At 36.6% G+C, this 72089-nt stretch overlaps 7 protein-coding genes across 7 annotated transcripts; 3 read left to right on the top strand and 4 right to left on the bottom strand.

The window, feature by feature from the left end:
• Positions 1-4443: 4443 nt before the first annotated feature.
• On the bottom strand, positions 4444-6039 carry LOC121421843. Its single transcript, XM_041616644.1, has one exon. The coding sequence runs from the start codon at positions 6037-6039 to the stop codon at positions 4444-4446; it is 1596 nt and encodes a 531-aa protein (XP_041472578.1).
• A 6686-nt stretch (positions 6040-12725) lies between these two features.
• Positions 12726-19075, top strand: LOC121421842 (snaclec 3-like). The gene is made up of 3 exons (XM_041616643.1): positions 12726-12780; positions 16578-17095; positions 18821-19075. The coding sequence occupies exons 1-3, from the start codon at positions 12726-12728 to the stop codon at positions 19073-19075; spliced, it is 828 nt and encodes a 275-aa protein (XP_041472577.1).
• A 16886-nt stretch (positions 19076-35961) lies between these two features.
• Positions 35962-36999, bottom strand: LOC121421841 (histamine H2 receptor-like). Its single transcript, XM_041616642.1, has one exon. It carries the CDS (start codon positions 36997-36999, stop codon positions 35962-35964), a length of 1038 nt encoding a protein of 345 aa, XP_041472576.1.
• Positions 37000-40191: 3192 nt separating this feature from the next.
• On the top strand, positions 40192-41864 carry LOC121421840 (RNA polymerase II transcriptional coactivator KELP-like). The gene is made up of 2 exons (XM_041616641.1): positions 40192-40313; positions 41020-41864. Exons 1-2 carry the CDS (start codon positions 40192-40194, stop codon positions 41420-41422), a joined length of 525 nt encoding a protein of 174 aa, XP_041472575.1. The 3' UTR covers positions 41423-41864.
• Positions 41865-47393: 5529 nt separating this feature from the next.
• Positions 47394-50444, top strand: LOC121421736 (aggrecan core protein-like). The gene is made up of 3 exons (XM_041616525.1): positions 47394-47559; positions 48900-49480; positions 49824-50444. The coding sequence occupies exons 1-3, from the start codon at positions 47397-47399 to the stop codon at positions 50073-50075; spliced, it is 996 nt and encodes a 331-aa protein (XP_041472459.1). The 5' UTR covers positions 47394-47396; the 3' UTR covers positions 50076-50444.
• A 159-nt stretch (positions 50445-50603) lies between these two features.
• Positions 50604-52350, bottom strand: LOC121421491 (alpha-1A adrenergic receptor-like). The gene has a single exon (XM_041616221.1). The coding sequence runs from the start codon at positions 52335-52337 to the stop codon at positions 51312-51314; it is 1026 nt and encodes a 341-aa protein (XP_041472155.1). The 5' UTR covers positions 52338-52350; the 3' UTR covers positions 50604-51311.
• Positions 52351-57914: 5564 nt separating this feature from the next.
• LOC121421839 lies at positions 57915-59347 on the bottom strand. Its single transcript, XM_041616640.1, has 2 exons — positions 59162-59347; positions 57915-58274 (listed from the first exon to the last, which is right to left on the bottom strand). The coding sequence occupies exons 1-2, from the start codon at positions 59345-59347 to the stop codon at positions 57915-57917; spliced, it is 546 nt and encodes a 181-aa protein (XP_041472574.1).
• Between the last annotated feature and the right edge of the window lie 12742 nt (positions 59348-72089).

Here is a 72089-nt window from a genome sequence, read left to right as displayed (position 1 = left end):
TGTACATGTTTTATTTATTGACTCATACAGTATATACGACCTTTCATTTATGACGAGAAAAGGGGCATGACGTAATAAAGCAATATTTGGATGCAATATTACACAGTGGCAACAGGGGAAAAACAGCAATTAATATCATGATGGCTAACAATAATGTTCAGGGTTCCGATTCATTAAGACTTGTTATAATAACAAATTAAAAAACAATACAGCTTTCCAATCAGATTAAAGAATTTCAGTAGCTTTTAACTGTTATTGTTAATTCGCTATTATGACACGTTTTATACAACGGATCCGTGTCGGTGGGATCAGCAAAAAATGCCAAAGACATATTTAGGGTTGCGTGCGCCTATATTAACAACGGGAAAGCAAAAGATATTCATTCGAGTCAACCCATTCTCTTTTTTTTCTTTTTTTTATATAGCTCATTGACAAAGTGTATGAATGTGATTGTCTATCAAACACTATATCTATAGAGGGTAACTACTGAACTCCCTTTTCCCAAATTGGGGGGAAATCACCAGCTTTAGGACTATTTTTATTGCAGGAGTTTGTGCATTTATTGCAAAGTCAAAATAAATTTACAATACATAAAACATAATCGTAATATGACATGAAAGTACATTGTAATGTGATAAATTTATAGTTAGTGTCATAACAACATTTAGACATGAATATAAAAGGATAAGACAAAGTGATGAAAAACAAATGCAGTGGCAAACTATATGAGGAAAATAAATGCTTGAGTAATAGCAGCCAAAGGGGAAAAGCGTTACATGGAAACCTATTATTCTTTAGGTCTAGGTCTGAAAGAAAATCTTACGCACAAATCATCGGAAAAAGAGAAAGAAGATATAAGAAGCAATTAAGTGTGCGTGTGTGTGCAAGTGGGTGAACGTGCAGGTGTGATATTAAGAATGCTTCGATAAAGGATTTTTTTCAGCGTTAAAAGAAAAGATAGATGCAGTGAGTTTAATATCATTGGGCAAATCATTCTGACTATAACTGACTGGCGGAAGGATTAGGGCTGTCTGACTGTTTCAGGTGATGAATTTGAGCCCTCAGGAGATGGTTTCATAAATGCTGATTTTTTGGTCAGATATAGATTGTCAGAATATCCGATCCGAACATTCGACACCCGAATTTCATCCTTATTTCTTATGATTTTTTTTTATAAGTTTTAACACACTATGCGGCTAATAGCAGCATAATTTTGTCGTAAAATCGGAGGAGGACGAGAGTTTTCCGCATTATTTTGATGCTGCTATTATCCGCATAATAGCAGCATCGGGACGAGATTTTGACTTTATGAACGCATTTCGAAAGTAATGCGGATAATTGCCATGGAGCGGTCACAAGGGCACCCTTTTCCAACGCAACCGCATCGGAGGGGGTGTGTGCGGTTGCCATGATGATTATCCTCCTTTTTCAGGACGGGCGCTCGTAAAAATAGTGCGGATTATTTTCGGACATAGAGATGTATATTATTGACACTAGAGGGCGGACTTCATCAAATTGCTGTGAATCCATGGTGCCATGAGCCTAATTACATCAGGAGGGCTCAAGATATTCGTTCGACCCAACCCATTCGAATTTTTTTCAATTTGATGTTGCTGATTGACAAAACTGTATGAATATGATTCAAAATCTAACACTGATTCTAGAAATGGTAACTACTGAACTCCCTTCGCCCAAAGTGGGAAGATAAAAAAGTGACTTGGAACTATTTTTTTGACTGGCGGACTAATTAGGGCTATTTTACTGTTTGAGTCGATGAATTTGATCCATTCATAGTTATCTTCATAAATGGCAATTTATTTTTAAAATGAGCTGGCTACGCTACCCTTTCCTGGTCAGATATGGAATGCCAGATATATATCCTATCCAATGGTAGTAAACATTCCACCCTCTAATTTCACATTTATTTTTTATGAATTTTTCAAAAGTGCCATTTTAACACACAAGTCTATGGGGAATGTTTTATGCGCGTGACACCCCATGTTTGGGGCGGCCGCCATCTTAAAGAGGGCAAGAGCGCGGATTTATAACACACGGCTCTATGGGAGAATATCACATATTTCACTTTTTTACATTATATTTTCAATTTAATGCTGTATGCAACGTTAAAATCACAAGGCAAAACATTTTTATGTTAAAATATATGATAACCATGCATATTTTATAAAGGAGATGGACTGAACATCCAGAAAACGGGGGAAAATAGGTTGCTGTACGTGCATTACTTATGATGTAGATCAGGGCTTGGTCTGAAGTTTCCCCTCCTTTCAGTTAATTTTGAGGAAATCAAAGTAGAAATCATATGGTGAATCACTGATAATCCCATTAAATATAATATTGGAGACTATGCGACGTTATAGCTATATTTAACACCACGGGTGTTAAATCTAGCAGCCCAATCAATAAAGGACCTCACCATCTGGTGTTGGAGTTACACTGCCACTGGTGTTAAGATTACCAACATTTAGGATGTTAAAATATATCAACACCCGGGATCAACACCATTCTTGGTGTTCGATTTGAACACGAGTCGGAGAACGTTATGAAGTTGACACCATTTGGTGTTCATTTGACACCCTCGAACACCTGCAGAAACGAACATTTAAACGAAAGTTTAAATCACCCATTGGTGTAAAAAAATACCAACACCAGCTTTGGTGTTGTTTCACGGTTCGGATTCACACCATTTGGTGTCCGATTTCAAGTTCTTCAACACCTGCAGCCTGACGGTGTAACTTTACACTAGGGTATTTTTTAAACTACCCCAACAACAGACAGTGTTGAGTTACTCCAGTGAAGTGTAACTAATTTTTGTTAAAATATTTCTATCCAACACCTGTCACGGTGTTGTTTCAACACTTCTGAGTATTTGGTGTTTATTTTACACTCTAAGTGTTGTTTCAACACAGTATATTGCTTGAACACTGCCGGAGTGTCAAATGAGCACCAAGTTGTTTCAACACTTCTGAGTATTTGGTGTTTATTTTACACTCTAAGTGTTGTTTCAATAAGTATATTGCTTGAACACTGAGTGTCAAATAAGCACCAAATCAAGAGAACATCATCATCATCATATCAGCCATGTTCAGCCCACTGCAGGGCGAAGGCCTCCTCAAGTTGGTGCCAAAGGTGCTTGTCTTGTGCTGACGCAATCCAATTTATACCAATGAATTTTGTGAGCTCGTCACTCCATCTCAATTTCTGTCTACCCCGATTTCGTGATCCTAGCCATGGTCTCCATTCTGTGATGCGTTTGGTCCACCTATTGTCATGTGATCTTGCAAGGTGGCCAGCCCATCTCCATTTCATTGATTTAATTGCTTTGATTATGTCTATTACTTTAGTCTGGTTCCTAATCCATTGTATGGTTTTCCTATCGCGTTTTGATATCCCTAGCATTATACGTTCCATACTATGTTGAGTGGTTTTTAATTTCTGTTCCATTTTCTTTGTTACAGACCAGGTTTCGGAACCATAGGTCATTGCCGGTATAACACATTGATTAAAGACTTTTCTTTTAAGGCAAATTGGCATATTGCTCTTCATAATGTCATTGAAATTCCCAAAAGCGATCCATCCAGCTCTTGTCCTCCTTTTAACTTCTTCCAGTTGTTCATGATCCATTCTGACATGTTGCCCAAGGTAGATATAATGATCTACTCTCTCGATTTCAGAATTATCCATTATGATTCTTTGCTCTGTAGCAAATTTGTTGAACATTACTTTTGTCTTTTTGATGTTGATCTTCAGCCCTACTTTGTTACTTTCAGTGTTGAGATCGTTAAGCATATTTTCTAGCTTGAGGCCATCATCAGTGATTAGAATGATATCATCGGCAAACCTTAGGTGATGGAGACACTCGCCATCAATGTTTAGCCCTGTACTTTCCCAGTCTATTTTACGTATTATTTCCTCCAGTGCAGCGTTGAACAGTTTGGGTGAAATGGTATCTCCCTGTCGCACTCCTCTGTTAATGGGGAATTCATCACTGTCTTTGTGCAGGTGAATGGTCGCAGTTGCTTGGCTATACATTTCCTGAATTAGTTTAATGTAGCTATGGTGCACACCTTGTACCTGTAAGGCTGTTATTACTGCCTGAAATTCTACACTATCAAAAGCTTGTGCAAAGTCTACAAATGCCACACACAAGGGTTGTCTGTATTCGCAAGTCTTCTCTAATAATTGGTTTAGTGTGTGGAGATGGTCTGTAGTAGAGAAACCACTTCTGAATCCGGCTTGTTCCCTCGGTTGATTAAAATCTAGAGTTCCAGTGATTCTGTTTGTTAGAACTTTTGTAAATAATTTGTAGGTGTTTGAAAGTAAGCTAATTGGCCTATAGTTTTTAATATCCTTTATGTCTCCTTTCTTGTGGATGAGGATTATGATTGCATTGTTCCAGCTGTCTGGTGTTTGTGTTTTTACTAATCAGAGTGTAAACAGCTTGGCCAGCTGTTCTAAGATGACATCGCCTCCATCTTTAAGGACATCCACCAGCACCTCATCGCTGCCTGGTGCTTTACCACGCTTCATTTCTTGTAAGGCTTTAGCAACCTCATCTACTCCTACTGGAGTTATGTCCTCATCTGCATCTAGAGCAATGATTGGTGCATCAACATGGACCTTGCTGGAGTACAAGTGTTGAAAGAAAATCTTCACATGATTAATTATCTGGTCTCTGTCATGAATAACACTTCCATCCTCCCCTTTAATAGCTATCAGTTGTGATTTCCCACTGGAGAGTTTACGTTTGGTTGCTTTATAGCTGCTATCATTTGTTATGGTCTCTTGGACTTTCTTTATGTTGAAGCTGCGAATTTCACGTTTCATACGTTTTCTTATTGTTTTACACAATTCTGTATACTCTATGCTATCCTTCTGTGTTGATACCTTCATCTGTCTCCTTTTTCCCATCAGATCGAGTGTCTCCTTTGTGATCTTGTCAGTTGTTTGATTTTCCCTTTTAAGAGCACAAGTTTGGACAGTGTGAGAAAATTTATTGTAGATATCATTAATATCTTCCTGGTTTACTTCATCCTGAAGCACTTGGAATCTGTTCCTTAGCTGCAATTGAAACTCATCCTTACGATGTTTAAGTTTGTCCACATTTAGGCTGGCATTCTTCCTTATTAGTTTACTTCTTTCTAGCTTGAAATTGACATGCATTTTAGCTCTCACAAGCCTGTGGTCACTTCCAGTATTGAAACGATTTAGCACGGAAACGTCTGTAATGATGTCCGGTCTGTTTGTTAGAATAAAATCGATTTCGTTCCTGGTAGTGCCATTTGGGCTTTGCCAAGTCCATTTTCGATATTCCTTTTTCTTGAAGAAAGAGTTCATTACCTTAAGACCTCTGCTTGAAGCAAATTCCAGTAGACGATCTCCCCTATCATTCCTAGTGCCTATTCCAAATTTACCTAGCATCATCTCACTATTATCTTCCCTTTTACCAACTTTAGCATTGAAATCTCCCATAACTATAGTAAAATTTGCTTTGTCTTCATCAAGTAGTTCTGCAATTTCCTCATAGACCATATCAACCTCTTCGTCCGCATGGCTAGAAGTTGGAAGGTATACTTGGATGATTTTCATGGTTTGTTTCTTGGAGATTTTTAGGATAATCTGGGATACTCTGTCTGAAGTGCTCTTGTAGCTAATGACATTGGATGCTATGGTCTTGTGAATAAGGAAACCCACCCCTCCTATGCTACTTTCCTCCTTTCCCCCTGTGTACAGCAAATGACCACTTTTTAGTTGTTGTAGATGTTCCCCACGGCGTCTAACCTCACACAATCCGACTATGTCCCATGTGATGTTGCCTAGTTCTTTTTCCAGATCATATAGCCTATCCTCTCCTAAAAGGGAACGTACATTATATGTACAGATGGTCACATCCTTTAAGGAGCCTGTCCTAGCCCAGAGATTCTTAGCACCCTCTGCTCCTTCCTTACCACAGCCGCTCCCGTAGCTGGGCAATCCAGAGCTGATGGGGACTGAGGGCCATTTCTTTCTTTGTGCTGCCATAGTCTTGAGGGGGTGTGGCCTTGACTCACCATGCTGGCCACAGTTGCATGTTGGTGAGTTGTGGATGCCGTTGATCAATTATGATTCCTCCGCCTTTAGATGGCAGTGTATCAGTGTAACGCCACAGTAGCAGTCAGGTTCTAATACCCCTCCTGAGGTCATGACCTCACTGGCCAGACATATGACCAGAACATATGAACACTCTAAAGTGTTAAGTTGACCTTATCTGACACTATTGTCACGGTATATGCTATATATTGAATAACTACTACTCAGTCGACCTCGTCGTTTCTCCCGTTTTCTGGATGTTCAGTCCATCTCCTTTATAAAATATGCATGGTTATCATATATTTTAACATAAAAATGTTTTGCCTTGTGATTTTAACGTTGCATACAGCATTAAATTGAAAATATAATGTAAAAAAGTGAAATATGTGATATTCTCCCATAGAGCCGTGTGTTATAAATCCGCGCTCTTGCCCTCTTTAAGATGGCGGCTGCGCAATACATGGAATCACAGTCGCGTTACGCGCGCGTCAATGCGAGCGATTACTCTAGTGTCAATATACATCTCTATGTTTTCGGAATTTTAGAACGCAATTTTTATTAAATTATCCGCATTACTCTTAGGCGGCTATTTGGAGGATAGGTTTATGAAAGGGGTTCCACCGGCAAATGAGAACCCAGACAGAGTAAACGATCGATGGCTTGCCATTCGGAATAACGTATAATCGCTTTGATCGGTACTGTAATGTTGGTATGACCGAATAAAGGAATTAACTTTTTGATAGAAACCGCAATAAAACGCTAATTTCGTGTTCTCAGGTTACACCTTAAAAAACATTATAAAAAAGATTTGTATACAGTTGTGTTTTGGTTTACATTTGTTTTCACGACATTTTGCTTCTTTTCTTTTCATTCATTTCTTTTTCATTCTTATTTCGTTTTTGCCTGAAAATCGCCTTCCCCTGAAATTCCTTGAATCGTATGATCGTCTTGAATTCCTTGATTTTTTAAAAATTTATTTTACTTTTATTTATGATTGAAATGATATCCCGCCGTTTCTCTCACCTGCACGAGTGCCGCCACGAAGGGATCACAAAGCCAACACAACTGAGGGAGGTGTTGATGGCTATATTAATTTCCAAGATTTCAGCATTTGACAAACACGGTGAAACATATACTGTGCATGCATGAGTACCAATAAAAGTGATACCGTATAAGATCATGACAGTCACCCACGACAAATCGAATCGAAAAGTAAATTCAACCACATAATGAAATTTGCAAACGTGCCTCTGACGTATTATTATTCTATCTTGACATTATTCCTTTTTGTGTGTAAACTTGGTAAACAGGACTTCACGTTTCCATTTCTCTTTCAGTGAAAAAAGACATAATTGTTCGTGCCATTTGCGGCGGAAACCAAAAACTTTAGGGGGACCACCATATTTTTTGACAAGCAAAAAAAAAAGGTTATCAACCAAAAATTTAGGGGGGGTCGTCCCCCAACCTCACATTTTGGGGGACACGTCCCCCGTCCCCCCCCCCCCCCGCTTCTGACGCTTATGGTTCGTGCAGAGGAAGACGTTTAATATTCTGATTATTGCTGCCTCATGTTAACTTGCATTTAACTGTTGAAACTGATACCTGCATGATAAGATAATTTGATTCCTTCTTGTGTATAAAAAGGGCTTTCGTTTCGTTATTTCCTTTGATGGCTGAAAAGGTGGGATTTTGCGTGGAGTCAAAAGAACTCATTTTACATCCTGAATGTGCTTCCAACATCATGTGAGCTACGTTTGACTTTATAATAATAATTTTATCGACGCGGGTTGTCGGTACTATCTACAGACAATTGAAATCAAAAGACTTGTCAAACATGTCCATGACGTTACTATCGCACGCATTGTATCGACGAGCTACCTGATGATTGATGTATTGATTTATGTGATGCTATCATTCATCTATTGTTATGTCTGACATTTGCACATTCGTTTGTAATAATCATGATAACATACGTGAAAGATAGAAGCCTGTAAAAACGAGGAGAATTCGATATTGTCATGATTTGTTGATTATTGATATGGTTTATGACAGTTGCCGGTGGAGCAGAACTACGTGAGTTGCAATATTTAACTGTTTTTCACGATTATACAGTATGATATATGTATTACATTTCTAATGGAATATGAGGCTCTGATTGGTTAGTATCTTAAGCTGTTCATATGAGTTAAAGTTGATTTGTAGAATTTGTTTTTATGTCATGATCACTGACAGATCCGGCTGGGGCACAGCCGGCCCGTGCCCCCCCCCTCCCCCGCCTTTAGAAGCACAATTAACATTTGTAATGCAAACGTGCCGTTCTGTGATGCTATCATTCATCTATTGTTATGTCTGACATTTGCACATTCGTTTGTAATAATCATGATAACATACGTGAAAGATAGAAGCCTGTAAAAACGAGGAGAATTCGATATTGTCATGATTTGTTGATTATTGATATGGTTTATGACAGTTGCCGGTGGAGCAGAACTACGTGAGTTGCAATATTTAACTGTTTTTCACGATTATACAGTATGATATATGTATTACATTTCTAATGGAATATGAGGCTCTGATTGGTTAGTATCTTAAGCTGTTCATATGAGTTAAAGTTGATTTGTAGAATTTGTTTATATGTCATGATCACTGGCAGATCCGGCTGGGGCACAGCCGGCCCGTGCCCCCCCCCCTCCCCCGCCTTTAGAAGCACAATTAACGTTTGTAATGCAAACGTGCCGTTATACCTCTTTTTTATAGATGCACTGTCCATAATTTGGGGATAAGAACCCTTTTTTTCCTTGTAAAATTTTCCTCGAGAAAATATACGCCCAGCCCTCCCCCCTAAAAATCGTGGATCCGCCCTGGTTATGATATGTGTAACTTGTTTCAAATAAAGGAACTGTTGCTGCACAAACGTCTTTTAATCAGTGGACGGTGCGTGTGCTCTATAAACCAACACAGTTATTATTTTCATTATTGCCTTTGATTTTCTTTTTCATTTGAATTATAATTAATGAAGACGCCACACGATCCAAATTGACCTCCCGTTGGCGACACGAATTTCGGAAGTTTCACATTCGTTTTGGCTCGTGACAACAGTCTGCGTTCGCTTAGCGGGAGTGGAGTGGGGGTCCACACCCTTCTGAAATATACCATCGAGGGGGAGGGGACTTTCAGGAAAGACTGTGCTGAGTAGTCTTCTGTGTCCTACTGCATCCGTCCGCCATGATTAAATTCAAGATTATTACATATCAGGTTGGAAATGGAGGAGGCTGCTAAAAAGCGGAAATGTAGAGTGCAGCCTCATAATAAATATTCTTGTAGTTGCATATAAAAGATAACATAACAACTTGAAGCATGCACCAGTTAAATTAAAAGGAAATAGGGAAAATTAAAATAGAAAAAGATATAAGAACTAGAATTTTAATTCGTCATGAGGACGAATTAGGTGATCTGTCTCTGATTTTGTGATCAGGAAGACAATTAGCATGTTTATTGAGATCAATATATGATCATCATGATGAAAGCTGAACTTCTCTGACGTAAAGAACGTGTTGAATACTCTTGAAAAAGAGGGAAATGAAAGTTGTGTAAAAATTTAGGTCATACACATATTATACAGGAACATGTACATATTGTACATTAAAAGGGATTTTAATATCTTTTATTGTCCAATGTTTTATTTTACATACATTGTAATGGTCATTAAGGACCATTTGTGAAATGTTGAAGAGAGAAAAAAATTCTCATGTTTACCCCTGTCCCTGGGCTCGAACCATGGACCCTGAGGACGCAAACCTGATGCCTTACCCATTGAGCTACACACTTCCCATAGACCTTACACATAAGCAAAACGAGAGGATCTCAAATCCAATTTTGCAAGAGAAATACGGGCATGATCCCGGCATCAAATCAGAAAATGAAGACCACACTTGCGATAGCTCACAACTTCAGCTCCAAGCTCAGAAAAAACCAACGAAACAAATGGAGATATGGCTCGCGAAATAGAGGAATGTAAAATCCAGTTTTGAGAAAAAGTCATTTCCCATAGAGATTGCACACACAATGAGGGAAAATGACGTTCCCTTACAAATTGACATTTTTAGGGATAATTCGTTCCTTAAAATGACAATAAAGCCAATTTACTAGATAGAGTAAGACCTCAGCTACAACATATAAAAAACTGTGCGAAAATTGATCAATATTTATGGCGTTAGAGTCAAATGTGCATAATTATGATGACGTCATAAGTAGCAAAATGGGAATATTGAGTTTCGACGCCATTTTGATGACGTTATGATAAAATTTTGGGTCAAATGTGACATGAAATTATATCTCCCATCCATACTCTATTCGAATATGAAAAAAAAAATTGGGGTCAAAGGACTTCCTAAAGAGCTATGATAAATTTTGTATAGGCATGTTTTTGCACATATATTGTCTATGGTTAGTGCGCGCGCGTGCTGTAATCTATGTTCCAGAATAAAGGGACCGGTTGCGTAAAAGTCAGCTTTGATAAAAGGATACGATAATGATTTTTAGTTTTGCCAAGTGAATTCCTTTATGGCACAGGACTGATATACCTATGTACTTGAAGATCAACCTGTAGAGTTTAGGAGTTGTCGCCAGATTAACTCGGTAAGCTATCTTGCACTGGCACTACGCAAACACCTCTGGAAAAATATATTCAGTCTACATCACTCTCAAGACCATAACAAGCAATTTTCAAGCATTGGAGTACTTGGTTCATGTTAATTTGTCAAAACCAATGAAATTACTCCTTCAGAGCACATTGAATCATATCTATGGGTTCTGCCCTTTTCACCAACACTAAGGCGAATAAACTCATGCATCATAATATTCCTGCATAGTTGTATCATTTGCTCTACTTTTGATCAAACAGAAAAAATAGAGACCTTTCCCTTCGCTTTCTATCATTATTATATTAAGTTGACCTTACCATTTGAAATGATGTTATCTTAGGAGCGATGAAACAATTTCGTTGATATCAATTGAGTTATCCATGAACTTACCTGAATTTCGAAAATGCGACGTTGAGTAATATTTTTATAAAGTAATTATTCAAAATCAGTGGAGCATAGATCGAGAGTCATCCCAAAGAAATAAGGAAGAGAATTTTAATCAGAATTTGTGTAAAACTTTAGTATTCTACAAGAATCTGTCTGTCTCTTTGCATCGCCGCCCTAACTCGTTTTCTCCCTCACTCACTCTCTTTGTCGTTGAGTTTTCAGAAGCTACAGGAAAATTTAATATGATGGGTCGGAACACGTTTAAACTCCTTATTTGTATTGTATATGCGTAATTAACTTGGTTCCAAAACGAAATGATCAAAATTTTACAAGGGCTCTGCACAAATCCACTAAGTCAAAATGAACAATATTTTTTTATACAGGGATAGCCATGGACCTATCCACGGAGTATTATTCTATTGTTACTGGGGGTGCTTAGCATTGTCACAGCATCCCCAGTAACAATAGATAGTCCTCCATGGATATGAGGCTAGCTTCATTATATGTATTATTATCATTATTATTATTTTCGTTATGTCCATATTCTCCAGATTGTCGCGAGCCCTTTTTTTTTACACTATGTCGATGGTAGAATATTTCTTTGTCAGTAAGGTAACGACCTTCAAAATTTGAGGGGGGCGTACATGGAGTGTAGAACGTAATTTCTATAAAGCTGCGGTTAACTGAAGCGAACGAGCAAAAATTTTGGCTTTTTAAATAAAAAATAAAATGATGTAACAGATCCCGATATACTTTTAAGAAAAAATTATTTTATATATCACATCTACCTTTTTTCTATATCTTTTTTTTCTGTCGTGAAACATTTCTTTTGGGGACAGGGCCCTTATCCCCCCCAAATACACATATATTTATACCAATGCCCTTTAGTTTCATCAGATAAAAACGAATAAAGAGCATCTATCAGTATTAAAAGTTCACATTTCATTTTATTAACGTATTTTTTTTTACAGCTTTCTTGAAAATACGTTTATAAGAAATTCTTTTTTTTCTCCCCGATGGTCTTGATTTGTCTCTTAAAAGAATTCACGTTTATATGTGCAGCGGAGTTATATCATTACATAGAAATTTCTTATCAACACCATTTATTTCTCTCTTATTTTTCGTGAAAATATTATCGGAGTTTTTGTACATGTATTGCTGTTTTCCCCCGGTTTTCAACAAAATATTCTTCCAAAACGTTACCCGATTTGACCTTTGAAAACCTTAATCAGTTTTGCTACTATACATTCAAGTTATATATTATGAAAGAAAAGAAACAGAAATCATTGTATTTTTAATCAATTCGAACGAGACGTGACGATGGTAGATATTGAACAATTAAGGATGGTGAAACGACACGAGCAAGGTAACAGGATAAATTAGAAGATATCGTGGGATCTATTACAAAATTGCAATACAAATGGTATCACGCGTCACATATTAAGTGTCCTCGCCCTTTTTACGTAGGCATATTCATTAATTTTCCACTGGATAGACTGTCATTAACTTTTTCAGAATATGTTTTTCATGAACTAGTCCAAGAAAAGACTTCAAGGAAAGTGTCCATTGGAGTCTTCGTGCAGCATCGTAGGGCGTACAATTACTGCAAAAATGGCTCCTACTGTGTTCGTTGGAGAAATATTGGCTGTTATAATTGCATTCGTAGGTAAGTGTCTATTCTCTTTTTTATTACCTAGAATTAGCTAGGTGGTCTACTCTCTACAAACAGTGTTTATTACTGATTCCCACTCACTTACTTCCATACGTATTTGATAAGAAGCGCCTGTATGAAATAATTTCAAATCATTTGAAATTATTTGATACAGGTCCTTTATTCCTAAAATCATGTCATTGCACAATATTTATGAATTAATATGTATCTGATCTGTAACCATATTTGATTTTTGTATTTGATGTGCATTTGTGAAGGAGATACAAAAAAGTTGAGAATTGTGATATAGAAACTAAATTATGTGATATTACATATTTTTTTTGATTTGGCATTAAGAAACTCTTCTTTGAATTATCATATTTTTAAGGAGAAATGAAACTTTGTTTCACACTATAATGAAGACAAATTTAAACATGTCATATATCAAAAAACAAAATGAAGAGTAAGTGGAATATTTTTATTGGTCCCCTCATTTGTATACCGACCGTTTTGTGAAATTAAAACCCTCGTCACACTAGAGGCGGAATGAGCCGGAATGCCGTTGGAATGAAAATTCTTGGGACTTTCCTGGATATTCGAAGCGCATTCTAACAATTCGGACTGCATTCTGAGTGCATTCCAGACAATCAGGTCCATTCTTGTGACCGGCCCGAATGTTTTGCTCATGTTCAAAACTTTCGAAGTGCATTCGAAGTGGAGAAATATCGAACGACATTCGGAGTGCATTCTGACTGCTCTCTGACTGCATTCTAGATATTCTTACGACATTCTAAGAGCATTCGATGCATTCTAATCACATTCTAGAGAAAACCGAATCGCATAAAACGCGGCCAGCTGCTGTTGTAACGTCGTTTGGCAGTAGAAGTCACCCGGTCATGTCGCAAAAAATTAAGACATTTTTGCAAAAGTAGTGAAAATTTCAAATTCCCTCCCGAATGTGGCACGAATTTTGAAAGTACTTCATTCCGGCTGGTTATGCTCGATTCCTGCTCAATCCGAATAATTGTGACGGGAGGGGGGGGGGGGGGTGGTATAATTGAAATTTAAAAATGTCATTTAATTTTCCTTCTTCATAACGGATCTTACTGATTTTGATAACATTTTCAGTGTTACACTATTTTTATTTTTTCTTTATTTCTACTGTATTGGTGGGATGAACATTCTCTTTAAGGTCAGAGAAGATCATTCGATTGCAAATATATAACTCAAAGAATGCAATGTAAAATAATTCTATTCACATCAGCATAATGGATATAGGTGGCGCTATTCAGGAGATAAAAAAAAATGGTTTATTACTTATACATATTACAACCAGGGTAATCATTGGTGTCTAATAATAAACAGCATAATTCAGTTATGATTTAACTAAATATCAATATCTTTCAACCATATAATACAATAACTAGACGTTATACGACCTTGATCTATGTAATGAATCTAAGTTATGGGTTGCCTTTGTTCAAACTTTGCGTTTCGGAAAGCCCTTCCGTTTTTCATTCTAAAATTCTCTGGAAATTTTATTTTTGAATTGCGTTCCTTAAATCTATATTTTGTTTTATACGATATTATGAAATATTTTTACTTTGTTATGTTACGTTTAATATGTACAAACTGTAAAACGGAAATCTAATCAAACCACTTTTGTCAAAGATGACCACATGACATGCATGAGGTGTAATGATTAGGCCTACATAAAAAAATTAAACATAACGCTATTTCAGAGTTAACGTAACAATAAATAAAGGCGCTTCAATAACATCCACTTGTGTTGAACCAACATTAAAACTAAACTTTTCGAGGTTCACCGTTAACTTGTCTCCTGAATGGCCCCTTGTAAACGAAGTGAAAGTCAAAATGACTCGCTAATTTGAGTCAAATGGCATTCATAAGGGGGTCGAACTAACTACGTGTAGAACAGCAATATTGTGACATTTGACACAGTTATGCGTGACATACAAATGTGATATAAACCAAATGTCACTATGGCATACTTATATGCATCACAATGTTATATAAAAAGTATCCTCGGTTACATAAATATGAATTAAGTATGAAATTTAAGTCACTTTAATCATATTAAGGAGGGTCATCTGAGGGACAAATTATATCTTACAATGGTGCGTCATTTGGTCTGTAAAATTCTCCTAATCAGTAACTTTAAAAGCGGGGTAAAATAACTGATATTGTCTATACGTGTACTGCATTATTTGGCAATGCATTATTTCCGTTACAGTCATGACAGTTACCGAAGTGGCGCCGAACTCCTGCCGAGCCACGTGCGGTTCCATAAGGTCGGCCAATGGTGACGTCATCAGTTTGCTACCAGTACCTGCAAAAAATGTGATGAGAATGAACGCTGGTTCTGCAACGTTCGTATGCCTTCTCCCAGGTACACGTTTCTTATTTTCAAATAAGGTATATATGCATGTATATATACTGTTGAGGCCAGTAGTTTACATACACCCAGGCAGGGGCGGAAATCTCTCCCAAAAGGTAGGGGGGACAAGGGTCTGGAAAATTTGACAAGCAAAAAAAAAGGTCATCTCATCCAAAAACGCACGTTTTATTCACATTTTGAGTGAGATATTTCTTAGCATCACCAAAGACCCAAAATAGTAGGGGGACATTTGAGTAGGGGGGGACACGTCCCCCCTGGGATTTCCGCCAATGCACCCAGGTACATCAAAGAAAAGTTGACACTTGCCAACACATCATAAAATTTACTATATCTTATAACTTATTTGTGTTATCAAGACAAATTTGATAACAAACAAGTATGTCATGCCTCTTTGCCAAATTGCATTGTCATCAGGAGCTGAAAAATATTTAGGTGTCATTTTTTCCCAAAATCTTCTTATTTTAGACATATTGACAAAATCATTTCGTATTTGTGCTAATTACTTTTGAACACAAACATTTCAGATTAAACTTGTGGTTCAATGATGACATTTACACACATATATAATATATTTATAAATGTGTAAAGTTATACATGTACAACAGTTTTTGGCAACTCTTTTTTATTTAAATATTGTAAAGAAATGGATGAAGAGAACAATGGTAGGCGTAGTTTAAATCAAGGTTCCCCAGAGCTTTCTACTACCCTTTGGAAAAATTGGTGATGCCGAAAAATGTCTCTGCCGGGAATCGAACCAGGGCCCCCAGCTTTGAACGCCGGTGCCTTAACCACTAGACCACAGAGACGGGTTAGTGGCTAGGCCGAACCCAATTCGATTGACCGTCAGATAGACAGATTTTCGACACTATACCAATTATAATTTCCTTTGTCGGGTGAAGGTGGGTTTAGAACAATGACAAGCCGCCATGCCTCAGCTGCATGGATCAAAGCTGGATCACCAATTTTTCCAAAGGGTAGAAAGCTCTGGGGAACCTTGATTTAAACTACGCCTACCATTGTTCTCTTCATCCATTTCTTTACAATATATATATATAGATATATATTTGTGTGTGTGTGTGGAAACCTGAGAGCTACGTCTCACTCGTCGTTATTTCTGTCTTCCAAGTTTATTTACACTAAACATGCTAAATGATGAGTACCTGCCTACTGGTTGTGCTGAGGGCCCCTTGAATTATATATATACATATATATAATACACATGTTTATATATATATATATATATATATATATATATATATATATATATATATATATATATGTACTGTATTTATGTATGTATGCATGTATATGTATATATATATATAATTTATATAATTTATACATATATACCCAAATAATCTGATGCGAGTCTCATTTGTATTTTTATTAATAGGAGCTGATGCGATCTCAGCATCTCCAACACAGATCTCATTAACTCCAACAACTCTGCCATCCCCTACAAAACCTAAGAACCTCTCATCAACTAACAAAACCCAATCATCTCAAACAACCACATCCATCTCGACACTATCAACACCATCATCAACACCAACTACATCAACACCAGCACCCTTATTAACCATGTCAACATTCACATCGACACCAGCAACCCTTACTTCATTAACTATAACAACACAACCAACCCCTTCAACGAACCCATCGGTGCTTTCATCAATCGCATCATCTCCAACGACGGCCTCAACAGCAATAGCAACACCAACAACTCCGACGAAGTCTTGCGCCGAATCCTGGTCGTACTATGAGGGGTGGTGCTATGGCTACTTCAGGGATCCAGTGAACTTTGGCAGCGCCTTGTCGACGTGTCGGACGATTGCGGGTTTGGAAGCGGATTTGGTATCAATACACAGTGACGCTGAGAATGCGTTCGTCTATGACTTATGGGTGAGCTTGGTAAGTCCCTATGGTTAGAATTTTAATTGGTGTCAGGTAAAATGGCAGAGGTAAAAATGGCAGAGGTAAAATGGGAGAGGTAAAAATGGCAGAGGTATTAATGGCAGAGTTAATAATGGTAGAGGTAAAAATGGCAGAAGTAAAAATGGCAGAGGTAAAATGGCAGAGGTAAAAATGGCAGAGGTATTAATGGCAGAGGTAATAATGGCAGATGTAAAAATGGCAGAGGTAAAACTGGCAGAGGTAAAAATGGCAGAGGTAAAATGGCAGAGGTAAAAATGGCAGAGGTAAAATGGCAGAGGTAAAAATGGCAGAGGTAAAATGTGAGAGGTAAAAATGGCAGAGGTATTAATGGCAGAGGTAATAATGGCAGAGGTAAAAATGGCAGAAGTAAAAATGGCAGAGGTAAAATGGCAGAGGTAAAATGGCAGAGGTAAAAATGGCAGAGGTATTAATGGCAGAGGTAATAATGGCAGATGTAAAAATGGCAGAGGTAAAACTGGCAGAGGTAAAAATGGCAGAGGTAAAAATGGCAGAGGTAAAAATGGCAGAGGTAAAAATGGCAGAGGTAAAAATGGCAGAGGTAAAATGGCAGAGGTAAAAATGGCAGAGGTAAAAATGGCAGAGGTAAAAATGGCAGAGGTATTAATGGCAGAGGTAAAAATGACAGAGGTAAAAAATGACATTTTTACCTCTGCCATCTTTACACAGAGCCGAATTTTAATTAAGGGTGACGAAAATATAACATAGTCGCCATTAGTCGGTATTTTGATATAGGACCTAATAGGAGAGGAAGATGAATCAAATGTGACGTCACTGATTTCTTCGATTAAATACACTGCAAAAACTCCGGTGTTGATTTGCCACCAGCCCGGGATCTATATTTGTCAACACCAGAGAAGTATTGAAACAACACCAGTTTTAAATCAGAGCAATGCTGTTTTAATACTAATTGGTGTTATATACCTATCTGGTGTTTGACCAAATCCAAACTGGTGTTGTTTTACACTTCTCTGGTGTGGACATATTTAGATTTCGGGCTGTTGTTTAATCAATTAACACCGGAGTTTCTGCGGTGAATGCCTATACCATGAGTAGGTCCTATTAAAAGGCCCCATGTCACAGGCCTCTTTTAAAAAGACTTTTCTTTTCCTCCTAATTACTTTTGATCATTTTTCCCCTGTCCTTGGTTGGTTTATTTCCTCACGATGGCCGTAGTTTTGGAACACACCAACACACAAATAAAACCACTGGTGTGTATGAAGGTTTTTTTTTTTATTTTTGCTATTCATCGTGTATTTAATTGCTATCACTTCGGTTGTTGGCCTAAAGTGATTGGTTAACATTGGTTTGACTTTTAAAAAATCTGAGCTTGAAGGTCACATTTGTCACCTGTGTCTGTGACATGTTACAAAAATGAAGCCCAGAAAAAAATGCCTTCAAAAATAAATATTTAGTGCTTCAAAAATTGAAATATAAAGTGACCGGAAACATCATCTTAATTTTGTCCCACTTACAGTACCTACAATTATGTGTACTATTTAGGCGTCTATAAGACACCTATTTACAAAATCGGGGTTTGCCTTGTAGTTTTAGCGTTTCATTCTCAATAATGGTTGTTTTCAGGGTGTATGAGTTCTAATACATGCACCTGTACACATGTTTCATCTTGGTTTGAGAATTTTTAAATCGGCTGCTCACAAAGTTAAACAATATTTTTAACAGGAGGAATACATTGGTGAATTGTTATGGATCGGGTATCATCAACCGACGAATGGGGTTTTGGAACCCTTCGTTTGGACTGACGGGACACCGGATGATTACGCCTCGTGGGAACCAACACAGCCCGACGATGAGGGAGGAAACGAAAACTGCGTGTCTTTCTGGCGCAGGAACCCCTCAGATGACGCAGCGAAGCCTTGGAACGATGTGCCGTGTGACATCGTCACTGCCCCTTTCGTCTGCAAGGCAGCTATCTAAAGCATTGATTTTGATTTTTTGTTTTAATCTGTAATTTCATTTCATTTATTCAATACTTTCATTAAAAAACATATAACAATGTAGATATATACACACATATAAAGGATTATAGATAAAAAAAACATACAAGTAATACAAATGAAAGTATTAGGAGAGGCAGAAAGGCTGAGCCTTATATAAAGAGCCAATCTCCATACAGATAAGAAGATTTAAAAATTGAATTGTTGATTAAAAGTAGCAAAGTAAAATAAATTGAAAATAGTACATTTAAATTTAACACCCATCCACATCAACACCCATACACCATTCGTAATCAAACACCAGCAAACACACACACATACATTTCTTATTTAAAATATCAAACTGTTACACTTTAGAGGTACCTATGTAATAGTAAAGATTTCATTTTTCTTTTAAAAGTGTTCAGCGTTGTACTCTGTCTTATTGTAATTGGTAATTCATTCCAAATACATGGACCTTTATCCAAAAATAAGTAATAATAATAATAATAATTACACTTATATCGCGCCAAATCCACTCTGTAGAGTGCTCAGGGCGCTTTTCAGGAAATTGTAAGAGAAATTAAGAAGAATTGAACAGAAATGTTTTGAGGTAATTTTTGGAAGTTTCAGAAGTCAAGCACTGTTTGATGTTAAGAGGGAGGCTATTCCATAGCTTCGAGTATGAATAAACAAATGATCTTTAACCCCAGGTCTTGGAAACTTTGGGGGTAACAAGAGAATTGGAAAGGGAGGAACGTAAGGATCCTGAAGGGGTATAACTTTTGATCAGCGAAATAAGGTACTGGGGAGATGAGCCATGAACACAATAGAAAGTTAACAATACAATCTTGAACATAATACGCTGTAAGTTGAAGTTTGCCCACCATCCTCAGTAAGTGCAGCCAACGTCACCAGTGGAACAGCCGATGGCACAGGGACTGAAGCGTTTGGTTCCACTAAAGCTTTTCAGGTATATAGACCTACATGAAAGTCAGACATTGTGAAATTAATGTACAAAAGAAATAGTGAGAGAGTGACATCATCGACTCTCTCATTTGGATGTTACTGGCTCGTTCATACAAATATTTTGTTAAAAATAAGCGAAACTTTGAAATGTCATAACTTATTTTACATCCGATTTTGATGAAATTTTCAGCATTGTGCTTGTCTCATTTTTCTCTATTGATTCAAATCAACATTTTTCTGATGTGGACTTGACCTTTAACCAGTTTGAATAGTTCGGATTTATTTTCAGATTTGACGTGAGCAAAATGATATCCCGCCATTTCTATCATTTTTACGAGTACCGCCACGAACATGACGAAGGGATCACGAAGCCAACACAACTGAGGGAGGTGTTGATGGCTATATTCATTTCCAAATTTTCAGCATTTGACAAACACGTTGAAACATATACTGTGCATGAGTACCAATAAAAGTGATACCGTTAGATGACAGTCACCCACGACTAATCGAATCGAAAAGCCATTTCAGCAACATAGGCCCGAATCCACAAAGTTGGTTATGCTTGAAACCATGGTTTCTGCAGAAACCACCTTTGTGAATTCTGGCCATAATGAAATTTTCAAACGTGACTCTGGCGTACATTATAACATTAAACTATTTTGATATTATTCCCTTTTGTGTGTGTGTATACTTGGTAAAAAGAATTTCACGATTCCATTTTTTTTTCAGTGAAAAAAATCTAAATTGTTCGTATAGAGGAACACATTTAATATTTTGATTTGGTTGCCTCATATTAACTTGCATTTAACTGTTGAAACTGATATCTGCATGATGCGATAATTTGATTCCTTCTTGTGGGTAAACATGATAAAATGGCATTTCGTTTTGTTATTTCCTTTGTTGGTTAAAAAAGGTGAAATTGTGCATGGAGTATAAAAAAACCATTTTATATTCTGAATGTGCTTCCAAAACAATGTAAGCTATGTTTGGCTTTATAATTATATTATATCGACACGGGTTGTTGGAGCTGTGGAGAGGCAGTTGCTGTCAACAGACTTGTCAAACATGTTCATGATGTTACCCTATCGCACGCATCAGTTGAATCGATGAGTTAGCTGGTGACTGATGTATTGATCTCTGTGATGCTATCATTCATCTATTGATATGCCTGACATTTACACATTTATTTATAGTAATATACGCGAAAGGTAGGAACCTGTAGAAACGAGTAAAATTCGTTATTTTCATGATTTGTTGATTATTGATATGGTTTATGATAGTTGCCGGTGGAGCAGAACTACGTGAGTTGCAATATTTAACTATTTTTCTCGATTATACAGTATGATATATGTACTACATTTCTAATGCGATGTGAAGCTCTAATTGGTTATTATCTTAAGCTATTCATATGATTTAAAGGTTATTTTTAGAATTTGTTTCATCACTAGCAGACTCCATCGCCTTTTAAGAGGCACAATTAAAATTCGTAATATAAATGTACCGTTAAACCACTTGAATGCCCCTCTTTTTTCATAGATGGAATGTCCATGATATTTTGGGGATAAACACTTTATTCCTCTTGTCAAATGGGTACCCGGTGTGATACGAAAGCCTTTGAAGTATGCCTAGCCTAGCAATTGAGTCTTGGAAGTCTTGTAGGAATGCTCCCCAGGGAGTGGAGAAGATGCACACATTGCATGCGGGCATACAAATATCCGATGACCGGGGTAATAATTATGATGTTAAGCGCTTTGGACCATAATGGGAAAAGCGTTATATAAAATATAGGTATCATTTTTATTATTACATTGGCCTGTAAACTAATTCATCAAAATATCCTTGACGTCATAAACTTATAACAAAAATTGGACTTTCTGAAACTGAAGGTTTTTATGCTCTGATGTCAAACATTCTTATTATGGATTGAATCAATAATTTATAATCTGAACTAGACCCTTATTAATCATATTGAAAAAGCAATTAATCGCTTTTGAAAATTAAGTAATGCCTCGGATATCATCTTATTGAAAATGTTACGATTATAAGGAGTTTGAACACAATTGATTTTGATTTGATCTAATTTATTTCTGCATTCACATCAGTATCAGAATGACAAAATACACATATACAATATATACAAAGGTAATACATAATTATAACAAAATGAAAACAGAATAAATATTGTCAATAAATATCAACAAGATGTGTTATATGTTTTTCCAAAACAAGATTATAAATGAATGCAGGAGACCGCCATCGTAAGCGATTATAGGCTTGATGATGATGGAGGCCTCGTAAAGGTATAATAGTTCTTCATTGATCAAGTGGGTGCGGTGCAGGTGTAGGTGCAGATGCGGCAGAGAGCAGTTGAGATATTAAGTTATAGAGGGAGCTGCGTAAGATGTAATAATGTTACGTTTAAAATTAGCTTTCAAGGAGTAGATTGTTGAACATGATTTAATATTTTCTGGAAGATTGTTCCAAATATCGGGACCGTAATGTTGAATAGATTTGTGGATATTAATAATTTGGGGTTATTGAGGTGGAGATTTCCAGATATGCGGGTTGGGTAGCAGTGGACAGACCTGTGGAACCTAAACATATTATTAAAAGACTGAGGAAGTTGATTGTTAAAATACTTGAACATAAATATTGCACCTTGAATCTTAGTAATATCAAAGATTTTTAATGTTTTGAGTTTGTAAAACAGTGGGTCACTATGAGCCAAGTAATGTGAGCCTGTACACATACCGATAGCTCCTTTTTTAAGTTTAAATATAGAGTTTAGTTTAGAAGAGCCACAGTTTGCCCAAACGATATTGCGGTATAATATATATGGAAAAAAACTAAGGAATTGTATAATAAAGATAAAGATTTTTAGGAAGAAGGAATTTTAACTTTGAACAGATTCCAATACTTTTTGAAACGCACATTGTAACATGGTGTATGTGTTGGTTCCAAGACAGAAATTCATCCATAATTGCACCCAAGATTTTCGAATTGGTTTTCTATTCTAAAGGCGTACCGTCAATGTTAATGTAAATTGGTGTGTTGATATTATATAATTGATGTCTGAAATACATAAAATGTGTCTTTTTTGTATTTAAATAAAGTTTGTTGGCCTTGAACCAGTTAGATACCTTGTAAATTTCACGATTTAGTACACTGGCTAATGAATTAAGGTCTTGATGAGAATAAAATATATTGTATCGTCAGCAAATAAGACAAATGACAAAATAGAGGAGGTTTTTATAATATCATTAATATAGAGTAAAGATAAAAGAGGACATAAAATCGAACCCTGGGGAACACCACATCGAACTAAAAAAGAATCAGAGTCATTATTATTAAAAGTGACATATTGCCTTCGATTATTCCAGTAATCTTTAAACCATAAGAGAGATTGGCCTCGTATTCCATAATGATTGAGTTTGGAGAGTAAAATATCACGGTTAAGAGTATCAAATGCTTTACTTAAATCACAAAAAATACAAATTACGTGTTCTTTATTTGCTGTGGCATTAGTTATTTTGTCATAAATTTGAAGTAAAGCTGAGTCTGTTGAATAAATTTTCCTAAAACCATATTGATTCGAATTTAGAATATTGTGTTTGTTGATAAATTTGTAAAGTCTTGTGTATACTATTTTTTCTGGAATTATTGATATTGTTAGAAGTAAAGAGATGGGACGGTAATTACTTTTTTCGTGGGGATTGTCTTTCTTAAAAATTGGATTGACTTTAGCTATCTTACATAAATCTGGAAAAACGCCTTGAGATAAGGAGTTTTTAAATATGTGAGCCAAAGGGCTAGCAAGAGGGTGAATTATTTGCTTGAGTAAAAACATACTGATGCCATCAGATCCAGAAGATCTAGAATTGTGAAGGGTACGGGCAATGTTGATAATTTAAGAAGGGTTCGTTCGGGTTAAAAAAAAGAGATTCCTGATTTGGATCTGACAGATAATCTGTAAAATGTGCATCGGGAATATTTATTTTACTTGCTAATTCGGTTCCGATATTCTTAAAAAAAAAATTGAATGAGTGTGCATAAAGACTGGGATCACTTGTTCACTGCTACCACCCTGCCTGTGGTGAATCTACAGGTAGGACTATGGTATTCCAATGTTGTACAGAGCACACACTTCAAAAAATCATTAAAATATCACTTTTGTAACCAAAATTACTAATTTTCATACAGTTGCAATTTATTTGACATTATTAACTTGGGAATAATTTTTGTATTCACCAGAGCGCTCAAAAACTTGAATTTTGGGCATATTTTTGTGTACGCCCTCTATTGGTGGAAAGTAATATGGCAAGAAAATTTTCATTTTTTGATCTCTATTTTTAATTAAGAAAAAAATGATTTAAAGAATCAAATTGAAATAAGAGCCAAGTAGTATGAATAATAGGTGTAATGAAAACTGTCAGTGTAAAAAATCAAGCATTTGCCCCAAAGAAAAAGAGAAAATAAGCCAAACATTGCCACCCTTATTTTGCCACACATGGAGATATAACTGAGAACAAGGTTATATTATAACCTTGTTCATTGAATGAGTGACTGGGATAAGGTGTTTTAGATCCATTAAGAGTAATGTTATCATTAGGTGGGGTGGGTTTTTGTACCCAAGACTTCTTTAATAATTTCCAAGTTATATGTGTATTTCCACTTTCATTATTTATTTTGTTAGTATAGTGCCATTTTCCGGATGTTCGAATCAATTTTGTTAGTTTATTACGATATATTTTATATATTTTCAAGGAATTATCAGTTGGATTGCGCAAATGGGACTTACAGAGTCAATTGCGTGCCTGTATTAACTTCAGTAGACCTTTTGTTATCCAAGGATTAAGGGGTTTATTACGTTGGGTTTTAACTTAACTTAAAGAGATATTTTTTCATCATAATGTTTTAATTTATCATTAAAGTGATTGTAAGCAATATTGGGATTTACTTCATCGTTAACGTCTTCCCAATCTTATAAAATTAGATCTTGCTTTAATATTTCTTGATTTTGTTTTATTTGGGGTAAGGTAGTTTACATTTGCATGTTAAAAAATATAAGTAGGTGGTCCGAAACTTCAGAACAGGGTATCCCTCCGATAGCTTTGCTATTATGGACGTTCCAAAAATGTTATCAATCTGAGTTGACGAATTTGAATTTATTCTGGTGGGTTTATTTATGATAGAAAGGAAGCCAAATGAATACATCGATTTCATGAAATTAGTTACATTATTATTATCGGTTGAGGCCAAGAACTTAATATCAAAATCATTGATTAGAAAAATATGTTTGTTTTCATCCCCTATTTTATAAAGATATTGCTTTAGTTCATCATGAAAGGGGCCTGTATTTGAATTAGGAGGTCTATAAACCAATGATAATGTTTTTGGAACTAGTATTTTTGATCGCTATAACCAAGCACTCTGCATGAGATAATTTTGCATCAGAACGAACTGAGAATTTAAGATTATGTGCAATATAAAAGGCAACACCACCACCTCTTCTTTCATTTTGGTCTGTCCTTATTAAATTATAATTAGGTAGATCAAAAATATCTGGGGAATTTTGATGTAGCCATGTCTCGGTTAAGCCAATTACAGAAAAATGAAAGTTGTTTAATGAGTGTAAGAGGTAAACTAAATATTCAAAGATTTTATTTATACTTCGTATGTTTGCATGAAAAAGGGAAATATTGTCTCAAGTATTATTAAATTTGTTGTTAAATTCTTGGGGAGTGTAATATTGATAAATGTCCGGGGTAAAAGTTTGTGACTCAGACAGAGGGGCGTGGAAATGTAAAGTACCGGAGGTTTGGAGAGAGGTCAACTGCAAGTGTGCAAGTGGTGCAGGTGAATGTGTATGTGCGTGAAGGTGTGTTCATGTTTGAAAGTGGTGCTCGTGTATCAGCAATTTGAACATAATATACAAGTACAAAATGAATAAGACCCATCTTGGTCAATGATGATAGGCAGAAGAGCAAAGCCCGACCACCAAAAAAATGCAATAAAACACTTTCAGCAGCAAAACTTAGAATTTACAAAGAGAGAATCGAGATAAGACATAATTAACAAACTGAGCCTAAATTTAGCTATATCGAACATTTTATTATTACAGAGGTTTCTACTGGTAAATATTACTGTTTTTGAGATGACATGAAGTGGTATATATATATACTTGAGAGATGAATATAAAGAAAAATGAAAAGAAAGTAGGGTAAAAAGCAAACATGATGTCAGATTCAGTGGCCAGAAACGATTATGTTTCTTACATATTAGAAAAAGAAAATATTTCTGAGACAGTCATAAAACGAACAAATAAAGTCTGTTTAGGTTTGCGATCATCTAGAGTAACTGTAGTAAATGTAGTAGTTAAAATAAAAAAAATCAAACAAACAATTGATTTAAAGAATGATAACCACTGTCAAAGAGACTGGGGGACTACATTGACAGTGACTACACGAACCCGCCAACTATCGTTTAATAGACAACTTCATTGAGTGGGAAGTGATCAGTGGTGCATAACCACGCCTTAGTGATTGAAACCTGGGGATGTGATAATGCAAATTGATTGCATTGAGTTTACATGAAATGAAAGTACACTACAAACTTTCGGCATATCTTCACCAGCAGACCGTTTACAAGTCAAATAATGAATTTGGTAATCCGCTTTGAGACAATGCGTAATTGGATAGAGAGATTAAGCGCTTGGTACACAAAAGAGTTGGCGTAAATATAGGGATGAATTCTAGGAATGGCGGGAAAAAAGTACTATATGGAAAAATGTTAAGTACGTGACTATTCAACATATTCAACACATTTGTATTAGCGTAATCAACATACATAAAAGAATAGATTTTTCCTTCTCTCTCCCTTTCTTTTAATCAAAGGATAAAACAATTGTATTAACCAATTTTCGATTAGGCAAAGGTCAATGAAGTTTGCCCATGGTCAGTCGTCATGTTCTTACATGCTCACGTATTGACCAATAATATTCATGGACATTTTGGTTGGCGGGGAATGATCGGTGGTGCATGATAACCACGCCTACTTGTAACCTGTGTAATAAATCAACGTGACTGCATTGAGGTTTAAATGATAGAGTACAACCTTTCAAAAAAAACATGCTAATCGTATCTTTCCTGACGGACCGTTTAAAAGTCCAAAAATGAATTCGTCATCCAATTTGGGACAAAGCTTAATTGGATAGAGAGATGTAAATATAGGGATGAATTCGAGAAGTGGCGGGAAAAATACTATATGAAAGAATGTTACGTACGAGGCTAGAAGTAATGGTTCCAACCAGGTAGTTGAAAAGACATACTGTACAGTTTGTATATTATAATCGACACACTGGCAATGATACATGAAAGGGTAGAATATTTTCCCTTCTCTTTCCCTTTCTTTTTTATCAAAGTATTTTTCTTATAATAAGAAAAAACAATAAAAGTTGTTTTATGAATAAAACATGCAACGTTGAAGAATGTAATTATAGTGCACGTACAAAAATCTGTTTCTGTTATACAGATTGTCGCTAGACTTTACAGTATGCATTACGTAATGAATTCTGCCATTGTTAACGGAAAGAGAAGAGAAATAAATAAAAAGATTAGGCAAGGTCAATGCAGTTAGCCCAGGGTGAACAGTCATATATACATGCTCGCTTGTCAACCAAGTCTTTAATTAAAAAAAAGAACCGTTTAAAATACTCTGACATGTCAATGGTAAACCAATTTGGAACAATGCTTAATTGTATTGAAAGATTAAGCGGTTGTCATTCAAGTTGTGGGCGTATGTAGGGATGAAATTGGAGAAATGGCGGGAAAAAATACTAAATGAATGTGAAGTACGATATTGGTTCAACCGTTTTAGTTCAACCATTGATAGTAACAGCGATAATGATAATGATAGTAATGAAAATTATATGAATACGCATCGACTCGGAGTCAGTTGGCACGGGTGGGTTCTTAACTTTCCCTGAATTGATTCAACACTCCTTAAATTGGCCACTCGAGAACTTGACCAAACATCAAGTAGACCTAGCTTCTCTCAAGTAAAACATTATTCCACTCGCAAAATTGCCATTGTTGAGTTCTACCGCGAATACGTAATTGCGAATTAATTGAAATTTGTTTTCTACATTATTTGTTTTTTACTTTCCGAATTCTCACTATTCTGTGCCCTTGATTTCTCTCCATTTCTTCAACCTTTTCCTATAACCATACAAAAACTAGTTCTCGATCGTAAATCTAATCATATTCACCGTTGGTGAATTTATTGTATCCCCTCCCGCTCTTTATGTGTATTAGCTTCTGAATTTGTGTGCGCGCGCGCGAGCGAGGGCGGGTGTGCGTAGTGTGCGTGGGAGAAGGTGCGTGTGTGGAGGTGCCGTGGCCGAGTGGTCTAAGGTGCCTGGCTACACATGGAAAGGTTCGGGGTTCGACCCCGGCCACGGGACCTATGCTCTTTTATCCTGCATTCCAATAAATGGAAATGCTTAAAAAGTGTGCATGGGTGTGTGTTTTAGTGGGAATTGTGATTTTCACTGGATTTACTGGATTCTATGAATTTACTGATATACCAATAGATATTTAGATAATCACGAAAAAACACAAGATATGCAGTATAGAGAATAGGTCATTGGTACTGGTTTTATGACATTTGCTCTGACGCCAACAGCTCCACTTGAAATTCCACAAATTCATGGAATGACCAACTTCAACCCTGGTTTTAACACTATACCCTATCCTAAACCTGTAACATAAACTCTGTTGCAACCAAAATATGGCCCTATTATCTTAGACGAAATAAAGCCCGGAGCAATTGTCACGGGAGCAAATGTCGTGTGGTAACAGTTTGTCAGCAATGCCAGGTAAAGTTTCATTCTTCAATAGTTACTCAATACTGTTCAATCTTTTTAAAAAGAACGCTGTTTACTATATAAATCGTTTAGCAGTTGTTTAGATATGTGTTTAGAATCTTAAACAACAAAGTGTGATAAGTAAAGCATGGTTGTTTAAAATGTTAAACAACTTCTGTACGATTCATAAAGTAAAAATCTTTTGTTTACACATTTTAAACGGCGTTTTGCTGTGAAATAACAGTCGGAGAGCTTACTTCTCAGTAAATCAAATGAAGGATTTACCATTGCTGACACTCGGCCCTTTTGCAGAAAGAGTTGCGATCGAACGCAACTCCAGAAATCTAGCGTTACTTGATTTTCAGCCAATGAAGCACCCGTATTCGGGACATGCGCTTGATATTTTGACTTGCGTTAAACATGTTAAACGCAACTCTTTTTGCGACACACCACTTCGTCAGTGGTGACAACTCATGAAATATCTTAGGAGTACAGTATTGGATAACTTCTATGGACACGATAATGCATGACAACACACGCTTACAATTGGTCACAACAAACAGAAAACATGATTACGTAATTCAGTTGGTGCAAGCTAGAAAACTTTTGAACAAACTTAACTGATTCAAATCGTAAGTGATGAAATGGTAAATTTAGAGCTTTATATAAATTTCATTTCATTTGTGGGTTTTTCCAATACTTTTTCATAAACACATTAACAAAGATAGCTCACTCTGGTTCACGAAGGATCTATCTGATAAGAACCAGATAAATGAGATCCGAACAATGGTAGAGGATGGGCTAAAGCGTGTCGATAAATGTACCCTCCCAAACAAACTCAAATTGTGGTGCCTAAAGTTCGGTCTCTTTCCAAGGATCATGTGGCAATTGATGATGTACGAGATTGCAATGACGCATGTTAAGCGGATACAGCACATCCAGAAGTGGCTTGACATCCCTCCATGCACAACAAACATAAGCTTCTATGGCCATTCCACAAAGCTGAAGTTAACCCTGAGCACTCTTACAGAGGAGTTTAAGGGGGAAAGTCTCACATGTACTCAACCCTCCGGCGACCAGTTTGTGAATGGGACTGCGCCAGACATTCGCACAGGATGCAAACGGAATGTCCAGCAAGAAGTTGAGGAAATAGAATCTCGGCTGAGGCATAAGGATATGGTTGGGCCTACAAAAACCAATAGAGCAGGGCTAGGCATGAATCCGACCCAGTACTTCTTTAAGGCAAGCACATCCGTCACAAAGAGGAGGAACGACGTATAGCTAAAGCAGTTGGCCTTGTGCAGCAGGGAGCTTTGGTGTCGATGGGAGTGTGTAGAACCAAGGTCCCTATCCTGGAAAGACATGTGGAAAATGGAAAAGGCACACTCAAATATTTGTTACGAGCAACCTACGACATTCTTCCTTCTCCTCATAACCTGAAGAGGTGAGCCAAGAATGAGAACGAAATTTGCCATAGATGTGGAAGAAAGGGTTCACTCAGACACATTCTATCAAATCGTCAGGTGTCTTTGGTAGAAGGCCTGTGTACATGGAGGCACAATGAGATCTTGAAAGAACTGAGCAATGCCGTAAAGATCACTATTGAGAAAGCAAACCAGACAAACCACTAAAAGCTTCAGCGATGATCTCATTTGTGAAGGTTGGAACAAGTACTGGAGCCAACAGAAAAGCTAGGCTACATACAAGTAGGCTCCTTTGTCTAGCAAGAGATTGGTAATTGGTCTCAGACTTGGATGAGCAGATGACCTTTCCCAGTGAGATTGTGACTACCAACATGCGACCAAATATGGTAGTCTGGTCGAAGCAGTCCAATTCTGTCATCCTCTGTGAACTGACTGTGCCATGGGAGGAGAACATTGAGACAGCCCATGAGTACAAGACGTCAAAATATGCCGGGCTTATCCTAGAATGTAAGGAGAGGGGATGGAAGGTAGACTACTACCCAGTGGAGATCGGCTGCAGAGGATATGCGACAAAGTCTCTCAATTTCTTCCTCTCAAGAATGGGAATAACCAACAGAAGGAAGCTGACTTTGGACTTAATGGAGATTGCCGCAATGTCCTCAGCATGGAATTGGAATAAAATATAAAGCCATCTTACCAAACAAGCAGCTGGAGGTGGCATCTCGTCTTGATGCTTCTGGCCCGCCTCCTGCCACATAGCCATATCGAGGATAATGGGCCGAAATGGCTGGCAGTAGGACCTCGACTGAGGATCCATCTCTTCTAGAGGACATTTCTCTGCTGCCAGCACAAGGTGTGTTTTGTTTATCTCTTTCATAAACACATTAACAAGGAAATACAATAATGGTATACATAGAACTGACAAGCAAAACATTGAAAAAAAAATGCATTTTCTATCAAAACCTATCGATTTTTAGAAGGTTGCAGGGGTTGCCACTATAAGCTAAGCTTGACTGCGTGACAACCCCAGTTACTTTTTTATGATGATCGAATTGTGCAAACATAATTGTGCAGTTTTAGGTTATTGACTTATGTCATCAATTTCCTCAATGTCATCTTCGATACATATGTTGTTGGTCTAATTGTTTTGTTGAAACAAGTACAACAGACGTTGATGTTTCTTATAAGAGATAATATTGTTATCATACTGCAAAAAAGCCGGTGTTAATTCAACACCAGCCTGGTTTCTATATCGGTCCACAGCAGAGGAGCGTTGAAACAACACCAATTAAGGATCAAACCGATATATCGCTTGTCGTTCAAGCAGAGGCAGCCTGAATCTGCCAACAGACGTCCTCGTCCCCGCCCAATTATAGTAAAGTTCGTCTCATACCGTACTCGCCAACTTGTGATGAAGAGCCGGAGAAAGTTAGCTGGAAAACGAAAATCAATACAAGAGGATCTGACTAGAGCCAATGCACAACTTCTCAAAGAAACAAGAAACTGTCCTCGTGTAGCAAACTCATGGACCAGTGATGGACGTATACTCGCCCTGATCAAGACTGACAGAGGAACTGAAAAGCGGAGCATTTTGAGTGTTGGTGATCTTAGAAGACTGGACAGTTAAGTTAATCAGTGATAAATTTAGCACTTTACTCCTGGCTGCATCCGCATCTGCATCCACTTTTGATTTACGTGAACATTTTTTTTTTTTTTGTACATTATTTTGATCCATTTTAGTCTTTTTTTTTCCTTATCTACATATACCTTTGATATTTTCATCTACCACATATTTTTTAAACTCATTTTTATTGTAATCTACCCTCCTATTTTATTACGGTCACTCTATAACTTGTTTTTTCAAAATGACATGTAATCTTACAAAACACCTACAGCAGTATACATGTATGCAAGAAGCTATCTTTTGCTATGATAATGTCAGATAGATTACCTTTTGAATCTCCCTATGTAACCCCTAGTGAATTAAATGCTAGTAAACGTATGAATAAGGAAAACCTGTCAATAATTCACATGAATTGTCGGAGCCTTAAGAAACATTTTGATTCCCTAAATGTATATCTGGACTGTTTTGATAAGAAATTCTCATTGATAGGTTTGACTGAAACCTGGTTGAAAGATGATGATTGTTCTTTTTTAAATATGTATGATTATGCCTTTCTTGCCAAAAATCGCTTATGTAAACGCGGAGGTGGCGTTGGTATTTATATTAGAAATGACATTAAATTTATAAGACGTACTGATTTTGAGATAATGGATGATGCTTTAGAATACATCTGTATTGAAATCATTAATTATCATATGGATCAAAATGTGTTAATATGTGTCTTCTATAGACCTCCAGATAAATCACTTCCAACCTTCTTTGAAATATTAGAGAAAATATTACAAAATGTTTTATCAGAAAAGAAGAAATGTTTTTTTCTTGGAGATTTTAATATCAATTTAATGAATAATTCAGTAACATCTGATACTTTTTTAGATTTATTATCGTCATTTTCATTTTGCCCTTTAATTTCAAAGCCTACCCGGGTTACTACTGAGAGTGCTACGCTAATAGATAATGTTTTTACCAATGTTTCTAACAATGTCTGTCTTTCAGGAGTACTTACCTGTGATTTTACTGATCATTGTGCAATATTTTCTATTTCAAAATTCCAAGAGTGTAATATACCCAATTCTTCTTACCAGAAACGCAATATTAATTCTGATTCAATTTCGCACTTCTGTACAGAATTAGCCCAACAAGATTGGACATACATTGAGGAGTTAAGTGATGTAAATGACAGATTTAACCAATTTTATAATAAATATAAGGAATTGTACAATGAATGTTTCCCTCTTAAAGAAATTAAACGTAAGGAAAAAAAGAATAAACCATGGTTTAATAGCGTACTGCGCAAAATGTGTAATAAGAAGCATAATCTATACCGGAAATATATTAAAAACCCAACGTTATATAAGAAAAACAGGTACAAGGAGTGTCGAAATGCTTTTAATACTGAATTAAGAAAGTGTAAAAGGCAATATTATGTAAATAAATTTAATCAATTAAATGGTGACATGAAAAAAACGTGGCAAACAATTAATGAAATCATAAACAAGTGTAAAACCAAGGTGCAATGTACAATGATTAAAGATAATAATGATGTAGAAATAGAAGATGCAGAAGAAATTGTAAACCGATTTAATAGTTATTTTAGTACAATAGGATCAAAGCTTAATAATGATATGCCTTCAAGTGACACAGATTTTTTATTTTATATGGAAAATAGAGTAAGCAATTCATTGTTCATGTCTCCAGTGAGTATTGCTGATATTATTGATGTTGTCAAAACTTTTAAAATCAACAAGAGCCCAGGGTTTGATGATATTAACATTGACGTTTTTAAAAAATCTATTTGTTTTATTTTTCAACCACTGTGCAATATTTTTAATTATTCGCTTGATTCAGGAATATTTCCTGATCACTTGAAAGTAGCAAAGGTAATTCCGGTTTTCAAAAAGGGTGAAAAGGCAAGAATATCAAATTATAGACCAATATCTCTTTTATCTATTTTTGCTAAGACATTCGAAAAAGTTGTCTACAATAAATTGATTAATTATATAGAAAAAAAATAACATTTTGTATAAAAGACAATTTGGTTTCAGACAGGGTCATTCAACAAGTTCTGCTCTTTTAGAATTTACCACTAATCTTGCCAATGTTTTTGAACAGAGAAAATTTTTAATTGGAATTTTTTTAGATCTGTCGAAGGCATTCGATTGTATTGATCATGCAATATTACTGAAAAAATGGAATATTATGGCATAAGAGGAAATGTTCACAAATGGTTTGAAAGCTATCTTTTTAATAGGAAACAATATGTATCTATAGGAAATGTATCATCTAATGAATTCATTTTAAACACTGGAGTTCCGCAAGGATCGATACTCGGCCCGTTGTTGTTTTTATTATATGTTAATGATTTTAATTATGTAAGTGACCATTTCCATTCAATTATGTTTGCAGATGATACTAATTTATTTATTTCAGGTACAGATTTAAATGAAACAGTCAACATTGCAAATTCTGAACTACTAAAAGTTCATGGATGGTTTTTAGCTAATCGTTTAACTATTAATTTGGAGAAAACATCCTTTATGGTCTTTAAATCAAAAATTTCTACAATAAATGACTCAGTACTAAAAATCCAAATTGGCAATTGTTTAGTTAAAAAGGTAGAGCAAACTAAATTCCTAGGAATAATAATAGATGAAAAACTCACCTGGAAAAATCATGTAAATAACATCTCATCAAAGATTGCCAAGGCTGTCGGTATGATCAACCGCTTAAAGTTCATTGTTCCTAGGAAAGTACTATTAATGTTATATAATACAATGATATTACCCCATCTATCGTACTGTAATATTGTATGGGGAAATTGCGGAATAACCATTTTAAATAGATTGTATATACTTCAAAAGCGTGCAATCAGGGTAATATGCAATGTTCCACCTCTCAGCCATAGCTCTCCTCTTTTTAAAAAAATGAATGTTTTAACAGTTTTACAATTAAATCAAATGCAAGTTGCAATATTCATGTACTCTTATTTTAAAGGTCTATTACCGTCAATTTTCAACAATTTATTTACTAAGAATAGCACAATTCATTCATACAGTACTAGGGCCAAGGGGGATATACGTTTACCCTTATTGAAATTGAATTTTTCAAGAACTACCATTATATTCATAGGTACTAAATGCTGGAATAGCATCCCATCTGAGTTGCAATCATGTTCTACATTGTCATTCAAAAGAAAATATAAATTTTACTTACTGCATAATGACCTGTAATATGCTGCATGTCTATCTATCTTTTCTCTTTCTCTCTTTCTAGCTTGTCTTTCACATCTTTCTTTTTCCCATACTTCCTATCTGTTCCTTTTTAAATTCTATATTTTGGGGAATACCCTCGATAAGCCCTTGTGGCTTTTGGTATTCCCTCCATATTCAATTTGTAATGTATTTTTTGCATGTATTCCCCCCCCCTTTTTCTCTTCAATTTGTAACCATATTTATTTTTATGTGAAATGTGTTCTTTTTTGTGATTTGCTGACTATGTATGTTTTTTATATTTGAATATGGAAATAAATGAAATGAAATGAAATATTGGTTTAACATCAATCTGTGTTGCTTTAATGCTAAGTTGATGTTAGCCTAACGCCAAACTGGTGTTGTTTCAAGAAGCATCTGTTTTTTTCATATGCAAACTCTGACGTAACTAATGCAGGCTCTACTCTACTGGTATATAATTTAATAATTTAGTTAATTCTACTAAACATAAACGGTACTAAGATTGGTTTTATTTTTGTATATCAAGAGCAATGTAAAAACTAAGGAGTTAAAATTGACACCAGATGGCGTTCCGAGAGGACCACATTCTGAGGTGTTAAACTGACACCCTAGAGATTGAACGTAAATTGTTAAAGCAAAAACCAAAGGTGTTAACCTTAGGTATGTAACTAACACAGTTAATTAACAATGGAGTGCAATGATTGGTGTTATCCTGTATGTACACTGGTTATTAACATCACTTTTTTTTGCTATGGGTGATATATTCCCCATTGGACCTCATTCATTGTTATTATAATGGGTCATGGAGTAATCAGTAGCTGAAACTCCGATGTCATCTCTGAGTTCTTTCTTGCAGCAAGATCTCAGCATACGTACAACACTCTGACGAAAAACACGATCCATTTTAGAGTAGACGAAGGGATTGATGGCCGAACTGACGTAGAAGAGGAGGCAGGACACGTGCGTTAGGGCACTGTTCAACGCGAAGTCTTCGGAAACGACAAAACACAGGTGCATTATACCAACGGGGAGGTGGCAAAAGATGAAAGCAGTTACGATGAATAACACAATCTTAGAAGCCTTGATTTTCCTCTTGATGTCTTCCCGGCCTTCTGCATCCACTGGCGGACCTGCAGATGAGCATTGGTGCGCTGCTATCCGGCGAGACTGCACAATAGCAGTTCGCAAAATGATGACATTCAACAGAACCATCGTTACCCCACCAAATAGCGTCAAACAAAAAGTCAAGATATCAACAACCAGAGTGGCTGCTGAAGTTTTTGTTCTAACAGGAGAGCAATAAAATCCTGGTACAGTCACTTGCGAACTACCAAGTGCAATAAGCATTGCATTGTACGTAATGGCTACAACCCAAGTAAGAATGACTGCAATCAGTATACGTCGTGGTGTCACGTAGATGTTGTATCTCAAAGGCTTGACAACTGCCAGGTATCTATCGAAGGTGACTAACAGCATAAGCAACATGGAATCTAGCCCACAGATGTAGGTGACACTGGTGAGGTATACATCCCATTTTGCTGAGCAGGTGATGTCATCGGTTACAGTTCTCCTGTAGACCTCAAATGGGACACCAATGATCCCAGTCAAGAGGTCAGTGATAGCCAGACTTGTCAGGATGTAGTATGAGGGTTTCTTCAGAGCTCCCTGGGTGAACACGGCTACAACCACCAGGATGTTACCAGCCAAAAGAACTGCCACTAGAGGAATCGAAATGGACACGTAGAGCGCAGTTCGGCCAGGGAAGTCGTTTAGTCGGAACGTTGTGGTGTTGTATAAAGTGTAGAATATACCCATTATGCTGATCTCACTGAATATCTAAAACTTGAAGGGAAAAATACATGTAAGCTGTAGACTTGTTCTTTCACAAACAAACCTTTTCTCCAAATTTCCTCGGGAAGTGGTTGTGTTGGATGATACTCCTTTCAGGATAAAACCATATCAATATATTTTTTTAGAATTCGACAAATTCTCTTCCCAGAATCAAAGGATGACTTGCGTAAAAGTCAGCTTGGGTCAAAGGATTTATTTAGGTGATGAGAATTCTTATTTGGCACAGGACCTGCATGGTACACCTGTTTACTTGAAGATCAACCTCGAGAGTGTATGAGTTGTTCGTAAGATATCTTTCAAACACCTCTGGACAAAGTGTTCATTCTACATCACTCTCAAGACCATAACAACAAGCGCTTTTAACTCTTTGTACTCGGTTCATATTAATTTGTCAAAACTAATTAAATCATTCCTGCAGAGCACATTGAATTATTTCCTTATTACACGTATATCAGTGTATGTGCACTGCCCTTTACACCAACCCAGGACAAATAAACTCATGCATCATAATATTCCTGCATAGTTGCTGTACTCCTGCATATTGTTGCTATACTTTTGATCATACAGAAAAAACCTTAGACACGTTTTCATTTGCTTTCTATATATCATTATTGTATTACGTTGACCTTACAATTTGAAATGATGTTATCAAACGGGCGGTGATACATTTCGTTGATATCAATTGAGTTATCCATGAAGTTACCTGAATTTCGAAAATACAAAGTTGAGTAATATTTTTAATGAAATGATTATTCAAAGTCAGTGGAGTATAGATCGAGAGTCAACCAATAGAAATAAGGACAATAATTTTCATCAGAATTTTTGTAAAATTTTAGTATTCCCTCTGTTTGCCTCTCTTCACCATTATCTCTTTCTTTCCCTCTCTCACTCTCTTTGCCGTTGAGTTATCAGAAGCTACCGGAAGACTTATATGATGGGTCGGGACATTATGTTTCAATTCCTTATTTGAATTTGATAATTAACTTGGTTCCAAAACAAAATGATCAAATTTTTACAAGGGCTCTGCACAAATTCCACTCAGTCAAAATGAACAATATTTTTTTTTACACAGGCTAGCCATGGACCTATCCACGGAGGATTATTCTATTGTTACTGGGGTGCTGAGCATTGTCACAGCACCCCCAGCAACAATAGATAATCCTCCATGGATAGATCCATGAGGCTAGCTTCATTATATTTCATCATTATTATTATTATTTTCATTATGTCCACATCCTTCAAATTTTATATGTGCGGCGGAGTTATATGATTACACAGAGATTTCTTATTAACACCATTTTATTCTCTCTTATTTTGCGTGAAAATATTATCGGAGCTTTTGTATTAATATTGTTTTCCCCGGTTTTCAACAAAATAAACATGACCCGATTTTACTTTGAACATCGTAATAGATTCTGCTACTTTACGTTCAGTATATATATATAATGAAAGAAAATAAACAGAAATCGCAATTGTAAAATATATTAATACGAAGGCTACGTGAATATGGTACATATTGAACAATTAAGGATGGTGAAACGACACGAGCAAGGTAACAGGATAAATTAGAAGATATCGTGGGATGTATTACAAAATCGCAATACATATCCTATAAGTCTTCACATATTAGGTGTCCTCGCCCTTTTTACGTAGGCATATTCATTCATTTTCCATTCGATAGACTGTCATTAACTATTTCAGAATATGTTTTTCATGAACTAGTTCAAGAAGACATTCAAGGAAAGTGCTCATTGGAGTCTACGTGCATTATCCGACAAGGAGGCACGATTACTGCAAGAATGGCTCGTACTCTATGCGTTGGAGAAACGTTGGTCGTTATAATTGCATTCGTTGGTAAGTGTCTATTCTCTTTTTTGTCTGGAATTTGCTAAGAGGTCCATTCTCTACAAACAGTGATTATTACTGATGCCACTCACTTCCATACACATTTGAAATTATTTTATACATGCACTTTTAATCCTAAAATCATGCAATTTGTACAATATTTATCAATTAATATGTACCTGATCTGTAACTATATTTGATTTGTGTTTGTGTTTGATGTACATTTGAGAAGGAAATACAAAAAAGTTAAGAATTTTGAATATTGAATTATGTGATATTAACTTTTTAAGATTTGACATTAAGAAACTCTTCTTTGAATCATCATGTTGAAGGAGAAATAAAACTTTCTTTCACATTATAATGAAGACAAATTAAAATATTTTATACATTAAAATACAAAATGAAGAGTGAGTGGATAATGACATTGGTCCTTTCATTTGTACACCGACCGTTTTTTTTTATTTATTGCAATTTAGAAATGTCATGTAATTCCCCTCCTTTATAACAGATCTTACTGATTTTGATAACACTTTCAGTATTAAACTATTCTGATTTTTCCTCATTTATACTGTTTTGGTTGGGTTAACTTTCCCTTTAAGGTCAGAGAAGATCATTCCATAAATGTACAACTCAAACAATTCGATGTAAAAATATTTTTATTCACATCAGCATAATGAACAAAGGTGGCGCTAGTAATATAGGTGTACCCATAACGTCATAACTGATCCCTATTGTTCTAAACAATAGAAATATGAATTATGATATAATCCTATTGTTCTAAACAATAGCATAAAATATTAATCTTATTATAGAAATATGAAATCGATAAATATGAAGTATGGGTCATAGAAATGTGAATTATGGAAACATGAAATATGATATCAGAAACAATAGAAATATGAATTATGGAAATATGGATGACGTCAACGAGAACAATGAAATATGAAAATTGAAAATATGGATTATGACCAAAAACAATAGAAATATGACTTATGGAAACATGGAAATATGGATGACGACACAGTGGAAAAAATATGAAAAATGAAAATATAGATTATGACCTAAAACAATAGAAATATGAATTATGGAAATATGGAAGTATGGATAACGACACAGTGGAGAAGGATATGAAATATGGAAATATGAATTATGAAATATGACATCATAAAACAATAGAAAATGAAGTATGAAGATATGGAATGATGGATGACGACACCGTGACGGAGAAATATGAAAAAGACGAAGTAAGAGCAAATATGAAATATGACATTGGTAAACAATAGAATCATAAAAAATATGCAAACATGCAAGATGGATGACGTCACCGTGGACGCGACAACCAGGGAACATGAAAACATGAAATATGGATTAGTAATTATGACACCGTACGACGATGGAAACGAAGTGGGGCACGGGGATCCAGAACGACGAAAGCAGGATTTTAAAAAATATGGATTAGGGTGCCAGGTCGAGATTTCAGGGGAGAGACAAGATTGACAGGCCCGTGGTTGTCAAATCCGATAAGACGGGTACAATGGGATGCGAAGAAACAAGGGAGTCGTAACGAGGACGGGTGTTTCTATGGTACAATGGAAACAATAGAAGGAGGAAGTGTTTGTCTTCGCAAGGGCCTGGGTCGGTGAATAAAAGACGGGTACAATGGGATACGAAGAAACAAGACAGTCGTAACGAGGACGGGCGTTTCTATGGTACAATGGAAACAATAGGAGGAAGTGTTTGTCTTCGCAAGGGCCTGGGTCGGTGAAAGGATGAATGGGCGAGTGGATTTAATCGACTATCGGGTCAAAGGACGCGTTGCAAGAATGGGTGCTCTGGTCGTCACGATGGAGAGATGAATGGGCGAGCGGATTTGATCGACGTACGGGTTAAAAAAACACATTGCAACATCGGATGACACCATGGCTGTTTTGAACAGAGGTCAAAAGGAATGTTTTAACGTGACAGGTTCAATGACGAGTGACCAGGAAGTAACACCCAGCATAAAAGCAGCGACATTGGACTGATATATTTTATTCACGCCTTGAATTTCATCTTATACACCACGCCAGCATCACTTACGTAAATATCACCATGTACCAGAGAAAGCAGGAAGAGATCGTAGTCATCCCAGACACACAGCCGATGGAAGAAGACGGCGGCCCATACGCAAAAAAAGGCAAGATTTGCCTTCGAAGGGAAGACGGAGGCACCACCACAACAAGCTATCAATGAGTTCGTGGAGGAGGCGAGGAGGGAATCGGGTGGAAATCCAGCGACATCGAAAACGGTAAAAACACCACCAACACCACCGACCGGTGCTAACATTGCCCAGATAAACATATGCCAGGGTATAAAACCCAAAAATGTGACTGTACGAAAGTTTGGTGGCCGCGTGTATGTGGACATCAGAGAATTCTATCTGCTTGGAGGCCAAACACTGCCGACCAAAAAAGGCATCACCTTGACGGAGATGGACTTCAAAAAAATCCAGATGTCGTTGAAGAAGATCAACGCTGCTATATACAAGGGCAAAAACATGTAGGAGAGACGGAGACCGGAGCAGATTGGGCTGGAGACTGTAGCGGGTTGGAAGAGAGAAAACGGGACAGAGGGAACAGATCAGGACTGGTCGGAGAGGAACAGAACGGACGGGTCTGAAGAGCAGAGAAAAATTGAACTATAACGAACACCATTTAAATAAGAAGAACCAGATCACAACAAATTTGAATGCGGTATTTTGAAAATAATTTTTTTTACCTGATCTTGTACATATTATGTACGATTCGTCAATGTACCTTGTATGAGTACCCTACATAAAAAAGTTAACCTGTTGGAGACTAAGCCCCCATTGCGTGTTTGGAGTATATGGACACATGTTCCATAGCAAAATTACCCAATCTCCAACGGGTTATGCGTGTATGAATGAGCGTATGTGTTGACAACGGGTAAAGTATGCGTTGATGTATGTAGGAGAGATAGAAGTTATAGAAATTAAGTGGGGGAAAAGAGTAAGAGTGTGTGAGAAAATTGTGAAAAAAAAGTAAATTTGGCGTTGTAAACGTGTGGTGAAATGAATTGAAGAATTTTGATGAGAAAAGAAAGGAATAGAGTGGTTGTTAAAGAGGGTATGAAAACTTGTTTGAGCGATGAAGTTAAGTTGGTAATGAATATGTGGGACAAAAAATAGGATAAAAATAAACAAATGATATAGCTGAAAAATAAATAAAGATAAGTATATAATACGAAATAAAAATTAAAATGATATTACTATAAACGAATAGTTTATGAAATAAAATCAGTAACAAAAGAAGAAATTGTTTTTTTTAAAGGAAATAATAGAAAAAACCCTTAACGATGAAAGCTTTTGATATCTAGAATAAAAAATAAAATGATAAATGTGAGATTCTAATAAAATTCTAATTAAATCATATGGGTAAATTAAATATGAACAGAGGTGGAGTGTATTTATGAGGATTTTTAAACTAAAAATTATTTGTAAAAAAGGGGGTACTGCTTGTGATCTACATGTGTCAATCATGAAAAGTAAAAAAATAGAATTAAAGATATGTTGCAAGTAGGGATATGGGGTACAAAGGGTAATTGTTTTATTGTATTTTATGTTCCCTGAATGACATGTCACCAGACATTATTTTCTCGTTTGATAGACTTCTTCGAAGGCAGGTACTGTTTTTATTATATTGATGACAATAGTTCTTAATGACGGTCATTGTGAAACCGTATTAAGATCAGGGTGGTTAAACTTTTTTTGCGAAGAACTGGTCATAAATAACGATGAATGGGTAAAGGAGTCTTTTTAATCCTGCCATATGATGCGTGGGTCTCAAACCATATCAATGTTTTAAATGTTAAAAGTTTTACTCAGTCGTAATTTGGTTTCCGAAGACGAAACATTGTTGATAAAACGAACATGGAATCGGAGGAAACAAAAATCATCAAGGTTGGAAAAGGCCTCGATCCTCGAAACATTTTTATCGCAACAATACCCCGCAAGAACACCACCACACGCTTTGCGACAACAATCAACATATGAAGGTTTTCAGCCTGATGGTGTACCAAGGGTTTTCATTTGCCCATTTTCGTCAATTTGATAAAGAAGATGGAATGGTCACCTTACAATGGCATTCTATCATCATAGAGCAGGCTGAATTTGAGGAATTTTTGAAATACAAAATGGAACTTTTAACTCTTCATGCGTTACATTCGCATTATTGCACATCCGTAGGCGTGTTTCGTTCGCATTTTTGCACAACCACACATTTCCCATAGACGTCCCCTGTCCCATTGTTTTTCGAACAATTGCATGCCTTGGAGCGTGCCTAGCTACAATGTATAGCCTGGCGTGTTTGTATACGTACAGGTGTGCCGATCGAGCGATCGCGCGTGCGACATTAGTTTAGCGTTCAACGGATTATCGCAGTTTACAAATTACAAAATCGTTGAGTTTTCCCCAAAAATCAATACATCCTGATTACATCCAGGAAGTTCATTGAAAAAGGAGAGGATAAAATCAATAAAACCCTCCTCGCAAACAATACCATTGCCAGGTTTATTGTTAGGACTCTGTGACTCGTGGCACGAATGTGAATGAGACCCTAAAATAATGCAACACACAGTGGTATTACATATGAAGAGTTAATCATGATATGAATAACTCGGTCTGTGTTTTTTTTCTAAAATCCCATTTTGCCGGAACGTGTATGACATGTCAACTGTAAAAGGGGCCATTTTCAGGTGCGAGGAATTGTATTTCAGGCGTACAACAGTACGTCAATACGTTTAGCACCATTTTCATTGGATACTGGACTTTACGATATGAGTGACAGTGGAATGGTCCTAACCGATGTTGATTGGCAGGAATTTTACAGCACCAAGCCAAGATTGATGGACTTTGTTGAAGAACAAAAAAAAAACAATGGACACCGAGAACAAAAAAAAATCCATCATATTCATATTTAGAACTTGTCATTCTACAGAGAGGGCTCATGCAAGAGCGCACACGTCCGGGGAAGAGATACACCCACCCTTTTTGTCGGACAATGCACGTCAGAACTATCTTGACCAATGAAAACTAAACCAAGTTCATTGAGTGACAGCATACGTATGAGGAATTTTTAAAGACGGTAGAAAATGTGGGGGATTGATCATTTTACGACAAATCGTAACCATACCGTATCTTTTAGATACCTTTTACAATTTCACGAATTCTCGAATTCTCAAGCGGAAAAGACGGTGGACACAACCGTCAACGCAATTCAGGGTGTGAAAGAGAGGAACACGCCAGACAATCAGGTAGGTGAACGTAATTCTGATAGAGACGTGCGCGGCGATAAATCAAACAATAACAGCTCTGCTCCCGGTACAAGCTATGCCACCGATCCCCAAGCTGTACCACCACCACGGGTCAATTATTTTAGCTCTACCGACGATTCGGGAGATGAGTTTGTGAAAACGCCTGAAGAAAACAAGCCCTTGAAAAGAAAAACGGGGGGTGGTGGTTAAAAAGGGGGGGAAGGGTAATAAAAAAAGTAAAATGTCTGAAAAAGAATCTGACCGTCTGTCCGAGGATGAAGACAGTATGCCCTTTTCGACACGTAAAGGGTGTTACTTTTTCATTATATTATCTGTATAACATAATTCTTTAGGTCATGGGTCGGAAATACTGTAATCTGTTATGTATTTTGAAATATAATTAAAACAAATTGCATTTATCACCAGGATTTATGATTAATAAGTGGATCTTGTACAGTAACACGTTATTTGACTGTCTCTATGCCCTGGTCTCAGTTATCGCTCGCTTCAGTTCCTTCCATATCTTCGTCACCATCATCATTCTCTTCAGGTTGATACTGGAACAGTCCATCGAATTTTGTCCCATGTCTGGCGAGGACTCTTTGAATTGCTTTCTGGACATTCATACCTTTCTCTACTTTTTCGTTGACATCGGAAATGATTTCTTGATTGGTTTGGTCTTCTTCAAGAAATAAGTTGTGCCTTAAGAAACTGGAGTAGCGGTCGAAAAAGATGCGTTTGATAGCCCACAGTACTTTCACGTGAGCCTTTTCTTTAGCTTCTTCATCACGCATGCCCTTGGATATATATTTATCGTACTTTTCATCCCTCAGTTGTTCGTTAGCTGCCATCGCCTCCTCGTACCATTCTTGATACGCCAGGTTGTCTGCTGGTTCATCTTTGTCAGGGATCTCTGTAGATTCATCTTCTCCTTTCTGTGTATCAGAATCACTCGTGTCAGTGTTTTCATCATAGCTTTCTCCAACAATGCTGAATCTTCATTGTAATCATTTTCAGTCACATTTCCACTATCTTTCATTTCAAGGTGTACATCTCTTTGATGCCTCTTCAAGTCGTAGTTTCGACTGTACGACCTATCACACATTGAACAACCGTATCGCTTTACTGTATCGCGAGTATTCATGCTGGCCCACCGAATTCAAACTTGCAAATGATGGGCTGGAAACAGAACTTTTGCCTTTTATTGCGTTTCTACCTGTAAATGTCAATTTTTATATCGAACGGCGCGTGTTTACGTCTACTCCTCCGCTGACGCCGTATACAGAATTGTTAATAGACCAAAGTGTTAAACGGTATGACAGGATAGAAAAATGACAGAATGACGGGATGGTGAAATGACGGAATGATAGGATGGCAAAATTGCAATATGACGAATTGACGGCGTGACGGAATGGTTGGATGAGGGAATGACGAATGATGGTGTGACGTTATGGCCGAAATGTTATGACGAGATGACGATATGACGGGATGGTGAAATAGCGGTTGACAAAATGAAGGCATGACGGAATGATGAGATGGCGGAATGATGGTATGACGGAATGGTTAAATAACGAAATGATGGGAAGACGGAATGATGGAATGACGAATGATGGTATGACGTTATGGTCGATATGTTGGTTTGGCGAAATGGCGGTATGACTGAACGGTGACATGACAATATTACGAAATGACGGAATAGTTGTCGAAAATGAACAAAATGAAGAAAAGGAACAAATGTAAAAATGAACAACTGAAGAAAATGAACAGGAGGAAATGAATAAACTGATCGAGGAAAAAAAAGAAATTATGGGATGACAGAATGACGGATTGGCAATCTATGCAACTTAAATATGATTTTGTAATTCATATTTATATTGTTTTATGATATCATATTTCATATTTGTATCATTCATGTTTCCATATTTCTATATTTTATTGTTCTCTCTGACGTCATCCATATTTCCATAATTCGTATTTCTATTGTTTCTGATATCATATTTCATATTTCCATAATTCACATTTCTATGATCCATACTTCATATTTCATATTTATCGATTTCATATTTCTATAAGAGGATTAATATTTTATGATATTGTTTAGAACAATAGGAGCATATCATAATTCATATTTCTATTGTTCAGAACAATAGGGATTAGTTATGACGTTATAGGTACACCTATACTACTGGCGCTATTCGGATGATGAAACAAAATTTGGTTGCTCTCATAATTTGGTTTATTTCTTACAACCAGGGTAATCATTGGTGTCTCATAAATAAACAGCATAATTCAATTATGATTTAACTTCACATAAATTTCTTTCAACCATATAATTAATACCTAGACGTTATACGACCTTGATCTATGCAATGAATCTAAGTGAGGGGTTGTCTATGTACAAGCTTTGCGTTTTGGAAAGTCCTTCCGTTTTTCCTTTTAAATAGCAAAAATCTCTGAGGAAATTTTATTTTTTAATTGCGTTGCTTAAATCTATATATTTTTTTATAATATACGCTATTATGTTATATTTTTACTTTGTTATGTTATGTTTAATATGTACAACTGTGAAACGGAAATCAAAACAAACCTATTATGTCATAGATGACCGCATGAGGTTTAATAATCAGGCCTACATCCAAAATATTTTTAAGCACTGTTTAAGAGGTAACGTAACAATAAATAAGGCGTTTCAATAACATCCATTTAACTCGAACCAAATAATTTTTCGAGGTTCATCGCTCACTTGTCTCCTGGATGGCCCCTTGTAAATGAAGTGAGAGTCAAAACGACTCGCTAATCTGAGTCAATTGGCACACACAAGAGAGTCGAACGAGCGACGTATACAACAGCAATATTGTGTAATTTGACATAGTTACGTAAGACATGATACAAATGTTGCGTGTGAAATGATCAAAATGTCAACAATGACATACCTATGTGCATCACAAATGTTTGTGTCATGTCATGTAAAAACGTGTCCTGGGACACATGAATATTAAGTATGTAATTCAAGTCACTTTAATCATATTAAGGAGGATCATCTGAGGGACAAATTATAACTTACAATAGTGCGTCATTTGGCCTGTAAAATTTCTCTAATGTCATGTAAGTGGTAACTTTAGAAATCGGAGTAAAATAACTGATATGGTCTACGTTTACTCCGGTTAACATCACAATATTGGCTATGCATTATTTCCTTTACAGTCATGACAGTTGCCGAAGTGGTGCCGAACTCCTGCCGAGCCACGTGCGGTTCCATAACATCGGCCAATGGTGACGTCATCACTTTGCTACCAGTACCCGCTGCTCCTGTTATGAATGTGTTGAGAATGAACGTTCGTTCTGCAACGTTTGTATGCCTTCTTCCAGGTATACTTTCCTTTTTATTATGATAAAAAACTGATAAATCCATTGTTTATTTTTCAAAATAGACATGAAATGAAGTACGCCGAAAATTTGCTATGCCCAATTGATCGTGGGCCTGGCAGCCACTGTGCAGCGCCAGATCGACGAGGCTCTTTCGACTGAATCGTTGAACGCCAAACATGGTAGCAGCAACTCCCAGTTTTAACGTCTTTTGGTCTGACGCGGCCGGGGTTTGAACCCCCGACCTCCCGGTTGTGAGACGGACGCTCTACTAACTGAGCCAACACACCGGTTATACATGGTATACATAAATCCCTCGGCTCTAATAAGCAGTGGGCCTATCCATTTTTACAAACCTTCTAAGACGGCAAAATAATTTACCCCGCCGAGTCGACATACAAAAGATTGTAGTAAGCCCTATATTGCCATGTTAATACTTATGTCGAGTTGGCGAGATGGAAATATGAAAAATTCGACAAGTTGATGGCACTTTGAAACAATTGTAATCATGATGCAGCCATCAGTCATAGAGTGATGTATATAGAATATTCGTTTACTTGCTGTTGCTCCCTAAATTATGATTTAATCTTTCAAAGAGAGCCTCTGCTATTATACACGTCTGATTTGATTTTTTATTCATAAATATAGATGTAACCTTTCACCGTTTTAAACGTAGCTTTTCATCTCATTACAGCATTGAATTGTCGGCTGATTATTTGAATGTTATAGAGGATACTGTGGAATAAAAGTAAGAACAAAATAATTAGAACGTCAGCGAAAAGGCATTTGAAAAGAATAAAAAGGACCCTCATCTCAATTACCTCAGTAATCGAAATGGAGTGATAGTACAATATTTTACTCGGCAGAGGGTAAGGCAAATATAGCTGACAGACTACTGATGCTGAACCTCTTTTCTGCCGTCGTTCGTGAGCGAACATAATCCAGTCTGACTCGATATCTCGGAGCTATTTTGATTGATCCTCTATCCAAGTGAGAAAGCCGATGAAAGTATGCCCTCTTGATCACAAATCATCTACATGTACAAGGCAAAATCTCCGGTGTTGAACACAAGCCCGGAATCTATATTTGTCCACACCAGAGATGTATTGAAGGCAACGCCAGTTTGAATTCAAACCGATGCTGTTTTAATACTAATTGGTGTTGTACAAACACCTATCTGGTGTTAGGCCAAAACGAAAACTGGTGTTGTTTAACACTTCTCGGGTGTGGACATACTCCGGGCTGGTGTTAAATCAACCCCAGAATTTTTGCAGTGTACTTTTTGCCTCCGACTGGTACAAAGACTGTGATACGATTCTCATTTGTATTTTTATTATCAATAGGAGCTGATACCACTTCAACGATCTCAGCATCTCCAACCCAAGCCTCATCAACTCTAACCACTCTGCCATCCCCATCAAGTCCTAAGAGCCTCTCATTAACTAAAACAATCCAATCATCTAAAAAAATCACATCAGTCTCGACAACGCCGTCAACACCATCATCAGGAAATACATCAATATCTGCACCCTTATTAACCATGTCAGCATTAACATCAACAGCCGCAACTCATACTTCATTAACTACAACAACACAACCGACCCTTACAACAAAAACGTCGGCGCTTTCATCATTTACATCAATCGCGTCATCTTCAGCGACGTCCTCAACAGCTTCAGGAACACCAACAACCTTATCAACTATATCAACATCAACAAATCCATTGACACCCACAACTCCGACGAAGTCTTGCGCCGAATCCTGGTCGTACTATGACGGGTGGTGCTATGCCTATTTCCGGGATCCAGTCAATTTTGCCACCGCCTTGTGGACGTGTCGGACGATTGCGGGTTTGGAAGCCGATTTGGTCTCAATACACAGTGCCGCTGAGAATGCGTTCGTCTATGACTTATGGGTGAGCTTGGTAAGTATAAGTATCTGGTTAACATTTTTAATTGAAGGTTACGGAAAGATGAACCAGGGGCGGCATCATGATATTTTGATATAATAGTAGAGTGATATTAATCAAATGTGTCGTCATTGATTTTCTTGATAAAAATTTGTGAGACTTTCTTTTCTTCCTAATTACTGTTGATCTTTCACCCCCCCCCCCTGTCCTTGGTTCATTTATTTCTTAACGATGGCCATAATTTGGGAGCACACCCACACACAAATGACACCACTTGGTGAAAATGCTGCATGAAGAGGATTTTTTTTTATTATTATCATGTATTTAATTGCTATCACTTTGGTTGTTGGCTTAACAGGAGGAATACATTGGTGCTTTCTTATGGATTGGATATCATAAACCGACGAATGCGCCTCTGGAACAACCCTTCGTTTGGACCGACGGGTCACCGGATGATTACGACTTGTGGGGACCAACGCAGCCCGACAATATTGGAGGAATCGAAAACTGCGTGTCTTTCTGGGGTGCCGAAGGTGACCCGGTGAAGCTTTGGCACGACGTGCCGTGTGATACTATCGCTGCCCCCTTCGTCTGCAAGGCAGCTATCTAAATAATTTATTTGGATCTGTTAAATCTGTAATTTGCCCACCATCCCCAGTAAGGATAGCCAACGTAGTTCAATGGAACAGCCGATGGCGCAGGGACTGAAGCTTTTGGTTCCACTAAAGCTTTTCAGGTAGACCTACATGAAAGTCAGAAATTGAGATGTAATTAGAGATAGCATAGGAGTGATAGGACCTACATAAGTCTGACACCAGACTTTTTGAGAAACAAAAGAATTCGTTGTAATGTAGAGCTGCAGTTAGCATTGTCGCTTTTGGGGTACTTCACCCGAACAGTCTTTCCCCAGTGAACAGCAGACGTTTCTCGGTTTGATCAGGATAGTTGAAATGAGATCAGTAGACCTGCAATATGTAGGGCAAGGAGAATTTTATGAATATCTATCACAAAATGTCTACTGGTGAAATAATTACAATTTTAATGGGTAGTCCTACACATACTGATTGTTAATACCATAAAGGTGAAAAATAATAACTGAATAATAACTGTTCTGGTAATACTTTTTGCTTATTACAGGGGCCGCTGAGCGGTTTTCAAAGGGGGGGGGGGGGGCTGACCATTTTTTTCACGTTTTTGTACACACTTCCGCGGCATAGCGAATAATCGGTGTGTATTTAGGTATTTAGGATACAAGATTGTATATACAAACAAATTATCTCCCATTTTAATTGACTGTATAGACCAAGGTCTACAACTGGGCTGGTACCCATAGGCCATAATTGGTCTATTACTGGACCACTGATCCTAAGCCTCTGTTGCCGGATCTGGTTTCGGAGGTCTAGTTTTGATAACAGACTGGCCGGTTCCCGTAGACCATAATTGGTCTATTACTGGACCACTGATCCTATGCCTCTGTTGCCGGATCTGGTTTCGGAGGTCTAGTTTTGATAACCAATGAGACTGGGCCTTTACCCGTAGGCCACAGTTGGTCTATTACTGGACCGCAGCCCCTGCGCTTCAAAGTCTGTTGCCGGACCTGGTTCCGGAGGTCTAGTTTTAATAACAGACGGGATATTCAATATTTTTCCGTCAGTTAATTGTGCCACAGATATAGCGGTTGCAGCAATCTGTGGCAAAAAGATAACATACGACCAGAAACGACTGGGGAGAGGGAGCCTAGGATCACCATATTCGAAATGCAGCGTCATTTAAATATACTCCAATTTTTAAAACAAGTTCATCGCTACAATGAAACAGGAACAAGCGTCGAGTTCAGCCATCTCTGTTAGGCAAGGCTAACAACACCATCCGATGTCTGACCGTTGTCTCTTTGATACAATCTGACGGCACGTGAACTGAGCATGCGCCATGCGCATTCCCTGAAAACGCGATCAACGAGGCAATAAATGAGTGGGTTGACCGCCGAACTGATCAGATACAAAACAAATGATATTTCATTCATAACTCCGTTCAGTAAAACGCTGTCTGAAACGGCGAAACAAAGATGCATGATCCCGATTGGTGTATGACAGATAATGAACGCGGTCACTACGCAGATAATCACCTTGCACGCTTTCATCTTTCTAGCCGCTTCCTCCCGGCTTTCCGAGCCACCGGTTGCGTTGTCCAAAGCACGTTCAACGTCGGCGATCCGTCGAAGCTGTCTGATCGCAGTCCTCAGGATGACTGCGTTTAAGATAATCATGGTCATGCCCGATGTTGTAGTCATTACGAATATGGTAAGGTCCAACAAAATCGAGTAAATATCCGGATCGTATCGGATTCCAACACAGATAGCCGATGGGACCGTTTCCTTGCTATGATAGATTACAGCCTGACCGATAACCGAGAAGACGGATATTATCCATCCAATCACCACTGCGATTGCTATGCGTTCCTTTGTCACCAATGCGTTGTATCGGAGCGGCTTCACTACGGCGACATAGCGATCAAACGTGACCATTACCATGTGAAGCATCGAGTCAAACCCACAGATGTACGTCATTCCCAATAAATAGACCTCCCATCGCGCCGAGCAAGTGATATCGTTCACATTTGTCCGACGGTATATCTCCATGGGTATCGCGATCACGCTTGTGAGGAGATCGGTTACAGCGAGACTTGTTAGGATCAAGTAAGTTGGTTTCTTTAAACTGTTGTAAGTAAAAACCGTTGCTATGACGATTACGTTACCAATGAAGAGGATGAGAATCATCGGAAGGCAAAAGCTAAAGTAAAAGATATTCTTTCCCGGATAATCGTAAAGTAGAAATCTTGTTTGATTAAAAAGGGTATAATATTCCATCTTCATCCGTTGATATTCAGTAGACAGTCGTTGATTTAGATTTCAGCGTTTGTATCTCAGACTAACAAATATAAATGAATGACTGACTGGCGTTATTTCAGATACATATGTATATGAAGAGTCTCATTCTTCGGACCTGTTCGCATAAATTTCTTTTAAGACGTTTCGAAATATCTGCGGATATCCGGTGTACTGGTATAATGTATAAATCTTGTGATGGTATCGGTCTTTGGCAACCTTCTTCTTCTTTGTTGAATCCCTCCGTTCCTGGAGAACTGCAAGACTCAATTTTCCGCAAGAGCAAGTTACCGAGAAACGTCCCCTTTTGAATAAATGATTTGCCTTATTTCAGCTAAGAACATTAATGGTTTAATGCTTCGAATCACGCAGACCACGATGACGTACACATTTCGAGAAGATCCGGTGAGATTCTCTACAGTTGGAAAGCAGTATCTGATGTGGATGATCGTCTCATGAATTGACTCGAATCATTTTTTCAAACACCTACATCCATGTTTTGTGTATCCAATCTGTTCACTCAGATGCTTCATTCATTGCTAAACAAAGATTGAAGAAGATGTTGCGAAAGAACCCGTTCATATGCTTTTGTATGTCAGATGACATTTGTAGCCATCTGTAACATTTCAAGTTACCAAAGTCCTTTATACTGGCTAGAAACTGACGGTGTTCAGCTCTGATTTTTATTATTATCGCCGCCTTCTGGATTTTCGAGGAATGAATAGTCTTTGCCTGAACATCACAAAAGAATTGCGTCTTGCTATTGATCCACAAATTACATTAAGACTCTTTCAGGGTTGTACTGCCTGATTTTGTTCTGAATGGAATTATGGCCTTGTCCTCGTATATTGCTGCAAAATATCGATATATCCAACTTTTTAAAATGCCCTCTCTCATGTCGATTTCTTTCTTTCTTTTTATTTTTTTTTTACATTTCTAGCTTCTTTTGTGGGTAAGGAAGTCATATTGTAGCTTATTTCAATCGATACATTAAAGTCATGCTGATACCTCTCGATCTATTGACATGTCAGTGGTCATAAACAGGTAGTATAGAGATTAGGAACAAACTCGTTATTACGAATACGCATGATCATTAATCTTTTGTGAAGAGCTCTTTTTTAATTCATCACATTGAAATGGGATAAAAGATGTTCATATTTCCATTGGTAATTTTTTTTTTCAAATTCTCTCTGAAGTGCTTTAGATCACTTTTTTACCTATAGCGCTTCGACAATATAGTTTCATTTTTTATATAAATATGTATTTTCGATTCGTGCAAATAATTATAAATTATATTATAAATGCCACTTTGTTAATGCAGTCTGTCATAAATTTAGGTCAATCGTGTATGTTTTGTTTATTCAGATAATCTTTGGTCTTCTTTGGTTTGCCTTTATTGTTATGATTTGAATGTCAAATAAAAGTGATGTGTATTCAAATGAATGCCAAAATAATGCTTTAAAAATACGAGAAAAGGAAAGGCATGGGAAAAGAAATGACCATTCCATTTGACATTTTGATTGAAGTGTTACATTAGCAGGGACCGCAGAACGGGGGGGGGGGGGGGAGCTAGGTGGGCTTCGCCCCCCCCCCCACCCACATTTTTCCTTGAAAAAATATGTACAAAAACGTAAAAATGACCGGCTGATTGCCATTTTTTTACATAGTAAACTCCCCCCCCCCACTTTTGGCTCAGCCCCCCCCCCCTTTCAAACCGTTCCTGATTAGTTATTTAAACAAGTCATATCTGAAAAGGGGAAGATGGCGCATAGACGGAGAGACATGATTTAATATTTTGACGTAAATATAAAAGAAGTGTAAGGGCATGAAGGTCCTTGGTAAAGAAAAAGCAAGTTTATTGACAAGGTTGACACGAAAAAGGACAAAGGTAGCAGTAAAGAAACAATTGGGAGAGAAAGGTAAAAAAATGACAGAGGTTAAAGATTGCAGAGGTAAAGATGGCAGATGTAAAAACAACATAGGTAAAGATGAAATGCTACATCAACAGGGGAAAAGAGACGGTCTTTCCCGTCAATATCAATCATATTTCTGACCTTGAATGTACTCTTGTCGACGAAAGAGGCTATATATGTTACGATCTGATTACATATTATTTGTGTGTGTGTGTGTTTTTTTTTATATCTTGTATGTCCACATAGCTCGTCGCAGAAAACGATAAGTCTCTAATGATCACTCTAGTCCAGTGCCATCCTCTCACAATAAGTCAACTTCTCTTCAACTCGCACTGCCACCAGTCTGCAGATTAATGAACGGTCTTCTCTATCTCTGTTTGTCGGAGTATGCCCAGCCCACATCCAGAACCCTTACCCTTCTACGATTGATCCTCCAAACGCTGAGACAAGTAGTCACCATCAGGGCACAACTTTTCTCCCACACCTACCTCACCAGAAGTAGACTCTGTAGATCACAAAGGTTTACGTGGTGTACAGCATGTAGATCTGGAGATGAAACTATGGAACATATAATATATGGAGAGTGTGAGACGTATTCCGAGGAAAAGGGTAAAGCTCTCTCCAATTTTCCAGCTGAAGTAAGAGATGTTCTGGATAGACCTCTTCCTACAGAAAGTCAGTACCTATTGCTAGACTCCTCTTGTTGAGAGTCCAAGGACGGATCAAGCCTGACATTCGAGACTTTCATAAGATCACCCTTTTCAATACCTGACTGAAATACGTCACTACGTATATGTACTTATGGTCTCATTGTCCAAACTTTTACTTGTAACCCCCTTGTCTTTACCACCATTGTCTGGTCACCCTTTATGTGTACATTGTCTGCGTGTACTAACCTGCACACTATTCTGTGTATAGCTCACCAGACTGGAATAACTTAAGAAGAAGAAGGTGTCAAGTTATTCATTATGGACTACAAAACAAAACATTCATTTATCACGCGTCAATCTTTTTTTTTGACATGTATCCCGTGAACAAAGGATAAACATGGTCATATTTTCTAGCCTCTTAAATAAAAACGGACATTACTTTTCCGTATTCCTTATGATCTAAACAACCAATATCTGATAATGATCATTAAACAAATAATTGCGATGAGCCAAACGGCTTAACACTCCCGAAGGAATAAACGAAAGTGTGTATCTCGAAATTCATCTGGACAAGACGAAATGAACACTTATCTGTTTAATCATATCATTGGAGGTACATGTATAGTCAAAACCCTTGTTTTTATTTTGAACTTATAATTTTCTGCTAGTTTTACCTCCTTGATATCAGAAGTAAAATAATAATAAATAATAATCAACATTTATAAAGCGCTTAATACGCGTTGTTTCTAAGCGCTGGATACATAGTCAAAAATTGCAAGTAACAGAATACAGAATAATATACACTTAAAGACTACAAAAAATTAAGGAAAATGCATGAAAAATACATGGAATAACAAAACAGATTACTGATTAAAAAGGTATGTTTTCAACCTAATCTTAAATGTGGAAATTGTTGGAGAGTCACGAACGTAGACCGGGAGAGCATTCCAAAGCCTAGGAGCACATACGGCGAAGGCACGATCACCGTAGCGGGTGCTATTGTAATAGCAATCTAGATACATTATGCAAACTTATTCAACAATTATTGGTTATTTTATACTCCCATGCCTTTTAAAGACATTAGAACAACTTATTTATGATATGTTATACAGGTTTACGACAAGCAACAGATTACTAAATAGTGATCAATACGGATTCAGGAAATTTCCTTCAACTGAATACGCTATGGTATGGTTTGCCTTAGACAAGCTTTCATAATATCCGTGATAAATAATTGGACGGTTTCTGTACCTTTCTTGTAAAAGTAAAAAAAATGAACGTTATCTATGGTGTGCCTTATGACTTTATTTTAATATCGCATTATTTAGGTCAATGATATTGTTAATGCTTCTAATTTATTACAACACAGGCTATTTTCGAATGGCACTATGCTTTCCTTTCATTGTTCGAATGCATAAATTTTCGTTGGATTTGAGTAAGGCCAGCTTCATCTACTTCAGAATCCGTGCTCACACTGAATTTTTAGGCATTTCATAAAAAAATAGACGGCATTAATTATGACCCAACAGAATAAAAAAAATACTACATTTTTGGGGGGTTTCATTCAAATGATGATGATGAGCACATTAGTGACGTTTTGTGCTCTAATTATTTCCACTTAGGATTTTGTTTTCTTATTTACAATTTTTGTTCCTCAAGAAGTTCCTCAGTAGCGCTTCAAAATCAAAGAAATAAGTGGTCTAAATATGGAACCCTGATGAACATCCTTATGTAAACCAAATGTATGGGATAATTGTTTACCAAAGACTGTACATGATCGGCCATCTGAATATGACTGACAGTACCGGACACAACACGTAGTAAGATTGCAATCAACGTAACAACTGGTATCCGAAGTAAAGTCAGTTCTATGCTGTTATTTGTTCTATAATCATGATAATCAAATTTTGATATTTAATGCGGACTATTAAAAACGAACAAAATGCGCTTCTAACTTTCGTGATAGAACTGTCTCAAGAGGCGTTTACAGAAAGACACGTTCTGAGACAGGCCTAACTTACTCAAGAGAATCCCAACTCGATTCATTAACGCAGAAACGAACCATCATATTCACGATATTGCAGCATTCTAAGCTGTGTAGTCTCGTAATACATGCCCACTTGAATGATCAAATACTACATTATGAATTGAATTGAATTTATTAGAACTTCACTGGCAATTGCCAATATTTTGTTCAAAACAAGAAGTACAAAATGATACAAAACAAATATACAATTGAAGGAATATAAGCAGATAAACAAAAACAAAATAGTATTTTCGTCAAAAAAAGATTAATCACTACATTCATAGTGATAGTAGCAAAAGAAGCATTCCTCTTAGAAACATGTTAGTTTCTCTGTATAATTGACGGTTATTTCAACATTTACATTATTACAGACTAGTTATTTATAACATAATAGTCAATGGGTGACCACACAACAAAGTGTCTGTCAGTTCGCTCCTCCTTTTTAAGAAGGCAGCTAGCGTGACACGAGCTTCTTAAGAATTGTAGGCGAACTCAGGATTAATGACCCAATATTTTGTTTTTCAGCAGCGACTGCAGTCCTCGTGTAACAAACTCGATACATTTGATAAATTATCACCAACAAACATGGAAAATGTCTTAGTAATTGATATTTCTACATTCTCTGATTAAAAAAAACCCGGTTGTTTGGAGCTTGAAGATTTTGCTTTCTATCAAGAACAGTTCTAATTATGTTTTAATCAATCAACCTTTCTAATAATGGTTAGTTAGATCGTTGAACTTCTATTCCACTGGCTCTATTATCCCAGGGAGGTACGTAAGAAGCTAATCTTTCAGAGGAAAGTGATCATGCCGAAAACCGGTTGGCCTGTTCGGTTCAAGTTTGGAGTTTCAACTAACCAATAATTATAATAACTTTTTGAGTATGCAGTACGCGACCGTATCTCAAACGATCAATCCAGGGAAGTAGGAGTTGCCTGATCTATCAGTGGCCCACAAATTCAAATCTACCATTCTCTCAATTGCATACATTCGGAACACGGTATCCATTTTCGTCCACTAACGTCTTGCTCACGTCCCAAATCATTTCATTTTTGTGCATGAAGTACTCCTCTCCTTTCAAATTTTTCGGAGGATTAGGAAGAACATAACCATTAGCATCAATGTCAGAGTCTGAAAAGTATCCTATTTTATCTTCATCACTTGTTGGGATTGTTTCGTACATGATTGTATTACGACTGTCCCCTACTTTCTCATGCGAAGTGGTGTTTATCAAAGCCACTGTCGAAGCCCCGCTCATTGTTGGTATTACTGGTAAATTATTAACGTGATCTGCAGGGGTGCGATCTTGTATAAAGTCCAGGTAAGTGTGGTTTATCTGAACAGAAATTAGAGCAAAAATGAACAATAGAAATAAAGTCAAGTAAGGTCACACACTTTTTCATACTGACCAGAGAATCGCTTCAGGAATTTTGAACCAAATTAAACGTTTCATGAATATAATGTTCAGGAAGAACAAAAGTAGTGTGGGTTCTGAAAGATCAAATGACTGTACTGTAAAATGTATTGTCATTCAGCTTCAACGTATGTACTGGTTTTCATATTATATTTTCTTACTGGTTGAGTAAGTATAGCGCCAGGACAATAAGCATTGCGACCAATAACAATATCAACAGCATATGGTCTAATAATATGTCCCATTTCATTAAATTCTTATATCTAAAAAAATATTGATTTAGGTGTTGGTATTGGTGAACCATTTATGGCATTTTTGGTGGTTTTTTAACATTAATATTTGTCTTAATATTGTATGTAGACAATCCATGTTCACACTCTGTAAAAATCATTAAAAAACACGGTATGAGTCATATGAGAAATATAAACACCCCAAATAATATCACATGATAACACATGGTGGCCCGAATAAGTACTTCAGCTTGAACACCATGATATCTAAGGATGACGCTGATAAGCTGTTTTTAACGAAAAAAAAATGATTCCGCACCTTGGGGAAAATGCATATTTTCTTACACAGGAACATAATTTCCAAGCTCAAAATTTACCTTTTATCAGATGATTCTCAAAGGTGAGACAGTTCTAGGTCAGGTTTAAGCTTAATAGGAGTTTTTGTACTACTATAAGCCCATGTAATTTTAGTACCCAGTATTAGTTATAATTAGTGTTCAAAGAACAGTGCACTTGACATGTTGGAATTGCTCGTATTACATGTAAGTACTGTATAAATGTTTTGAACCTTCCCATTACCTTCGAATCACTGCCAGGCTTACTCGAACAGTACTTAGAAATCTGAGAGATGACCCAGCCTATCGTCACAGCAAGAAGAATTAGAAATAAGACCACAGTTGATCCGATCAGTATGGGCAATAGGCTATACGTACAGTCCTCTGAAATTGATGGAGCAATAAAGACTATAATTGCATTAACATTCATTCTTTTTCTTAAGAAATCTTATTTTTACATTACCCCTAAACGAACGTTACTGAGCAAGCTTTATATCATGTTCGTTTCTCGTTCGATTTGCACTTATATTTTTTTGGAAAAGCTGGGGAATGAATCATCAGTAAGGATTAGGAACAAAATTACCGCGAAGGAATCAAAAGTAACCAGACGTATGATAAATTTATACAATTGTGTTTGTGCAATGAGATGAATACATAATAAAACATTTAAGCATGGAGCTAACAGAGATTTAAGCAAGCGTTACTTTTGAAATAAGATCAATCACGGCAACTCTCCTTTGAAAACATTATACTATAATAGGGATGTTAAGGGTAACAACAACTAGTCAGGTTAGCTTCTTTTCAGAGGCACATATTTACCATTTTTTCTGATGATATGTCTTTCGGTGATAATTTCGGTAGCAGGATCTGTTATGCATGTACAGAAAAATACGTCATTTAGATAAGTTGAAATATACTAATACTAGCAATACTAATTATTGTCTATACATTAACATAATTAACATGATTTATTACGATCTGTACCCTAGTAGAAATACGCTATGAGGATTATTGAACATCATAAAAAGATTTCGTGAGCTTTATATTCATTGGAGAGGTAATTACACACTAGTTTTTCTTCCTAACAAAATTGAGTAGGCCCTACCCTAACCGAATTCACAATGAATAAACATCATCACACAACCACTGTCATGGGGAAAAAATAATTTCTTTTTGGCGGTACACCACTAAGGAATCGACGTCATATATAAAAATTCATTCATATAAAATCAATTATGCACATCTGATTTTTTTTAATGAAGTAACATGAATTGCGACTAACACTGCTTTAGATAAATCAAGTGAAGAAGTGCAATTATCCTTTCAGAACTTAATGGGAATTTTATCAGTTGCCCTACATTATATTTCGCTATTGTCATGATTGTTGCTGCAGTAAAGTTTTGGAGTATTATGGGTTGCAGACCCTCTACCGAAAAAAAACCCTCAACAACATATCTACATCCTTTCAGAAAATTGAAAATATTTGATAACCTATCAAACACAAGGGTAAAAATTGTTTCATCATTAACACTTATTTGGGAATGATTTCATTTATTTCATACTTATAATTAGTGCTGTGCAGCCTGAAGCAAAGTACTGAAATTGCGCCCTCTCCAACTTGTCATGCCAATTCAGTTGAAAAGACATATTGGTGAGTGGACTGTAGTGGAAGGCGGGGTAAGTTGAGATAGGGGCAAGTTGAGCCACCACCCCCAGGCCAATAATGAATGAGTCAGACATTGTGGTGGTGTCATGTATTGATGACCCATTACATAACCCTTTACCCCACCACTTTGTTTTCGACTTTGAAACAAAAGGTAGTTTTTTAAAGGAAAAAATACAAATTTTAACCAAAAAAGTATTAAAAAAAGTGTAAAATAGATCAGTGTTGTTACCCACACAGGCCTTTAATTATAAGAAAGAAAAAAAAAAACAATATTGTTAGTCCAGGCATGGGGCAAGTTGAGCCAGGGTAATTCGTATGGTAATGTATAACGAAAAAGGGGGAAAAACCTAGAAAAGCCAATATATGCAAGCAGAAAGGTGCAAATTCACATGAAATTTATTTTACTTTTAGAGGATGTTAGTATTTATAGAGAATTAGCAAGTGAAAAGACTTGAAATAAAAAAAATGACAGGCTGGTTCTCCCCGCATACACTTTGTACATAGGTTTGGGGATCATCTTACCCCCACAAGGTGGCACAACTTACCCAACAGATGGGGCAAGTTGAGCCTTTTGACGTCGGTTTTTTCAAAGGTCACAATTAATTTTATTGCGGGAGTAGAAAGTTATATACATAGGTGAAAAATATTTCCCAAGAATCAAATTTAAAGGCAAGGTACTTATTTCTACAATATTATTAGTCCTATCAATAAATGCAAAAAGTGTCACAATTTACCCCGCCTTCCACTACTCTTGAACATAGCACGATCAATATCAATCCTGTAAACTAAATCGTAATTAGATGATAAGAACTGTCATTTGTACTAGTGATTTAGCTGTTTCATTCCTAGGTTTTAGTAAATAAGAATTTTGTTACCGTGTCAATTAATCATAATTAAAATAATGCTATGCATTCGATAGACCTGAATGAAATTGGGAAAGGACATCATGCGAATAGATAAGTTATATTTATTGATTCGATTTTCATTTTTTTTTATTTCAATTCTTTTTATTTCATATTCATTCAAAACATAATTCAAAGTAATATAAAACAATACAAATCAAGTGCAATTTTACAGAAGGGCATTCTTACTTCGTAAAACAGACACAAAACAGTATATTATAGAGCATAAATGGAAATGAGTGGGATCCACTAAAAAGCAAAGCTTGTAAATTGTGGATCCCTTGGAAATGAAGAAATATACTATATGCGTACATTCATGTATTACAGGAGAGAAAAAAGAAAAAAAAAGAAATCATATTGATGGAAACATAATTACTGAAAAAGTGCAAAGCTTTTTACAAAAAGAGGTCTTCGTTCGTAGAAGACAAGACAAAACAATAGACTCTATGCTTGAAAGTAAAAGTATTTTTGAGCACCCTTCATGGTCAGATCTGAGGAAGAATGCCAGTTTTTTAATTGTTCATAACTGTTTTTTTTGCGTTAAGTGTCATTGAAACCTGTCATTCACTGAATATCGATCGCTTTCAGATTCGACATACTCATATTAAATCCATCAGCTTAAGAAAAAAAAAATCTACACTGGTAATAATTAGAACCCTGAGGGAGATTGTGATCAATGTGTGGATAATTACCTATGAAAACTTGAGTGGAAAGGTCATCGAAAGATGTAAATATGTAGACTGCAATAAATGGGAATATATAAATATCATTACATTTTACAAAGATTACAAAATGTAATTAAGCCTTAGTTAATGCTAATCCCATACTCTGGGATAGTTTGCTAATCACGTCAAGCATGTTAATCGTTGTTTCTATTTAGTTGTTAATTATTGTCATGCGCAGTTGAGTAAATCCATAAAGAAACTGCGCAATATAAATTTATCTCTTTTATCATTTTTATCATTATCCTTTTTTCATCAGTTTTATTTTTAATGTCTTTTACGAGATTTGATAGTTTACTGATTCATATTCCCGAATCTATATGTTGTAGATAGTAACAAAATCCATTGAGACAACTTTGGGAAGAGCTCAGGCAGCATTAGCTCTTAAAGGAATTCATACAGTATACAGAAAAACACATTTATTTTTGTTTTTAGCAAGATATGTCTTTTTTTCATCTGTGCATAATATTTATTCCTTTCGCCCTTTCCAACAAATGGTTCATTTAAAAAGACGAGCCTCTTAATGAAGTATTTGACAAGGCTGTGTATCGGGTTAACAATAAGATACGAAACATCATATTCACCATACAATTCTTTTAAAATAAGGAAGTAAAAATGAACTTCAAATTCCCTGCCCTGAGTGTTGTATAGTCATAACAATAGTCTTATTTAATAATATTAATGTGCATTTGTAAAAGGAAAATAGAACTAACTACACGCATGGGAATATAGAGAAGAAAATGGAAGCGATATGAGCCTGAAAGAGTATTGTTTTGTTTTTTTATTGAAGAAAATCGAAGTATATGTACATAAAACATTGATTTTACAAAATGAATGACAAAGGTGCATTTTTTGTTTTACCTTTATCGATGTCCGTAGTATATGTGAGCGTTGATCCTGTATAAAAAATAATTTTCTGGTTATATGACATTTTCGTGACTGAATGGGAATTCAGCCTTGGTCATAAAATAGTGTGAGAAAAATAATTAAAACAGAATGGTGAAAGCTTGAAATAAATCGGACAAGAAAGTTACGGCTGTTTTAAATTAAAATCCCTAAGAATATATAGATTTCAAATTTGCAACTGTGTAGGTCACTTATTACAAGGGGCAAGGGCAACTTCCCCATAGGTCATGTACTTAATTATCACGGATTTGTGGTTTTCTTCTAAGTTCTTATTCCCCTGGGGAAGTAATCTAAATATAAATAACCCAGGTAGTATATTGTTTTATGTACTCATGAAAGAAGAATACAATTTGAAGTAAAACTTTTGAATTTTTAGCCATTTTAATTTCGAAGTACATGGAAGAGTAGTCTTTGCCTTACATCACTATGACATCACATATGCGGCCAATTTGAAATCTCCATGTGTAAAGTGATTACCAATATTTACAACTTTAAAAATTTTTCATTGTATATTGTTCAAACTTTCACCTATCAATTTGTCTGATTTTTCTTTTTCCTCTAGAAACAAGTTTTTATTTGGGTTGGACCCCCCCCCCCCTTATTTTGGAAACTAAAAATAGCATCCTCATTCATCATTATAATACAATTTAAAACATTGTAAAACTTACTCATTTACACTTACACATATGTTAGAAAAATAACTTTAGTTTGTATTCATCACAGTTTCGTTTTACCACTACAGATTCAATTTGAGTGGTATACTAATCTTGTACTTATTACCTTCAACCCGTTTACACTCCGGAATGGAATCATTCCATATTGGATAGTATGGCGTGACTCCTGGCACACATTGGATGGTTCTATTGCCTTTCAGTGTATATCCATACATACAGGTAAGATTAGAGGTACGATAGAACCAAAACACGTGTTGTTAGAATCCCAAGACCCACTAATCGTGTCGTTCAGCTCTTCACAGAAACCTACAGAAGCTTTGCAGTAAGTAAAATTCGTTAAGCTGTTTACATTAAAAAGAAGGATTTTTGCCCGCCCCCCCCAAAAAAAAAAAATAGAGAGAGAGAGAGATAAAACAAAGATTTAAGATGCTAGTGTATGTTAGCTTTTTGAATTGGTCATATTGCCACATTGTCATACACCCGAGGGCAATTAATGTATATCGGTCTATAGTCAGGTATTGTGCAATTTTTTTGGCTGAAAGATGTAGTATCGGGTGTCTACTTCAAGAATCCGATGGGTGCCACTTGGGCACCCTTTGGCACTTTTTTTAATTGACGTCATAGGCCACTCTCAATTAAAAAAACCCTCTTAAATGTGACTTTCATATTTTACGAAATAAACGTCATGTTTTGTATCAAATCAAAGCTATTAAATGAACGTGGTAGATTATCAGTACTTAAAAAAGTTAACATTTCTGTATCAAACCACTCCATGTGATTCTAAATAATCTTCATTTTACACCATGTCCTGTTATATGCATCTCTCAACTTTCCTTTGTCCCATTCCTCTTCGACCAGATGCTCGTCGGATTCCCCTTCCTCATCAATCTCGACTGCATGTCGATCTGCCTTAGCCGTATACTTTGTTTCACACCTGTATGAATTATGACTTGCATCGATAAGTAAATTCTTGTAATTTATGAGGAGCAACCGCTGTGTCATAAACAAGTACGGGTAGGACCACTGTCCTCTTTCACGTACCAGTGGCGTACCGTTGGTTAGGGCATGGGGGGGCACCAGCAAAAAATTTGAGTCACTGAGCGCGCTTGCGAAGTATAGTGACATAATAGACACATTTTAGGGACAGTGTCATATATATTAAACAGATATGTATCTCACTGATCAAATAAATGTTTGATATTCAGACCTAAAAATTGACATTATAATCAACTTTTTGTAATCATGATACGTACCTGTCTCGCTAAACAATGCGAAGCGCAAGCTGAAATTTCTGTAAATATTCACCCCAGACAGACAGATTTTAAGGACTATATTTAAGGAATCCATTACATACCTCACCACAGTCATCTAATGCAAGTGCTATAAGCGCTTGCTGATTTTGTTAGAATTACATATGAAGCACTTGTAGTCATTGTAATCATGATTATTAACATACCCATCTCAATAATTAAATTTTGCGAGCGCGAAGCGCATGCTGAAGATTTAGGAAATTCAGAACTGAAAAGGTGCATTTTCAAGCTTGTTTGTAGGAATTTACTTAGACCATAAGTATTTCATTTAATAACCAAATGATGCGAGCTGAAATGTTTATATATTGAGATCAGAAAAAAGAGACATTTTAAGGACTGGTTCTAGGAATTCATGAAGAGCAGACATATCTTACTAATGCGAACATAAGCACGGACAAGAAAATTTGTATATTAAGACCTTAAAGTGTAGCATTCACTTTATTAAAGTAGCCATGAAAAAAAAGCATACTATTGTACATAAAACACTAATAACTAGATGTGCGAGGAAGTATATTGAAAACGAGAGATTTTAGTACAACAGGATTATATATCTCGTTTATAAAGTTTAACAGACAATGCGAGCAACAGAAACAATGAAGACATAGGCCTTAATCAAATTATGTTTCATAAAGTTATGAAAAAAATTGTCTTAGTATGTAATATAACAGAATTATAGTATAATATAACATCATAATGAACAATAATTTCTTCTTTCCTATTACGTTTCTCTTCCTCTCTCCCTCGTTATCTCCTTTTCCCCGTTTTTTTTTTTTTTTTTTTTTTGGGGGGGGGTGGCAGTCCCCCCATGCTCCCCCGCCACGGCCACGTGCTATCAGTTATCATGTGAAGATGTCATGGGAGTAGACGCATATATAATTTTTCTCTGACGACGCTGATATTTTTGTTATACCAGACTGTTGTCCTTTTGGGGTTTACAAGTCTTCTGCATACTGATGAAAAGGTAATCGATATTAATAAAACTATGGTATTGAAACTAGACGAAAAATGGCAGTGCACAGACAATTCTTTTAATTAGGTTGGGATACCATGCTGTGTTATTTGACAAGGGAAAAACTTCCACTTACCGCTTACTCTACAGAGCCTCATGGAGCCTGACGGAGAATTGGACAGGAATCAGGATCAATTAAAGCTGTAGTATTTATAGTTTATCTTTTTCTTAACTAATAATAATTGTAAAGATTAAGAGCCTACCCCAACTAAAAAGTCAGCAAAAGAGCATGTTAATTGTGCTCTTCTCCATGATCTTTATCTGGACAAAATCTTACCCGAAAGACTAACCTGCAACTTACCTTTCATGTATGGATGGGAAGCATATTTTACGAGGGCATTCCTATGCCTGTTCATACATGTAGCACAGTTGATACTCCCATCTTGGAATTATCAGAACTTGTTTCCTGTGGATTAAGATCGAGGCCACTAGAGCTAGCGTTTGCCACTTTTGATGTATCGTATTGTGTCATTCTAAAAGCAAGTATAACTTTAAGTGATTGGTTAACAGTGGTTTGACTTTTAAAAATCTGAGCTAGAAGGTCACACTTGTCACCCGTGTCTGTGATATGTTACAAAAGTGAAGCCCAGAAAAAATTGCGTTCGAAAATAATTATTTAGTGCTTCAAATATTGAAATATAAAGTGACCGGAAACACCAACTTAATTTCATCCCATACACTTATGTGTACTATTTAGGCGTCTATAAGACGCCTATTTACAAAATCGGGGTTTGCCTTGTAGTTTTAGCTTTTAATTCTCAATAACGGTTGTTTTCAGGTTTATTAGTTCTAATACATGCACTTGTACACATGTTTCATCTTGGTTTGAGAATTTTTTAAATCGGCTGCTTACAAAGTTAAACAATACCTTTAACGTGCAATTGAGATTGAAGAGGGTTAAATCAGTCTGGAAGAGGATTAAGCAAGTTGAGTGGAAGCCTTTCCGTTGCGAAATTGAAACAATATGGTATCCCAACCTAATTAAAGGAATTGTCTGTGCACAGCCAGCTTTTTTTCTCCTAGTTTCAATACCAGAACTTTTATATCGATTACTTTTTCATCAGTATGCAGAACACTTGTAAACCCTAAAAGGAGAACGGTTTGGTAGAACACAAATGTCACTGTTGTCCGAGAAAAATTGTATATGCTCTACTCCCATGACATCTTCAGAAGATAACGGAGTACGTGGAACAGGACATTAGGCCTACCCGTACTTGTCCATGGCACTGTGATTGCTCCCCATGAATTAACTTGCTTGCAGATACAAGTCAGTGTCACCCTGTTCCATGAGGCTTAATGCAGTTGCTGCCCAGCCGTCGAATCATAATTCATACTGCAAGTGCGAAACGAACATGACGAAGTATACAGCTAAGACAGAGACACAGGCGCGTACGCAAGGGGGGGTTAGGGGGTTCAAACCCCCTTGTTTTTGCTTCTCTCCCCAGAGGTCGGTCTGGTAGACGCACGGTACCCCTACATAATAATGTATGACGCAAGAAATTGTAAGGACAAAAAGAGGGCGGATTCCCCCCCCGCTCATCACTTTTAGAGACTGGGCGGGAGATTTAAAAAAAAAATCAGCTCGAACCCCCCCCCCCCCCCTTTCAAAAATCCTGCGTACGCGCCTGCAGAGACATGCAGTCGAGATTGTTGAGGAAGGGGAATCCAAATGACCTTTGATTTGTCTGAACGCAATATAAATGCCTTGTGATTCATATCTCTGGCTTTGATTTTGTATTTGCTATAATATGATATCAAACATGTTTATTCCGCCCATTAATAGAAAATCAACAATTAAGAGGAATATAAGAAAGTTTGTGTGGTTAATGACGTCACATAAATAACATTCCTCAAGATACCAAGTTCGCACCAATCGTATATATTTGCATTTGATTTTTCATTAGCTTTAATTTGATACAAAACATGCTTATTTCGAAAAATATGAAAGTCATATTTCAGTGGTACACGTATGTAAAAAAGTGAGCGTGGCCTATAACGTCAATTCCAAAAATGTGTGCCCAAGTGGCACCCGTCGGATTCTTGAAGTAGACACCCTATACTACAACTGTCTTTTTAAAAAATTGCATAATACCCAACTTGACGGTCATGTTGTGGTTCTACTTGACTAATTGTAGCGTCAAAGGCGTAGAGGGTGTGAGAGATGTAAACAAACCGTATTTCGGTGAATGGATGCTAGTCTATTACATATTCTGGGAATGAAGTTTAGATAAAGAAATCTTATGACATATCAGGAGATATTGTTAAGATTAAAGTGAACCAATGAATATATAAACCATGATCTGTGATGTAATTGATACGCTATTTAATTTGTGCAAAATATGAGGGTGACTTTAGTTGCAGCTTATCAGCTCTTTTATTATATGATTTGATAAAGACAAAACTATTTTAAGACTATTGAGAATGGATATCAAGATTTTTGAGACCAAAGGATATAAGGCAGTAATTTACATAAAGCCCTATTTTGCTGCTTATCGGACTCATGAACAATTTTAGAGTCATCAGAGGTACTGAATTCTTTTGAAGAATGTATACATTTAATATTTAGACAAAAGGAACTATTTTTTACGAGAGTTTCTTTACACATAAATAATTAGTCCATGGAGACTTGATTTCAGTTTGAATAAATTTATTCCTAAACGACAACAAAGCAAGATCATAACATTTAACATAGGCTGTTACATTTAAACATAATTCAGTTTAAAAACATAAAAGAAGATGTCGTATTAATCAAGGCATGGATGTGGAACGATATTTAGATTCAATTAACAAACCGTAAACAAACGAGTCAAATATTGACAGAGTGTATTTTACAGCATACTTTATGATGTTTTTCCATTTTTTTTCTGATCATGCAGATTGAATAAAATCTACCTATAAAATTATCGGCAATTCTAATTTCCGAGCTTGAAGTCTCCTTTATCCGGTAGTCCAAAATTGAATGGTAATTGTTCTAAGGAAATGCTAAAAGGCAAGCATTTCGTTTTTGTACATTAATTAACAATTTGTTAGTCCCAATCCATTGCACCAACTTATGAAGTACAGTGTTCAATACATCAATTAAAATATCGGGGTTAGGATGAGAATAGAGTACATTTGAATCATTTGCGAAGAGGACATAAAATAATAATATCCTAGAAGAGTTCTGGATGTCATTTATATATATTATAAAGGAAAGTGGACCGAGGAGGCTGCCTTGGGGAACACCCAGTTAACATTTTGTAGAGAAGAATTTTGTTCAATTATGCTTACCTATTGTTTAGGATTTACAAGGTAGTTTCTGAACGACTCCAAGGCCCTCCCACGAACACCGTAATATTCAAGTTTATAGAAAAGTATTATACTGCCCTCCCATGACAAAAGGAAGTATTGACTTTTTTTCAAAAATGAGTTATCAGTTGTGTGTGATGTCGAATAACTGTACAAACACTACCATCATCACCAAAAGTCAAAATTCTCTTTTATTACCTAGAAATTAGCATAACACAAATGTAGCAAGTTCGTTTTCACAGGAAATACCACCACAAAAGGAAGTACTGACCCATTCAGTGCGTAACAATAGATCAGACACAACCAGCCATTCAGGGACTGGCTTTTGCTGCACGGGTCAGTGCACACACACAACCTGAAGGAAGCAATAAAATCATAAGACTGCATGTAAATTATCACTTCCCAGCTATAACTTAACAAGTTTAACAAACGTATGTTATGTACATTATTGCAAATTAAATGAATACTGAACTCGCACTTGACAAAGTATAAAGATAAAATATGCATCATTTGTAGCATGAGGTACTATTCAGCACACATATCGTTGTATAAGGATAAAACAACATAGACATAAGCTGTAAAACACTAACGAAAACTGTAATTAAACACATTTCTTCTTTTTTACCATATTTATTACTATAAACATCCCAATAATAAAACATAACCACATACCATGCATCAGCACATATTACAATCAACACATTATTAGATAGATAGATAGATAGATAGATAAATGGTTTTATTAAAAAAAACAATTCATGGTAGCCCAAAGGCTGAATTTACATTGTTTTACATTGTAAAGATCTTGTTACATGTAAGATAAGATATATACAAAGACCATTTTGAACAACATGAAAATTTCAAAGTAAACCGTATCAATATACAAAAATCATAAAAATACAAACATAAGCCTCCAAACCAATTAAGTTAGAATAATAAAACATAACTCATAAATATATAATGCAAATTAAAATCAGAATTAAAATTGAGGACAGGTCTGGAAATGGGCAACACCAGAGCAACGGACGCGACTCCGAGACATACCCCTACACCTCCGAAGCGCTACAGCCCAGAAATGCTCGGTCCCAAACAGACACTTCCGAGCTGGACAGGCGCAAAAAACCCACCAGTCGCACACACGTCGAGAAAGGCGCCGAGAGAAATGTATCCCCCGGAGCAATGGGCATGGCACAAGCTTGTCACATCCATCACTCCCAGGGAAACACACTCCTCCCAGCCACCCAACCCGATCGGATATGCGACCAAAAGTCTAATGCGCCCGTCCAACCAAGCAACAGCCGTCCGGAACCACACACCCCAAACTGCAGCACTCCGAAACCATAGGGGCCAGTCCCGATGTCGCGTCCGCCGCTCCGGTACCGCCCACACGACACCTATCCCTGCAAAGTCATGGCGTAATGTCAATTGACATACATGTATGAATGAGATGTGAACTATACATACACACTGGTATTCCCTGACAGTGTAAGCTGTTATTGCACAATATAAATCAAACTGCTGCCCTAAAGAATTTGCATGGGCAGTGTACATTTCACACTCCATTCCAAAGTGAAGGATTTCTTGGTCATATGAACAAAGGAATCACTTAAAACTGGACAGATTAAGAGTTTTTGGAATGATATTCATTCAGGATATTAATAAAATATGGAATTGCACTCTTCTGAAACCTATCAGTTTTACAATGTAATTGTGAGTATTTTTTACATGTCTTAGGTTAAAATCAATATTCCTAGCAACAGGTAACCAAGATGAGTACCTAGGATGTTTCTCTAAATTCAAAGCAAAGTCTAAACATAACTTAACCCTCCTTTGTTCCAAAGTTGATAAATTGCACATTTCTAGTGATTCCTCATAAGCAATGTACCTGGAACCAAGTATGATTTTGATTGCACGTTTTGTATTTTTTCTATGTTATCAGTTTGATTTTTAGTAAGATTGGAGTGGAACAGAGGAGCACAATATTCCACAATGGGTCTAATGTATCCAGTATACACAGTAATAAGATCATACATGGGTAAATTGAACCGTTTAAGTTTACGCAACATGAACAGTCGTCTATTGCATTTTTTTATCATTTCATTAACTTGAGAATCCCATTTTAGGTTTTGTTGAAATAAAACACCCAAAATTTTAACAATACTGGTCTCATTCATTGGTATTTGGTTGATATTGAAATTTTGGTGTATCGGTTGTTTCATGAATGAAATAGTCATAAAAACACATTTACTAGGATTGAGTTTCATGTTATTAGCCAAAGACCAAGCAAGCAAAGAGTCAATCTCTCTTTGCATCTGAGAAGGTTTGTTTTGATTTCTAGCTTCTACAATTGTTAAATCATCCACATGCTTATAGAAAGGTAGGGGACAATTGTTACAAGCATCATTTACCATAATCAAGAACAACACAGGGCCGAGCTTTGTCCCTTGCGGAACGCCAGCATTACAGTCCTTGACATCAGAAATGTGACCGTTATATTTTACAGACTGTTGTCTGCAGTACAAGAAATCAATGAACATCATTAACAGTTTAAGGTAAAAAATACAAACAATCAAATCATATTTAGAAGACGAAAACGCCTGATACTATAAATAGGAATAATTCGTACTGGCGCGTACTTCCATGATTTGCGATATGTAGGTACAAGACTTCCCGTGACTTTCTGAATCTCACAAAG

Source organism: Lytechinus variegatus, chromosome 9 (assembly GCF_018143015.1).
Source record: "Lytechinus variegatus isolate NC3 chromosome 9, Lvar_3.0, whole genome shotgun sequence".
NCBI lineage: Eukaryota > Metazoa > Echinodermata > Echinoidea > Temnopleuroida > Toxopneustidae > Lytechinus > Lytechinus variegatus.
This window is presented reverse-complemented; position numbering and strand designations above follow the sequence as displayed.

Bases quoted from the DNA above. Each gene is read 5' to 3' on its own strand.
- LOC121421843 (XM_041616644.1), bottom strand. From the start codon at position 6,039: ATGGCAGCACAAAGAAAGAAATGGCCCTCAGTCCCCATCAGCTCTGGA.
- LOC121421841 (XM_041616642.1), bottom strand. From the start codon at position 36,999: ATGGGTATATTCTACACTTTATACAACACCACAACGTTCCGACTAAAC.
- LOC121421842 (XM_041616643.1), top strand. From the start codon at position 12,726: ATGGCTCCTACTGTGTTCGTTGGAGAAATATTGGCTGTTATAATTGCA. The intron at 12,781-16,577 runs GTAAGTGTCTAT...TTTTATTAATAG, and splicing joins TGTTATAATTGCATTCGTAG to GAGCTGATGCGATCTCAGCA. The intron at 17,096-18,820 runs GTAAGTCCCTAT...TATTTTTAACAG, and splicing joins ATGACTTATGGGTGAGCTTG to GAGGAATACATTGGTGAATT.
- LOC121421736 (XM_041616525.1), top strand. From the start codon at position 47,397: ATGACAGTTGCCGAAGTGGTGCCGAACTCCTGCCGAGCCACGTGCGGT. The intron at 47,560-48,899 runs GTATACTTTCCT...TATTATCAATAG, and splicing joins GTTTGTATGCCTTCTTCCAG to GAGCTGATACCACTTCAACG. The intron at 49,481-49,823 runs GTAAGTATAAGT...TTGGCTTAACAG, and splicing joins ATGACTTATGGGTGAGCTTG to GAGGAATACATTGGTGCTTT.
- LOC121421840 (XM_041616641.1), top strand. From the start codon at position 40,192: ATGGATGACGTCACCGTGGACGCGACAACCAGGGAACATGAAAACATG. The intron at 40,314-41,019 runs GCAGGATTTTAA...CCAGACACACAG, and splicing joins GGGGATCCAGAACGACGAAA to CCGATGGAAGAAGACGGCGG.
- LOC121421491 (XM_041616221.1), bottom strand. From the start codon at position 52,337: ATGAAGATGGAATATTATACCCTTTTTAATCAAACAAGATTTCTACTT.
- LOC121421839 (XM_041616640.1), bottom strand. From the start codon at position 59,347: ATGAATGTTAATGCAATTATAGTCTTTATTGCTCCATCAATTTCAGAG. The intron at 58,275-59,161 runs GTAATGGGAAGG...ATTTCTGTTCAG, and splicing joins AGCCTGGCAGTGATTCGAAG to ATAAACCACACTTACCTGGA.